Below are 72,089 nucleotides of genomic sequence, written 5' to 3'. Positions count from 1 at the left end.
CTCTTTATCCCTCAACAATCCCCTCAACAATCCAAGGACAACTCTTAGATGTTTTTCATGATCCTCCCTGCTCTTCGAATAAATCAATATGTCATTAATAAATACAATAACAAAAGAATCTATGAATGGCTTAAAAATTTGGTTCATCAAATCCATAAAAGCAGCAGGGGCATTAGTGAGCCCGAAAGACATGACAAGGAACTCATAATGTCTGTATCTAGCCCGGAAGCCTGTCTTAGGGATATCCTCCGCCCGAATCTTTAACTGATGGTAGCCCGATCTCAAATAAATTTTAGAGAACACACATGCTCCCTGAAGCTGGTCAAACATATCATCTATGCCAGGAATAGGATATTTATTTCGAATGGTGGCTTTATTTAACTGGCAATAATCAATGCACATCTGCATAGTCCCATCCTTCTTTTTCATAAAAAGCACAGGAGCGCCCCACGGAGAGACACTCAGACGAATAAAACCCTTACTGAGAAGGTCCTGAAGCTATTCTTTCAATTCACTCAACTCTGCTGGAGCCATACGATATGGAGGGATAGAAACAGGGGGAGTCCCCAACTCTAAGTCAATGCAGATATCAATATCACGGTCTAGTGGAATACTGGGTAAGTCCGCAAGAAATACCTCTGCGAACTAAAAAACTACAGGAACTGACTTAAATGGTGGAATCTCAACATCAGTATCACGATATGTGCCAAATAAGCCAAACACCCCCTCTCAACGAGTTTCTTAGCACGAACGTAAGAGATAATTTTCCTTCGGGAATGATTAAGGCTTACTTTCCACACAAGTCTACGTATCCCGGGCATCGCTAAGGTGACGATTTTAGCGTGACAGTCTAGAATCACATGGTAGAGAGATAGCCAACTCATAACTAAAATAACATCGAAATCTACCATGTCTAAAATCATTAAGTCTACCCAGGTACCATAACCCATAATCGTAACAGTGCAAGATCGAAACACTTTATTTACAACCACAGAATCTTCAACAGAGTAGACACAAGAATAGGAGTATTAAGCAAGTCACAAGTTGTATCAAAACCCCTAGAAAATAAGTAGACACATACAAAAATATGGAGCTCGGATCAAATAGTGCAGAAGCCTGTCGGTGACTGATTGAGATAGTACCTATGATAACTGCATCTGAGCCCTCGGCCTCTGCCTGCCTGCCATAGCATAGAGATAGGCACGCCCACCACTGGACTGAGAATCTCTACGGTCCCCCAGAACTGTCTGAGCACCACTCCTACCTTACTGATAACTGCCCCTGTTGGACTGAACGCCACCTCTACCTGTCGTGTGACCACCCCGCCCAGTCTGAGTATGGTTCCCACCAAAAACTCCTCCTCCTAATCCATTAACTGAAGCAACTGGGAGCCTGAAACTGACCACTCTGGTTACCCTATGTGAGTCTAGGACAAAACCTCTTGATGTGCCCCTGCACCACACTCAAATCAGGCATGATCAAGAGTAGGCCTCTGAACTAACACTGAAGAAGCTGAAAAACCTCCTTAATCTAGAACTCAGGACTGAGAGCCCTCTGCCTGGCTGATAGAGTACTGAACGACTCCAGATGAGCCTCCTACTGAAGCCGGCATAGTCTGCTGAACCTGATGACCCGAGTAACTCTGAGATTCCTGTCCCTTAGATAATGTACCACTGAAATTACTACCCTTTTGGGCCTTCTTTTCTGCATATTTGTTGTAGCTATCCTGACGGACACCCTCAACATTCTTTACGTGATCCACAACCTCCTGAAAAGAACAACCCCTGGTCACCAACTGAAGAGCCGATTACTGAAGGGCAGTATTCAACCCTTTCACAAAACGTCTAACCCTCTCCTCCTCAGTAGGTAAAAGATGGAGAGCATAACGAGTCAAGGAGTGAAATCGGGACTCGTAAGCAGCCATAGTAGAATTTCCCTGCTCAATATTACTGAAATCATCACGCCTCCTGCCCCTCAAAGTACGTGGAGCATACTTCTCAAGAAAGATTGGGTAGAATTGAGTCCAAGTTAATGGAGGGAATTTCGCTGCCTTTCACTCTACAAACGCCCTCCACCATAACATGGCATCTCCCATGAGCTGAAAAGTCACAAAATCCACTCCATATGTCACGACCCAACCGGAGGGCCATGACGGGCACCCGGAGCTAACCCACCGGGCACCTCTCATCGTACATTCACATTCGCATCTAGGTGAGCCACATGTATTATCAACAACTCTATGCCTCATTAATACTATTTTCGATGGATAAGACACTATATAATATATATCAACGTCAACGACCACATCCATACACATGTACGCAAGCCGACGAGGCTAACAAAATAATATACCAACATGAGCCGACAAGGCAAAATACATTTACTATACATGACTGTCTACGAGCCTCTAAGAAAAGTATGAAACATCATCATAAGGGCGGGACAGGACCCCGCCATGCCCATATACACAAAAGAATTGTACCCAAAAGCTGCAGCTCCGAATCAAATGGAGCTCCTTTATGCAGTCTCTGAACAGGCAGTCTATGGGTCAAGTCTGTCTCCCTATCCACCTGCAGGCATGACACAGCGTCCACAAATAAAAGGACGTCAGTACGAATAATGTATTGAGTATGTAAATCATAATCAACATCATAATATTAATGTAAGAAATAACATAAGATAGAGGGGTAATGAGATAATAGAGCCGTTTGTACCTCTAGTGGCAACCATCATGTTTTCTTACCCTTTTTCTAATAGTAACCTTCCATTTCTAATGTTTACTTATATATTAGTACTATAACCGACCATAGAGGTTCGGTTTGTCGCATACCCGACCATGACAAGACTCGGTGTTATACATACCTAGCCCTACCAAGGCTCAGTGTTATCCGTACCCAATTGCAGTGGTGTGCGCGCGATAGATACCATACCCAGTCATATAAGCTCGGTGTCACATAAGCCATACATAGATATACATGTGTATATAGGAGCCCATAAGTATCATCATTGTTGTTTTGCTATATCCTTCCTTAGAGGATCACCTATCATAATACGAAAATAATGGCATCATGGGAATACCAAGATATCAGGAACTTTAGTAATTTAAAGGATGAAGTTATTTGGAGGACATTATGGAACTCATGTTAAGGTATATAGCAATGGAATCATGCCTTAATGAAAGAAGGGTTAGCATTACATACCTTATCGTCTTCTTAACTACTTCATGTTCACCGTCGAAGCTTGAGAAATCTACATTTAGAAGAATTCATACCATAGTTAAGCCTCAATGATACCCTTAAATCCAAACTAGAATAATTCATGAGTTAATGAAAATTGGGCAACATTTCCCCTATTTCATCGAATTCCACCATATCGCCAACCAACTCCCAAACAACTATAATAACATTCACAATATCATAATCAAGTAGTCACATTCCATTAAGTCTTCCAAATTCATTCTCATATTCAACTTATACTAACAACTTCACATCAACCCTTAGCACATTTTCATACAACGCTTCCTTATCATCATTATTACCTTCCATAACAAGATTATATCCATATTATGCTAAGAACCATAACTCGAGTTAGCTTACTACCCGAAGCATTATGAAATCTATATTTAAGCTTCATTTTCTACTTCCTTTCCTCATCCAAGTTATTCAACAACTAAACATGCTTAACAACATGTAATAAGTTTGAAAACTAACCTTTTATCCCATAGGAATGAGCTTTGGAGCAAGATATCAACTTGTGCAAAACCCTAGCTATAATTTGTACGGTCCATATAATTGGACCCTATAATCCCACCAGGAAATCACCCCTCTCTAGAAGTCTTCTACGGACCATTATACGGGCCGTATAATTTATACGGTTCGTACAATGGGCCATACAAACTGGAAATTTCCGAACGTCACTCTCGACGATTCGTTCATCCTCTAATCCTTGTGGAACCTTCTTGGCACTTATATAACACTTCATTAACCATACAATAGGCCCTGTAGAAGCCCCTCAAGACATTTCTAAATACGCATCAAGTCAACCACCACGAAAACCCTTATAAATATGACTTACATCTCACTTCTTTTGACGGACTTAGCTTGACGTATTCATATAACTTCAATATCTTATGGCATGCTCTTAAAACTATTAGATACTCTACTTAATCTCATAAGGACCTCGTGCTCTTCTTAAGCTTGCATTAGTCTACTCACAAGACAACAAGTCCGGAATTTCTGAGATGTAACATTCTGCCCCCCCCCAGGAACATTCGTCCTCAAATGTTAGGTTCTTGGGGATTCTCAAATTTTTTTGCCAGAGTTTTCCTTGTAATGTGGCACTACCATCCGGTCACAGTAACCCAAAATGTCCAGCCTCACAGGGCTACAACAACAACATCAATAACCATGGCCACACACGACCAAGAAAGCATCAAGAAAGCATTACATACCTGAGGACATTGGCATCTCTGCTGGAGTCACTTCTGGAGGTGGAAATAAATACGGGTACCTGAACGTCATAGCTTCTTCTGCTTCCCAGGTCATTTCCTCTCTATTATTATTTCTCCATAGAACTTTAACTGAAGCTACATCTTTGGTCTTGAGCCTCCATACTTGCCTATCTAGAATGACAATGGGAACTTATTCATAAGACAATTGTTTGGTGACTTGGACATCATCTACTGGTACAATTTTGGGAGGATCTCCAATGCACTTACGAAGCATCGATACATGGAAAACTGGGTGAACTGACTCCAAATCAGGAGGTAGATCTAATTCGTAAGCCACCTAGCCTATCTTGCGTACAATCTCATAAGGCCCAATATACCGGGGACTAAGCTTGCCCCTTTTGCCAACTCTCATAACGCCCTTCATTGGAGACACCTTCAGAAATACCCAGTCTTTCACTTGTAACTCTAAATCTTGTTGACGATTATCTACATAAGATTTCTGGCGACCCTGAGCTATTAATAGTCGATCCTGTATGAGCTTGACCTTTTTTGTAGCTTGTTGGACCAAGTCTGGTCCTATCAATTTAGCCTCTCCTACTTCGAACCACCCAATTGGCGATTTACACTTTCGCCCATATAAAGCTTCATATGGGGCCATTTGGATACTAGAATGATAACTGTTGTTATAAGCAAATTCAATAAGCGGTAAGTGATCATCTCAACTACCTCTGAAATCCAATACACATGACCGTAGCATATCCTCAAGAGTCTGGATGGTACGCTCAGCTTGTCCATCAGTCTGTGGATGAAAGGCTGTGCTAAGACTCACCTGAGTCCCCAAACCTTCTTGAAAAGATTTCCAAAAATTGGCTGTAAATCGAGTCCCTCTATCGGAGATAATAGATACTGGAACACCATGGAGTAGTACTATTTCTCTGACATAAAGCTTTGCATAATCTTCCGCCACATATGTAGTTCTGACCGACAAGAAATGAGCTGACTTCGTGATTCTATCCACAACTACCCATATAGAATCATATTTGTGCTTAGAACGAGGTAAGCCTGAAATGAAATCCATATTAATTACTTCCCATTTCCAGGTCGGAATTTCTATAGCTTGTAATAATTCGCCAGGTTTTGGTGCTCAATTTTGACTTGCTGACAATTAGGACATTGAGCTACGAATTTCGCTCTGTCTTTATTCATTCCATTCCACCAATAAATAGATTTAATATCATGATATATTTTCATTGCTCCGAGGTGGACAAAATAATAGGAACAATGGGCTTCCTTCAATATTCGGTGGCGTAATCCTGCAACATCAGGAACACACAACCTGCCTCGATATCGGAGAACTCCATCTCCAGAAATCTCAAATGATGACAACTTTTTCTGGGGAAGTGTACTCCTATAATGAACTAGTACAGGATCTTCGTATTGACGCTCTTTCACTTCAACTACAAGCGACGAGATAGTTGAATTCTGAATGGTAGCTCCCATATCGCCCGAGTCCATTACCCGGACTCCTAGGCTAACTAACTATTGGAGCTCACGAGCTAACTCTCTTTTCTTTGGCTGAACATCACATAAACTTCCCATAGATCTACGGCTAAGAGCATCAACCACCACATTTGCTTTCCCGAGATGATATAGGATGTTAACATCATAATCTTTCAACAATTCTAGCCATCGCCTTTGCGGTAAATTCAACTCTTTTTGTTTGAAGATATACTGGAGGCTCTTGTGGTCCGTATAAATATCAACATGGACGTTATACAAATAATGTCTCCACATCTTCAATGCATGAATCAACGCAACCAATTCAAGATCATGGGTTGGGTAATTATTCTGATGTTTCCGCAACTACCTTGAGGCATAAGCAATCACCTTACCATGCTGCATCAACACACATCCTAATCTAACGCCTAAAGCATCGCAATAAACAACATAACCTTCTGATCCTTCTGGAAGTGTTAGGACTGGGGCAGAAGTTAATCTATTCTTTAACTCTTGAAAGCTACATTCACAAGCATCTGTCCATTGAAATTTAGCTAATTTCTAGGTTAACTTCGTGAGTGGTGCAGAGATGGAGGAAAAACCCTCTACAAATCTTCTGTAATAACCTGCTAAACCCAGAAAACTGCGAACCTCCGTAGGCGTTGTAGGCCTTGGCCAAGTCTACACGACCTCAATATTTTGGGTATCTACCCGAGTGAAAATAGAACATATCATAGCGCCGAACCACGTCGGCTCCCCCACATATGTCCCGCGTCCGGGCATCCCGTTTCCGGGATGATAAGTTACGCCAACTGACCAGGTGGCAATGCGTCTATAGCGCCACATATGTCCCTTTTCCCCATATTCCCCATATACATATACATATATCATGTCCATGTGTCATATACATATATCATATAAGCAGCATGCATGAGAGCCCAAAGAAAGTCATGTATCAATCGGAGTGACGTAAGGTCGGTAACCTCCGATTACATTATGGAATAACCATGGTCGCTTTGTCTCACCTTGAAGGAACAATTATTATAAGATGAGACTAGCAACGAATAACAGCGTACATAAATCGACACCTGAAGACTCAGAAACAAATTTCGGGTCGATCCGATTTAGTATAAGAAAGTTATGAGCGTTTGAAGTACAGAACCTTCCACGAACGTTTCATAAGCCATTTTTGGAAAATCAAAGCAATCATCATACCAAGTACCTTTAAACATGAAATCATTCTGATCATAGTCATCATAGAAATATTCTCATCCTTGACATCATCAATGTCATTGTGAAACATATCCATCGTTATTGTCATAAGAGCTTACAAAATCATAAACCTCTGTTTTGGTAGAATACGGACACTTTGGAAAAACATTTACGAGTTATTGGGAAGAGAATCATGCCTTGGAATCATAAACATCTAACTCTTGAAAAACAAGTAAGATATGGAAACAATTATGAAATCATAACATCGGGATCATGCCTTTGAAAGAAAGGGACAAGCCTTAACATACCTGCTCCACGTCCTATTAGCTACGCTTAATTGTCCAAGCTCGTTATCGCTAGTCTACATTCAAGAAGATTTACATAATCATTAGATTCATCGTCACACACACTTGTCTTAGTCTTTCAAATGAATTCATTTATATTCTACCGAAATTTCGGCAGCATTTCCCCTGTAAATACACCATCCCCGAGAATCTAACTCGGCCAATTTATCAACAACAATTCGAGAATTCAACTCGGCCACATTATCAACAACAATACCAACAATCATACTAACAACTTTACTAATCAATCCAAAATACATTCTAACATTAACAACTCTTGTCGCACAATTCAACGACATTTCATTTATATTCAATTCTGTCACATATAGTCAAGCCAACATCAATGCTTACTCATTCAAATACTTGCCCAAGACTTTACAAACACAATTCAAGAATACTTCAAGCAAGTCATACAATATTCAAAACAATCTAGCCAATATGCCATTTCACCCGAAACCTTCCAAATGCAACAAGAACCATAACAACACACTTCCTTCTTTCAAATTCAATTACAACAACCCAACTTACAATCTTCCAAACACATGTCTCATTTCCAAATTCATGAAGTATATTTACAACCTACACATTAGCAACTCTATTCTTATAATTTTAAGGAACCATGCTAATGTCACATTAACTTCTTCCATAATCCACAAACGATTACAACTTCATTTCCAACCATTAAATCCTCATTTTACATCATAGAATCCACAACTACAACAATCAAATTACTAAATAAAATCAATTCATCATATCTCACCCACATAGCTCCTATTCGGCCAACTCCCACACATATATATTTCATGAATTTCATCCACTTCTACACACAACAACATGCATAAATCATCCATAACATATATAAAAGAAGATTGAACCTTACCTTCCTTCACTTGTCTTCTTACTTGGCTAGATTTTATAAATCACCCAAATGAATGCTTGGCTTGCTCCAACAACTCCTTCATGTTAATTAGGGCCTTCAAATTAGTTGAAATGCTAGAAGAAATTAATTTTTCTTGATCAATTTCCATTGCTCAATTTTTGCCAACCTTGGCCGAACCCCCATCTCTTCTTTTTCTCCTTTTTTTTTCTCCAAGCTTCTTGATTTAAAATGATGACTATGTCTTATTTAGTCATCAATTATATATATATATATATCTTCTACCAACACAAGGTGGACACATGTCCCCTTTCTCCATTTTTCTTGAAAATAAACAAAGAAGACTAATTGTCTTCTTATGCAAGCTTTGGTCCATATCTATTTATAATTAGCCCCCATTTAATAAAATATGGCATGTTCCACACGGCCAACATGGCCCCTCCAAGAACCTTCTCGAATATTTTGTGAAATTCCCATTTTGCCCCTAGCCTTCCGCAATATTACCATGAGCCATTTTGTGAATTTCCCTTTTTACTCTTAACCTTTCTCAATATTTCCATACTAATAAACAACTTGTATATTAAAATAATGTTGGAACATAGTCTTGCCCTTAACCTACCACGACCACCTTGAAATATCCGAATGTATAAAATACGGGATATAACATATAACACTTCGGGAGGGTCTCTCTTATAGTTGTTCTTTTCTTCATGCCCATTCCTTATCTTTTACCCTATTTTCCTTATAATCGAACTCTTGGGTCTTTACATGATTTCTTATTCCGTGCTATGGGTTTTCTAATCCGCTGCGCCAACTCCTTATCCTTGTCCTTCCCAGGTCATCTCTCATCTGTTATTGTTTCGTTACCACACCTTAACAGAGGTCATGTCTTTGGCACACAATCTTCACTTGACGATCCAATATGGTCACTGGCTGTTCCCTGCTCTCATTTTTGTTTCTACAGTATTGCAGTCTCGCTTACCATGCTATAAATATTCATCCAAAAACGTATGTACGTAATGTTTCTTCGCCATTTATTATCCTTCGCAGTCCAGTTACACTTATGGTAACTTATGATCCGAGTTCACTTAACTTCTTAGTTCACAACATCTTTGAGTTCTTACTACAACTTTTTCTTTATTTCCTTCTCTCACATTTCTCGACACAAGTATACTTGTCTTTGATTTCTTTGTATTGGCGCTCGTTTCGTCCATCGTTATTCCTTGTTGGCTCACTGGTATGAATTCCTTACAAATGTCATTGAGCATCACTTCACGTCGACGGTTCATATAATTCTATAGCGTATACTCTCATGCTCTGTATAATTAATGGTCCATGAACTATTTTCTAGTATCCGATGAACTCTTTTATTTCATTCATAGGCATTATGTTCTTTCTTTCTTTCAAAAATTCCCAGGCTACCAATTGTTGATACTTTCGTTATAACAGTCGTTGTCGTTCGAAACATCCTTTAAATCTTATCATTTTCTCCATCATCCATTGTGAACTTAGCTTGTATCCCTTTCCTGCTCTTTTTATTACTCTTTAAAACATGTCGCTGCGTATTTAGGTACGACGTAAATTTGCCCGATATGAGGGATTCAAATCATGTTCTAAACATATCATAATTCATGTCGGCATGAGGCATTCTCTTAAGGTATCTTCCATCCTTTCCCTTCATGTGGGCCTCATGGTACCCTCATCGCCAATTCGTTTCTACTTCTTTCACGTATTCTCCTGATATGCCGATATATTTTGAACTTTGGCCCCGAGCTAAAAAGTTTTTCCCCTCTGGGGATTGACAGTGTTGCGATTCCTTTTAAGTCTGATATAATATATTCTCCCCCCCCCCCCCCTCTTTTTAAGGGGCTCCTTATACGCCAACAGCCCTTTTGTGAAGTCTTCGTTTATACCTTACTCCTCGTCTTTCTTTCCTTTGCACTTATATCATCATTCTTATCAATATCCCCATATCTTCCCAATCAACAGTGTTGACCCATTATCCTTATTCTTTCCTTGGTGTGTAATCGAGTTCCTATCGCTAACTCGTTGAGGTATCCTTCTTACTCCTATGATTAAAGATTTTCAGTTATTTTGCTCCTTATTTAAATCGGTTCTCTAACCTCACACACTCCTCTTCTGTTCCATATTACCATACTTTATCCTTTTCACGTGCCTACCTTTGAATGTTTATCCAAATAGTCTCGTGTTTTGCCGGTAGTTTCTCTCGGGGCTTCCCTCACTGAGTTTCCTTACTTTTCACTTTTCCCGACCTTTTGATCTCCTTGCCTTCCATTAACTGACTCTCTTTCTTTTCCAAGTGTCATTGTATTAAAACTTTCCAATCTTAACCTGTGGTAAAAATAATAGCAGCTTACCTTGTAACACTTGTACCATTTATTTTTGCTGTCACTCGAACTTCGGTACCCTTACTTGATTAATGCCTTCTTTACTGTAGAATCACATATGAGATATCATACGCATTCATATATATATATATATATATATATATCAACTAGCCCACAAAATACTTCCAAACACTATTCAAGCCTATCCAAATTCCAGAGCTGTGACGCACTTTCTGTCTCTTCTCCAGTCTAGCCTGTCTCGTCCTATGTGGCCTTTTATGGTCTCTAACCATCCCGTATACTCTAGTTTCCCTTAGGCTACTCAAACTTCTCATTTGTCTCTTATGTCTAAATCTATAGGATTTCTTGCATACTTCCCAGGGGGTCACCCATCCTAAGATTTCTCTCACCCCAGCACGCTTAATCCCGAAACTTTAATGAAATCCGGTGCCTTAATGCCGATATAATCGCGTCCACTTCCTCGCATGACCTTTATTACAGGATCTGGAGCAAGTCGAAGTCTTACAGATTCCGAGACATTCTCGTAACACGTCTTTCCCTTTACAATTACTATTTTACCCTTTTCAATCCTCAATATTCACTTTTCACTTTCGTATATAACTACCTTTCGTCCTAGATTTCCAGATTCCCGATGGTAGCAAATATACCTTCTTTGTCGTTACTTATGAATACTTCGGGTACCAACCTGTTCGGATTTCCACTCACCATCCTTACATAATAATCTTCAGTAAAACTGATTGTCGACTTTCTCTGAATCCTTCAACAGACCTTGCTCCTTACTAAACCTCGAATGTTATCCATTTTAACCCTCGGGACTGCTAATCGTCTTTCTCGCAATTATCCTTCATGCCATGCCAAGTCCGTAAATCCTTTAAGACAACGCATCCTACTCATTGTCTATTTATGATATTTCCTTTCCACACTTCTTCCTGTTAGGCATTCCTTACTAAATGACCTGATCTTGAAAGTTTTCTGGCAGAGTTTTCTTTTACAATTCTCACTATTCAAAATCTGTACGCAGCAAATATCGACAATACCTCACATAACATACGGCTATATGACACATTCCAGCCATCCAGGGCGTCCAGTTTCAGGTAGCAGAACAAAATATCAATACTTACCCCTGTGACTTTTCATATCGCCACTCACCTTTTTCCGTCGTATGTAAGGCTTATATAAGGAATCCCGTTTCCTATGACTGGGCTCTATCGCACGATCTAAGACAGAAAGAAGGTCAACAATCCCTAGATGCCCTGCAGCCTCCTGTTTATAAATGTGGCCGGCTTCACACCCATAAACAGGACTCTACTGGACACGACTTTGCAGACAACCCCTAGGACAACCTGCTCTGATACCACTTTGTCACACCCTGATCTTACTAGGGTGTGATGGGCACCCGACCCCATATTCGGAGCCGAGCGAACCCGCTGACTCTTATTACATACATAATCTCTTTGGACCTTTAAATCAAGTAAAATGAAATACATAGTAAGACTTTCAGAATCGTTCTTTTCATCGCGCTCAAATTGAGTAAAATCTGTCATCACATAAAACTTGTAACATAAAACATAATGACACATCGGCCGGTGGAGCCGCTTACAATACTGACATTCTATTCCCACGACTCTGTCTACAAAGTCTCTAACATTAATCAGAAACCATAACATATGTACTCTAACTCGGCAGTACTCCGAAAGGGAATGGAGCTCGCCAATCCAGCTGGATCATCTTCTAGCAATACCCTTTACTCATCTGTTTCCACCTGCGCGGCATGAAACGCAGCGTCCACAGGAAGGGAGGTCAGTACGAGCAATGTACTGAGTATGTAAGGCATGAATAGTAACATAGTAAGGGATGTAATTATGAATAATAACATAATGGAAATATAGAGTATATCATGGGGTAAAAGAGTAACTTGTACATCTGAGTGCCTTTTAGGCGGGTACCATGCATGCTTAGTGCTGCAGAACGTGCAGCCCGATCCATGTATATACATACTATATTGCTGCGGAACGTGCAGCCCGATCCATTTATATATTATATTGCTGCGGAACGTGCAGCCCGATCCATTTATATATATTATATTGCTGCGGAACGTGCAGCCCGATCCATTTATCCATATATCCCGCGTCCGGGACGATATCATATTATACCAACTGATCAGGTGGCTATGCGTCTATAGCGCCTCACCTTTCCCCTTACCCCATATACATATACATATATCATGTTCATGTATCATATACATATATCATATATCATACAAGCAGCATGCAGGAGAGCCCAAAGAATGTTATGTCTCTATCGGAGTGACGTAAGGTCGGTAACCTCCGAATATATTATGGAATAATCATCATGGCTTTGTCTCACCTTGAAGGAACAATTATTATAAGGTGAGACTAGCAACGAATAACAGCGTTAAGAGAACATGGAATAAGATCATAACCACGTTTCGAGTCAATCCGAGTTAGTATAAGAAAGTTATGGACATTTTAGTACAGAACCTTGTACGAACGTTTCAGAAGCTATTTTTGGAAAACCAAAGCAATAATCATATCAAGTACCTATCGAATATCGTTATGGATCAAATAAAATAGAGCTTTTGGAACCATATGTACGTATCAAAATATATCAAAGACTCAATGGAATACTCAAACGTGCTATCATTTGAAAATCAAGACATTAGTCATATCACTTATCTCTCGAATGCCATTCGGAAACATATCAAGTAGACCTTCGGACATCATGGATACGCATCAAAACCATATGAAATAGCTTATGGAAGTCAAGAATATTAGTCATCCTAGTGGCTCTAAGAATAGAAATTTCTTTGAAACCATACATCTACGTCATCTGCTCGTTTCATAAGGATCATGCCAAAAGAAAGAAAGGGTAAGCCTTACATACCTGTTCTACGTCCTATTGGCTACGCTTATTTATCCAAGCTTGCTAGTCTACATTCAAAAGAATTCACACAATCATTAGATTCGTCGTCATACACACTTGTCTTAGTCTTTCAAATAAATTCACTTATGACCTGCCGAAATTTCGGCAGCACTTCCCCTGTAAATACACCATCCCCGAGAATCTAACTCGGCCAATTTATCAACAACAATCCGAGAATTCGACTCGGCCAAATTATCAACAACAATACCCACAATCATACTAACAAATTCAACAATCAATCCAAAATATATCCTAACATTAACAACCCTTGTCACATAATTCAACGGCCTTTCATTTATATCCGATTCAATCACATATAGTCAAGTTAACACCAATGATCCCACATTCAAGTATTAATCCGAAATCATCTTAACATGGTTCAAGAATATTTCAAACAATTCACATAATATTCCAAACAACCCAATCAACATATTACTTCACCTGAAACCTTCCAAATTCAACAAGAACAATGACAACACATTTCCTTCCTTCAATTCATGAACTATACCAATAATTCACACACTAACAACATTACTCTTATAATTACAAGAAACCATATTAGAATCACATTAATTCCTCCAATAATTTCTCAACGATTACAACTTCATTTCAATTCATCCAACCTTCATTTTCATCATGGAATTCACAACCACAACAATCAGAGCACTAAATAAAATCAACTCATCATATCTACACAACACAACACATATACGGCCAAGCACCAACTTACACGGCTACAACATAGCATCCATACTTTCATGAATTTCATCCATTTCTTCACTCTACAACATATACAAACCATCCATAACATATAAAAGAGGATCAAACCTTACCTTTTCCACTTAGCTCTTCAACTTGGCTAGAGTTGTGCCTTGCAAGGATGAATGGTTTTATTGCTCCAACAACCACTCCATGTTAATTAGGGCCTTCAAATTAGTTGGACTACTAGAAGAAAATATTTTTTCTTGATCAACTCCATGGAACCAATTTTTTTGATAGCCATGGCCGAACATGGCTCCTTCTCTTTCTTTTTCTTCTTCTCCAAACTTCTTGAATTTTCTAAGTAATGATAAATATGACTAATAAGTCATATATATATATATACACACATAATTCATCCATGTGGGCCAAGGCCCACTTCAACTTGGACGGCCATATGGCCCCTTTCAAGAACATTCTTGAGCTTTTTTTTTGTGAAATTCCCATTTTGCCCCTAGCCTTCCTCAATATTATCATGAACCCCTTTGCGAATTTTCCTTTTTACCCTTAGCCTTTCTCAATATTTCCACATCAATAATTTTCATAACCAACTTGTGTATTAAACAAGATCAAAATATGGCCTTGCCCTTAACTTCTGGCAATTATCTTGAATTATCCGAACGTACAAAATACGGGCTATAACAAGTCATGACCCATATGTACCTAGGATCACGAGCACTCTCTTCCGCTCTGGTATGTTACCTCGTATCACGAGCACTCTCTTTCGCTCCGGTATGTTACATCGGATCACAGGCACACTCTCTCTCTCTTTTATGCTCACCGATAAAGACCTCGGAGGCTCCAATCTCTAACTTATCATTATTTCAAATGCAATCATGATAGGTCAATAACACAAGAAATACAAAATGTATTCCATGCATAATTCAATCTCATCAATAACCAAAAATATAGAAGCCATAATAATTGCTACAAATGCAAATCATAATCCGGGTTATCAGTATCAACCCCTCCACATTTCATAAGACGAATGAGATAAGTGAGATATCAATAACTAGAGAGAGTCACATCAATACATGGAAATCACAAATATGGTGACAAGCCCACTTCAATTTAAGAAAAACACAAGTATGGCGACAAGCCCACATAAACAACTAACAATACCAACCTTGTCGGAATACAACTCCATACCATGCCCAAGGGCCTATCATGATTTCTCCATCAATCACTACTATACATATACGATTCGCTAATCGAAGTCTAGACATAAGTAAATCGTAACCTACCTCGAAGTCGAGCAGGTGCCACGAACAAGTCAGCTAGAGCCTTCCCTTTTCGAAGAGCTTCTGAAAGATCAAAGTCTAGCAAATTATTATTCTGCATTAGATGACGAGGCTAATGATACCCATAATGCCATAAAACCAATAGAAATCAAAGACAACCCTTAAAAGGGGACCCCGAGCCCACAAGGGTTAAATAGAAAATTCGTAGGAAAATTGTGCTACCCAAGGTCTAAGGAGTCCAAATACCAATTCCCATCATAAACTAGTCTAAAATTAGCAACAATTTCGCCAACAATGGAAAACCCCCAATTTTAGAGAATACCTCTCAAATTCTGATAATCATAATCCTAAGTAAAAGATAATTTCAATCTTAGTGACTAGTTACCCAATGATTTAATGACTAGAATCAAGTAAATTTCCCAACAACACATGATTTAAAGTAAAAGATGGTCCAAAATCAACCTAGGGTTATCACCCTAAAACCCCTAAATTAACATGGTCCTATAACATGATTTCCCTATTTAAATGATAACATACACAAAATAAGAAGGTGTTAAGTTTACCTAACGGAAGAATCCTCAAAAGGATCAACAAAATCGCCTCTTAAAACTCCTTTAAGACTCCAATTTTGAGAATGGAAAGAAATGGTCGAATTTGAGAAATTTATGGTTCTGAAACAGCGATAAATGTCCGCAGATGCGGACTCATTAAATAGGGCATCATTTTGCATCTGCAGACCAAGTCCCGTATAGGCGGGCCCGCAGATGCGAACCCCGGGCCGCATTGGCAGCACACCAGAAAACCAAAAAATTCTGTTTTTATCAAGTTCAACTCGAAACCCGACACTCATCCGAAATCTCCCGGATATAGACAAAACATGTAACCCACTATAAAAACACGCTACGACCCGGTCAACCCCCAACCCCCAAAACTAAGTTTCCAACCGAGGACCAAAATGCCCCCCAAGTGCCTTGAGAACCAAACCGAACACCCTACCTAGTTATAATTGACACTCCGGAACTAATGGAACAGCCGAAAAAACCCAAAAAGACTCGTTAACCCAAAAGTCAACTATTGGTCAACTCTTTTTCACTTATTAAACTTAAAGCTTCTAAATTCCTCAAATTTCATCAAGACTCTCCCGACTACCTCTGGAACTATGCTACCCATCCCAGTGGGTCAAAATCACTCTAACAGAGCTAGGAGAAGGGTCAACGGGGGTAAATGGTCAAAAAAGCCTAAACGACCAAACGGGTCGTTACAGGGATGGTCTTCCGAATACTACTTCTACACCTAACTGCGGCTAGTACTCCAATATAATCACGATAATCCGATAATTGTACTAATCTTAAGTTTCTAGCCTAGGTTATAGCATGTAAACCCATAAGTACAGTCTAACAAGTCTAATTCCAGAAGTCCAATAACTCAATATCAGTTAAACACACCAAACAACACAAATAGAGGAAATGATGAGAAATGCAAGCGATATGCAATGTAAGGCCTTTCTATCTCTGGTACACACATGCTCCTTCAATAGGGAGCGCGACCCATGAGGGACTCGCGAGGTCCATATATCACCTAGAACCATTTCTCTTCAAGTTTCCTTGCCATATTTGGCTCTCAATCACATCATCTAGCCATTCTTAGGCTCACATTACCTGTCACTAGCCAACCGGCTCATATCAACTGCATCACTCGGCCAATCGGCCCATATATTCGTACCAACCATCCGAAATCATTTCCCTCGGACCCAACATATGTATCCTCAAGTGTAATATGTATGAGATACCATATGAAAGAACGAATATGACATGTAAACAACAACAATCAACGTCAAGTAATAAATACTCAATCTTTAGCCTCTTTTCCACCTTTGTAATGATTATTTCAGAGTGATGATTTAAGCATATATAAGACAGGTAGAAAGAATAAATGGAATAAATAAAGGGGCCTCATGCCCACCACAAGTCATTCAACAATCTATGCTATCCACTAATGCCCAAAGCGTGACATTCAGACCGGACTATACAATTTAAAGTACGCAAATACCCTTATTATGGGACGGTACCCAATACAAGTGCTCGTCACCTCATAAGAATCGGGACCCCCAAATTACCCCGTTACTCCCTCTTATTTAGACCAACACGACGCTTTGAAAACAATAAGGTTCACAGTCTCAACATGCCTAAATATGGAGTCCGAGAGTCACAGCGGAGTCTTGCCTTTCTGTAGAGCCTCTGATAGATCCCAATCTGTTCAAATACAGCATCTAAGTAAGAATACGAGAATGACGGTAGCCTAATGCTATACTTCAATTCCAAACCCAAAAGCCACCAAAAATAGGATTCCGAGCCTCGAAGGGCCAAATAGGAAATTCAGTCCAAAATTAGTTTACCTATGACTTATAGAGTCTATATACCAAAAATCGAGGGACATATATCTATCATTAAATCGAGGGTTTGTGAGTGTTTTCAAGTGGCGGAGTATTAAATCGAGGCTCGGGTAACATGTTGTTGTGATCATAGTATCATTTTATGGTGGATTTTGGCTTGGTTTCAAAGTAAATATTGAAGATCTTGCTATACTGGTAAGAACAAGGTATTAATATCTCCTAATTGATATTGATTTAGGTTTACTTATGAGGATAGATTTATTAAATCATCGTATAATGGATTAGTTGGTTGAGAAATCAGATAAATATAGTGTGGGATGTTTTATGAGTTGGTTGAGTAATCGGATAAACATCGTGTGGGATGTTTTATGAAGTATATTCGTATTGATGATGATGATGTCGTTGATGTTAGTGTTGTTGTTGTTATTGTTGGTTGTTGGTATTGTGATTTCGGGTAAGGGATATAAACAGGGATATGCTATCCGAATTTTGGTAGATTCTAAAAGGATTTAAATTGAAGGCTAAAGACAAGCATATGATGATGAGTCTAACAATAGTATGAATGATTTTATATGTAGATTACGAGACTACGACTGATCCTGCGTAGATTACGAGACAGGAAATAGGTTGGAAAGTTGGGAGGTAAGCTTTAGGTATGTTAAGGTTGTTCCTTCTTTTCTTGGCATGATTTCATATATGGTAAGAGCGTAATGAACCCTGTGACTAGAGATTTTTCTAAGTAGAGCTTGTCATATTGTTGCCTGACTTCTGAATGTTCTGTTATTCTTTCTGAGGGGCCATATCCCCTTTCTATGTCCTGGAGTTCATAGAGAGACAGAAGAGACATGTTACAGAGTCGGTAATTTTCAGCACATGCATGATATACATATATTTACATTTTATTTAGTCTGGCCACTTGGTCAGTGAGACAGAATGCCTGGCCTACGAGTCATGGAGTTGCTGCCTGACCTACGGGTCATGGAGTTGTTGCCTGACCGACGGGTCACGGAGTTGCGCATACCTGACCTACAAGTCATGAAGTTGATTATACCTGGCCTATGAGCCATGGAGTTATCAATGCCTGACCCTCGAGTCCTGGAGTTATATCTATAGAGTTATGTTATCTTGCCTCAAATGAAAGGCAACCCAGGTAGAGTACCTCCAGATGCTTTCTTGAAATATCCAGAGTATAGCTTGTTATTTCATTTCAGTTGTTATCTTGCCTTACATATTCAGTACATTATTTGTACTGATGTCCCTTTGTCTAGGGGCGTTGCATTCATGCCCGCAGGTTCAGGTAGTTGGACAGACAATCCAGCTCAGTAGGCCTTCTACTCAGCCGCAGTCAGTGTGCTCCACTTGGTCCGGACCTGCAGTCCCCTGTGGTATGCTATTTTAACATGTATGGGTATGACGGGGCCATGTCCTGTCCTTTCTACAGCTCGTGTTTCCTAGAGGTCTGTGGACAGTTGTACGTTGTTGGGGATGTTATGTATCCTTGTCGGCTCTCATTTTGTTGTACAGCATACATGGCAGTCTCGTCGGCCTGCTCAGTTGTGTATTTATATTTTGGGTGTGTGTGCCCAGTTCAGACAAGATAGTCAGTATATATATATATATATATATATATATATATCCAGATTATAGCCTCGCCGGCTTGTTGGTATTATTTGTGTGCAGGTAGGCCATATTGGTTTAAGTTGGGGGTTACTCCCAGAGCTTCAGATTTAGGGCGGTTCACTCGGACCTAGGTTGGCATCGAGTGCCGGTCACGCCACTCCAGATTTGGGGCATGACAAACTTGGTATCAAAGCAATTCTGTCCTAGGGTTATTACAGACCGTGCCCAGTAGAGTCTTTTTTATGGGTGTGAAGCGCGCCACACTTATAAACAAGAGGCTGCAGGGCATTTAGGAATGATTGACTTTTCTTTCTCATCTTAGATCGTGTTGTAGAGCTAAATTATAGGATGTGATGTCCCTGATTCTAACCCTAAATGTTTTTATTATGGATAAGCAGTTGATTATGCCGCTATGAGGTAATTGATGAGAATTAAAGTCGATACTCCGAAAGGTATGTTTCCTGCCTTACTGATATTGATAGACTTTGATATAAGAACTTAAGCTAGATATTGCGGGTAATTAGGATTGCTCCGTGAGGCATGGATGTGTTTTCTGGACTGTGTGTAGGAATGAGACAGTAAGAAGCATAGAGGAAACTCTGCCAAATTTTTTACAAATTGAATGGTTTGAATGTCTATGCTATAGAGAAAGAATGAAGGGGAAATGTGACAATTGGATGTTTGGTAAGTCATGATTGAATGAACAATTATGAGATGCTTTCAAGGAGAAGTTTTAGAATGATTTGAATTTAATTTAAGGGAAGAACCTTGGAGGGGAAAATGATTAATAATTGAAGGAACTGGAATGAGTTGCATTCGAGACTTCGGAGAATTGAGATTTATTGAAGATATAGGGAAAGTTGACAAAGAACTCAAATGCAGTATTACAATTTATAGTTTGGTGAGTAAGAGATAATGAGGAGATATTGATATGGGAAAGGAAGTTAACGAGTAGGGGAAAGTTTTACTCTAGAAGTTTATACATATACATAAGATCAGGACGGGTTGATAACAGGCACCCAGACTCGTTTTATCAGACTTTCCTATATGATGTGGGTTTACATTGGGATTTAGAAGTCACCGGTCATTCGACTTCAAGGAGATTCTGAGTATTTGATAGTTGGTACTATTCTGAGAATCATTATGGCCAAGTTACTTCGGGTATTAATGACGACCTTGAACTTAAGAATGAGAAATGGTTAGGTAAGTTGGATTGCAATTATGATTGTCTTCTGGATTGCTTATATAACTTCTAAACGCGATGTTGCTTGGCCAACGAAGGAAGTAGAGAGTGTATCAACCTTAGGAATATGTGGTGTGTTTCTAGCTAATCCTTATAAGAGGGCTTCACCTCATATTTTTTTCAGACGGGTGTTGTGAAGGTTAGTTGATGATAGAGAAATTAGGTGCGATGTCGGTTTATGGGTAAGGAGAGAAGACAGTAGGTGTACAAGTGAAGATAAAATATTGCAAGGATCGATTCGGTTGCTACAGGAAAGTAAAGGATGTGAAGTTGATTGTCACAACCCAACCGGAGGGCCATGACGGGCACCCGGAGCTAACACACCGAGCACCTCTAAACATAAATCTCATAATCATTTCTGGGTGGACTATAAAGATAGCTCATGGATATCATAATCTGAAAGGACATATATCACAATATAACGACACATCTCTATATAATCTTCAACAATTATGTCCATCATCACCAGCCGACAAGGCTACTAAAATGTTATACAACGATATGAACCGATAGGGTTATGAAATATCTAACTGTACACACATGTCTATGAGCCTCTACATAAAATACATGACCATGAAGACTAATACCAATAGACTGCAGCTCCGAAGTGAGTGGAGTGCTCCAGAGAATCCGCTGATAAAGCACCTACGGATCAGATCCGTCTACCTGCGGGCATGAACGCAGCGTCCACAAGAAATGACGTCAGTACAAACGATGTACTGAGTATGTAAAGCATGAATAATAGCATAATAAGAGATATGGAACATAACATAATATAAAGGGATAACCTGTACATATGTTGCCTCGTAAGGCGGATATCATGCATGCTTAACCTTTTCACAAATATATTATATTGTTGCGGAACGTACAGCCCGATCCATATATATATATATATATATATATATATATATATATTATATTGTTGCGGAACGTGCAGCCCGATCCATTTACCCATATATCCCGCGTCCGGGACGATATCATAGTATACCAACTGATCAGGTGGTTATGCGTATATAATGCCTCACCTTTCCCCATATATATATATATATATATATATATATATATATATATAATATAAGTAGCATGCATGAGAGCCCAAATAAGAGCTACTACTTTATCGGAGTGGCGTAATGTCGGTAACCTCCAATTTATATTATAGAGCAATCACTATCACTATATCTCACCTTCAAGGAACAATTATTATAAGGTGAGATCAATAACAATGAATAAAATCGAGAAAATCATGAAATAAGCTCAATAATCTCATAATAGCTTTAAAATCATAAGCTTTGGAATTTCTAGGAGTAGAATCATCATCATCATGTTCATCATAGAAAGCATCTCATCTTTAGTATCATAAGAAATTTTTAAGAATCATGAACGTCTAACTTTTGGAAGTAAGAAGGTTATGGAAACATATATGGAATAATAACATAGGAATCATGCATTTTGAAAGAAAGGGACTAGCCTTAACATACCTTTTCAGTCGCCTTAACTTTAACTACTTACGCTTGTCCTCCCAAGCTCGTAATCTACATTCAAGATAATTCATGCTATTGTTAGGCTTATCGTCATATGCTTATCTTAAGCCTCCAAATTAAACCCCTTTAGAACCTGCCGAAATTCAGGCAGCATCTCCCCTATATCTTCTACTCCCTCCAATCTTCAAAACAACTCCCAATGCACAATAAAACATCAACAATTCCATAATCAAAAGATTACATTCAAACTATACTCAATTCAATCCCAAAACTTCTTTTCATAATCAATCCATAACAACTTCATACAACCCCTTATATACTCGTATACGACAATTCCTTAACATCATTATTATCCCTCATAACAAGATTATGCTCAAAACATACTAATAATTATAACTCAAGTTAATTCATAACTCAAAATATCATCAATTGCATATTTGAACTTTTCCTCCAATTTCCTTCTCCTCAAATGTTAACATAATTACCAAACAAACTCATAAACATGAAACTAATATGAAATCTTACCTCAAAATTCAAGAACACTTCAATTCCATGATTTCTCCACCTTAAAAATACTCACCCCAACATCTTCAAGAAGGGGAGACAAGTGTAGACCTCCCTTGGAAACCCTTAACCACTTTAATCTTCACTTTGATCCTTGGTTTGGGCTTGGAAATATGTTGGAATATATTTGGAGAAGTTTCTAGGACTTCCTAGGACTTGAGGCTATGTTAAAAATGAAATAAAAATGACTCAAAATTGTCATATAGACTTGTAGGAATATATGTGCATGTTGTAGAAGTTGGAAGAAGGTTCTAGAGGATTTGGGATAAGTTTAGAGAGGTTTGGAGATTGGATGAATGTTGTGGGGGGATTCTAGAGAGGTGTGGAGGTGAGAGATGGTGAGAAATTGATGAAAAATGATGAGTTAGATGACTTAAGGGGTATATATATAATAGTCCAATTCGGTTTTGGACTAATGGGCCGAAATTGTTGGGCCTTTTTAAGCAGTTTCTAGAATTTCCGCGTAGGTTCGCTAGCTTCTGACAGTCCGTTTTAAAATGCCCATAACTCCCTACTCCAATATCATATCGACAAACGGTTTATTGCGTCTGAAATTAGACTCGACGAACTTCATTTTAGGCTATTGAAACACCTCAAAACTCCTGATATACCTGGAGATATACCCCTCCAAAGTTGACCCAAAATTCTGCCAACTTTTTTCCAAATTTTTGACAAACTTATTTTCTTCGATTTTCTTGATCTCGGAATCTTCCAAAACTCTCCATACATGATATTTATCATTAATAATACTTGATAATGGTCATATCCTTTGGTTCCAAGGTTGCCCTTCCCAGTTACGACTTACGAGATCGTAATTTATCCTTTACTTCATTGTTACGTACTTCCCATGGCTTGTACCTTTCGAAACTTCATGGGATGTCTCTGATACTCTATTAATACGGTGAAATACGTGGCATGCTCATGCTCTGAAAGTGCAAGGTGTAACATTGATTATCTTAGACAAAGAGACAGGGTATAAGTACGAGTAACGATTTTTAAGTAAAGTTATATCGCCAGGATTTACAATTACGACGTAGAAAGATATGCTAGGAAGACCTACAGATTTAGACATACGAAAAAAGAATATGAGAAACCAGAATAGCCGGGGGGAATTAGGAGCATATGAGCTTTACAATTATGATTTCGAAAGGATCGCGAGGTATGATTCTGGCTAGCTGGGCGAAAAGAGAGGGGAGATGTATTAAAGCCACAGATTCAGGACAAAATCAAATGGCAATGGGATATCTCGCAAGAAAAGGTGTTGAAAAACAATAAAAAGATAAGTCACGAGTGGCTACATCGAGTATTATGTATACCCTTATGATTGATGTTACGATATGTTAAAAGTATTGATTGTGCTGTATGTCAAAATTGAGGCAGCAAGCGCTACAGAGAGAATCAGGATTGGGTTTTCTCCAGAATTAAAGTCAAATAGCGGTAACGCGACCAAATACGTAAGCATGAGCATTAGGAAAAATAAGGTTATGATGTCATAAAGGGGAGAGAAACTTGGACAAGGAAAACGTATACCATTGAGGGTCAGGTAATATATATTTGAGGAAAAGTTTAGGATGAAAGCAGCAAAGCAGACGATAGGATAAAATTTAAATAAATCAACGGGAGATAGAGTAATGTTGTACGTGACAAAAGATGAATGTGAGGATCTTGGAACCAACCTATACGTCTTGATAACCAGAACCAAGAAGGTTGGAAATAATGGACAAAGGTGCATCCTTGAGAAGAAATAAACAGGTCTTATGAGAGCGACGAGGAAATTTTAAACTCCTGAGATTTAACCAAGAGAATGGATGTGAACCCATGATTGGTACGCCTGTTTTTTAAGGGAAGAAAGTACCTCAAGAAGATATTTGCAGCGTCAAAAGGGATTCGCACTCGTAACGAAACATTCCAAAGTTTTCTAAGCTAAGAGTAAAGAATGACTAATGGAAACAAGCATTTTACAAGTAAAAGAAACTATGAGGACTAAAGGAAGGAGAAGGTTAATGAGTTATTAGGCTTGCCCAAGGGAAAACAAATTGAAATTATAAGACAATGGTTGTGTGAAAGATGCAAAGACGCAATCATGAAAGAAACCGAGAAAATTCGAGATATATATGTGTGTGTGTGTGTGTGTATGTGTGTGCGTGTGTGTGTGTGTGTGTGTGTGTTGTGTTGTGTGTGTGTGTGTGTGTGCAGGTTGTAGTATCATAAAGGAAGATGAAGACTCAGAGAAAGAAGAAAGGAAAGGATGTACTTTGTGAGGATTTCATGATAAGAACAAGAATCGACAGAACACTAGAAGGACTATGATGCAAACAAGTAGTTAAGAAGAACTACCGAAAAAAATGAGCTAAGGTAATGAAAGGACGAGTCGTGGGAATGGATGGTGTGGAATATCAACTTTTAATAGTATAGTATAGACATAAATCGGAATTGGGAACCTAGAGCAAGGAGAATTTCAAGGATATTAAGAAGATAGTTGTGGAGAAAGGCTATGGATAAAGGAGCGTAGTATAGTCGAACACTCCATAAGAGGCCTAATGAATTCCGATGTCCCCATTAATTCATTAGCCTAGAGGACTACTGGTCATGAAAGGTAGAAGTGAAAAGACAATAAAGAAGGCATCTGAATTGTATATGATATGTATAAGTATTTTGATTTGATACAAGAACTCAACTAGCAAAAAGGAAAATAAGTTAAACCATGCGATAAAAAGAACTTCAACATTATATGGAATAGAAGAGTTGAAGGATTGTTAAGGTCGGCCAGATGAATATCAAGACGGTTAATACTCGAAGGTTACTAGTATATGAGAACATCCTTTAAAAGGGGGGAAGAACAAATTCAGTTCTAAGATGAACTACAATATTCCCAAGTTCAAAAGATGGAAATGTACTAGCTTGAAGGAGCCAAAATTTGAAGATGAACCAATATATCAAGAATGCGCTAAAGAAAAGTGAGAATGTACTAAATGCAAGTATATTATTAGACAAATGTGAACAAGGAGGCATGACAAAATGATGAAGGTTTAGCGAATCAAAGAGAATAAGATTCATCAACGCGATACGTCGTATTCCGGACTACGACTCGAATCACTCATGCTGAAGAAAATTAGGTACATTTAGATATGCAGTAAAGTACTTCAAAGGGTAACAGAAGGAGTAAGAAAGGTCTCATATGAAATCGAGGCTCGAGTAACATGTAGTTGTGATCATAGTATCATTTTACGGTGGATTTTGGCTTGGATTCAAAGTAAATATTGAAGATCTTGCTGTTCTAGTAAGAACGAGGCATGAATATCTCCTTATTGATATTGATTTAGGTTTACTTGCGAGGATAGAGTTATTAAATCATTATATAATGGATTAGTTGGTTGAGAAATCGGATAAACATCGTGTCGGATGTTTTATAAAGTATATTGGTATTGATGATGATGTCGTTGATGTTAGTGTTGTTTTTGTTGTTGGTTATTGGTATTGTGATTTCGGGTTAGGGATATAAACAGGGGAGATGCTGCCCGAATTTTGGTAGATTCTAAAAGGATTTAAATTGAAGGCTTAAGACAAGAGTATGATGACGAGTATAACAATAGTATGAATGATTTTATATGTAGATTACGAGACTACGACTGATCTTGCGTAGATTGCGAGACAGGAAATAGGTTGGAAAGTCGGGAAGTAAGCTTCAGGTATGTTAAGGTTGTTCCTTCTTTTCTTAGCATGATTCCATATATGGTAAGAGCGTAATGAACCCTGTGACTAGAGATTTGTCTAAGTAGAGATTGTCATATTGTTGCCTGACTTCTGAGTGTTCTGTTATTCTTTTTGAGGGGTCATATCCCCTTCCTATGTCCTGGAGTTCATAGAGAGACAGAAGAGACATGTTACAGAGTCGGTATTTTTCAGCACATGCATGATATACATATATTTACATTTTATTTATCCTAGCCACTTGGTCAGTGAGACAGAATGCCTGGCCTACGGGTCATGGAGTTGCTGCCTGGCCTACGGGTCATGGAGTTGTTGCCTGACCGACGGGTCACGGAATTGCGCATACCTGACCTACAGGTCATGAAGTTGATTATACCTGGCCTATGAGCCATGTATTTATCTATGCCTGACCCTCGAGTCAAGGAGTTATATCTATAGAGTTATGTTATCTTGCCTCAGATGAAAGGCAACCCAGGTAGAGTACCTCCAGATGCTTTCTTGAAATATCTAAAGTATAGTTTGTTATTCGTTTCAGTTGTTATCTTGCCTTACATATTCAGTACATTATTCGTACTGACGTCCCTTTTTTGGGGGGCGCTGCGTTCATGCCCGCAGGTTCAGGTTGTCGGACAGACGATCCAGCTCAGTAGGCCTTCCACTCAGCCACAGTTAGTGCGCTCTGCTTGGTCCGGAGCTGCAGTCCCTTGCGGTATGCTATTTTGACTTGTATGGGTATGACGGGGCCATGTCCTGTCCTTTCTACAGCTCGTGTTTCCTAGAGGTCTGTGGACAGTTGTACATTGTTGGGGATGTTATGTAGCCTTGTCGGCTCTCATTTTGTTGTACAGCATACATGGCAGCTTCGTCGGCTTGCTCAGTTGTGTATTTATATTTTGGGTGTATGTGCCCAAGTATATGCATACAAAAGAGTAATACCAATAGATTGTGGCTCCAAAGCAAATGGAGCGCTCCTGAGACTCCGCTGATGAAGCTCCTAAGGATCTGGTCCTTCTCCCTGCTTTCCTGCAGGCATGAACGCAGCGTCCACAAGAAAGGACGTCAGTACGAACAATGTACTGAGTATGTAAGGCATGAATAATGACATAACATGAGATATTGAGCGTAACATGAGATAAAGAGATAACCCGTACATCTGATTGCCTCGTAAGGCGGATACCATGCATGCTTAGCCTTTCAAAGAAAATATTTTTTTATACATATATATAACATAATAGTAGTGTTGCGGAACGTGTAGCCCGATCCATATATCATCATTAGCCCGCGTCCAGGCTAATCAACTCACGCCGCCCAGTAGTATTGTTTCCCGGCCATGTAGGCATGGTAATATCATACATCATTATCCATAAGCCGCCCATCATAGTGGTGCTGCGCGGCCATGTAGGCGCAGTGTTATAAAAATTACATATATAAATACATTTAGCATGCATGAGAGCCAAATGAAACATTTCTACTCTATCGGAGTGACGTAAGGTCGGTAACCTCCGATTTCTAGTATGGAACAATCATCATCGCTATATCCCACCTTGAAGGAACAACTATCATAAGGTGAGATCAACAATAATGAGTAAAATTAAGAAAATCATGAAATAAGCTCGATAATCTCATAATAGCATCAAACCATAAGCTTTGGAATCTTCTAGACATGGAATCATCATCATCATCGTTATCATCATAGAAAACATCTATCTTTGGCGTCATAAGAACTTTGAGAATCATGAACTTCTAGCTTTATAGGAATAAGGATATTATGGAAAACATGTATGAGTTCATAAGAAAAGAGCCATGCCTTTAGAAAGAAAGGGACAGCCTTAACATACCTTTTTGGTCTCCTACTACTTAACGCTTATCCTCCCAAGCTCGTAAATCTATATTCAAGAGAATTCATACTATTGTTAGGCTTGTCGTCATATGCTTGTCTTAAGCCTTTAAATTAAATCCTTTTAGAATCTGCCGAAATTCGGGCAGCATTTCCCCTGTTTATATCCCTAGCCCGAAATCACAATACCAACAACCAACAACAATAACAGTAACATCAACAACATCATCATCCATACCAAAATACTCCATAAAACATCCCACACGATGTTTATCCGATTTCTCAACCAACTAATTCGTTATACGATTATTTAATAGCTCTATCTCCATAAATAAACCTAAATCAATATCAATAAGGAGAGTTTCATACCTTTTTCCCACTAGAACCGTAATATCTTCAATATTCACCTTGAATCCAAGCCAAAATTCACCGCTATACAATACTATAATCACAACTATACGTTATCCGAACCTAAATCCTGAGATTTCACTTGATTTGGGCTAAAAAATTTTGGGCGGGAGTTTGGAGAAGGTTCTAGAGGGTTTGGGATATTGTTGAGGGGTGGTTTGGATGAAAATAAGGGGTAAGCTCCCTTTTATATCGTTTTAGAGTCGGTTTGCACTGACCTAAAATTTGCTCAGCTCGTTCGCGCCACCTTGGGGCGCGTTCGGGCCGAGTTTCCCCCTGCTCCTCTGTGTGTTCGCGCCACCTCCAGGCGCGTTCACGCAGGGTTAATCCCTGCTCTGGCAGTCCGTATAAAAATGCTCATAACGTTTGATTCTGATGTCAGATCGACGCGCGGTTTGTTGCGTTGAAAACTAGACTTCCTGAACTTCAATTTAGGCTTCTGTTTCACTTCAAAACTCCTGATATACTAGGAGGTATTCCTTTCCAAAGTTAGACCAAAATTATCGTACGAAATCTTGCCCATCCTTTCTCCAAAATTCCAACAAACTTAATTTCCTTGATTCTCTTGTTCTCCAATCCTTCCATGACCTATTACATGAACTTAAACCCTCATAACCATAAGATAGGCACATATACCCTCATATATCCTGGAAAATAACTCCAGTGTCTACAATTGAACAACTAACACCTAACGAATCTCAACATACAAAACTACGAGGTGTAACAATAAGACTACCTCTATCTACAAAGAGGTCCTTGGTACCTGCTCAATGCCTCCTAACATGAACCCCATCCTCTTATGTTTGATCCCTAAATTTCCTAATATCACCATGGTCAAGAATTTTAAATCTATTAGTCCTTGCAACACTGCCTATAATCTAGTCACAAAAATTATTGTCGATAGGATAAAGCATTACCTTCCTGACATCATTAGGCTTAACAAGACTAGTTTCCTTAATAATAGAAAATCCTCTAACAATGCTATAATTGCCAAAGAATATGTGACACATTTTTGCAAAATGAAAGGCAAAATTCCCAACATGATCATGAAGATTGACTTAGAGAAGGCCTTTAATAGAAAAGAACCCTTCTTTTCTTCAGATTCCCTCCAAGATTTCCATACTCATCATGTCTTGTGTAAGATCCTACTCCATCTCTATTTTTGTCGACAATGGGAAAACTAAATGTTTTAAACCCTTCTATAGGTATTAGACAAGGGGATCCCATAAACCCCTATATCTTTATACTCTGTATGGAAAGACTATCTAAAACCATTGAAAATGAAGTCAACAATAGGACTTGGAATCCTATCAGCATCAATAGAAATGGACCCAAAATTTTCCACTTTTACTCTGATTTCCAAAGCTACTGAAGGTAACTGGCAGGCCATTCTTAAAACTCTTTCTAATTTCAACTCCAATTCTGGCCAAAAGATCAATTTGGAGAAATCCAAAGCTATCTTCTCAACCAACTGTAGTAATAGTGGAGCTGAGAACCTCTCTAACATTCTGATCATCAAGAAGAGCTCTAACTTTGATAAATATCTTGATTTCTCTATTTTTCACGATTTTCAGTTAATCACTGATGATATGAAAACTAGACTGACCGGCTGGCATATCAAGTTTTTGAACATGATTGGTCGCACTACTCTAGCTAAGGCCGCTCTGAGTTCCATAGCTAACAATGTTATGCATTATATTATATCAAGCTCCCCAGCAAAATTTGAACTCTATTACAAATTTTAGAGAAATTTGTTCGGGACATTACCAGTGAGAGGAAAAAAATACTTCTAATGGGCTAGGACGCGATCACAAGAAGCAAGACGGATGGAGGATTGGGAATCCGAAAGAGTGAACTCAAGAACAGTGTCCAATATGCCATCCTTACATGAAAGTTGTTCAATGACTGTCCTACACTCTGGGCTAGAATTATCATCTACAAAATTTGCAGCATGACCACAACTATAAGAAAAGCTAATTTTAGCACTTGGCAATGTGTGCTAAGTAGTTGAGCTACTTGTCTGAAAGACTACAGATGAAATGTCCATATAAAATGTCACACCCCGATCTCATCAGGGCATGATGTGCACCCAGCTCTTACTTAGAGCTGAGCGAACCCTCTGGCATTCACATAATGAAACTTGACATATAGAAAAATTTCGAAAATAAAATAAAGTACTTTCCGTCAAATCATAGAAATTTGCGAATGATACTCAATTAATCAAACACCGAGTAAGTCAAACTGACATATCGGCCTACATGGTCGCTTTACTCAACACATGACATCTCAACATACTAACCACAGGACACTGTCTGCAAAGTCTCTAAGAGTAAACACTTGAATCATATGAATCGGGACAGGGCCTCGACATACCCATACACACACATGATAACCACAATGACTCGGCACTACTCCAGGAAGAAAATGGAGTTTGCCAATCCCAGCTGATAGCCAACCATCCTGGCTGAATACTTCTACCTGCAAAACAATCTGGGACTGTGTGGCATGAACACAGTGCCCCCAGGCAAAGGGACGTCAGTACGAACAATGTACCGAGTATGTAAGGCAGCAGTAATCATAAAGAATGAGATATAGGCCATAATGAAACTATGAGAAACCAACTGTAATATGAATAGCCCCGAAGGCAGAGAATAACAATGTAAATATCCCAAAAGGCAATGACTAGAAATGTAAATATATGCCATACCCGGCCCTTTAGTAAGGGACTCGGTGAAATATAAATATATACCGTACCCGCCCTCTAGTGAGGGACTCGGTGAAGTAATCATATATATACCGTACCCGGCCCTCTAGTGAGGGACTCGGTGAAATAATCATATATATATCGTACCCGTCCCTCTAGTGAGGGACTCGGTGAACAATGCAATGCAACTGTGCACGAATACATACCCGGCCCGAGACTCGGTGAATGATATATTAACAGCATGCACGAGCAGAATATCATGAGCAACCATATGCAAACTAAATCATCATCTGAGACTCAATAGAATAATTAGAATGAACTAACACTTGAGAATCAAGACAACAGTCACATCAAGTACCACTGAGAACTAGAATTCATTGGAGTCATAATGCAAGTGAGACTTATAAAATTATTTCTAAACTCCTTGAATAACCTGGGAGCACCCTCGAATGTCACTGTGGATTATATCAAAATAGTACTTCAGGAATCATAGACACGTATCAGGACATAATGAAATAGCTTCTGGAAATCAAGAACATTAGCCATTCTAGTATCTCTAAGAATAGGAGCTTCTTTGGAATTTATACGTTCGTCGTCTGTTTGTCTCATATAGACCATGCCAAAAAAAAGGGATAGCCGTAACATACCTTACGTCGTCCGAGGAACTCAACTTAATCACGAACTTTCCACAATTAGTATGCCAAACCTATAATCATAGGAATACGTACACAACTTTAGAGGGCTTTCGTATATCGCGTATATGAATTGATAACTATGACTCTAAAACGAAACGGGTCGCATCTCCCTTATATCACTAGTACATCCCAATTCTACCTATCATCACCACAGCCCAACAACAATGTAAATCTCAGCAATACAATAGGTATATATATTCATAACAACTTCATAATACTTTCTAAGGAGCGACAAGCTCGAATACGATTATCAAACGCACTTCTCCAATTTTTTCCTTCCTTCAAAATACATATCAATGACAATCACAACAATATACTTAATTTACTCCAACAATCAATCAAATATATAACCTTAAAATCAATCCCTTAAACTTATCTCTATTTCTAACGGAATTTCGACAGCATTTCCTTTATAAACTGGACAAACCCGAAAATCCAATTCAGCTAAATTATCAGCAACAACGTCAAACAACAATATCGACAATCAATATACATCATAACTCAGATATTTCCATCCATTTAACTCCACTGAAACAGCCCCACCTTCATAAACCTCCCAAAAATGCCAAACGAGCTTTTAACATTATTTCCTCCGTTCTAATCCGTTAAAACTCTAAATAAACACTTTAATAACATAAGAGGAATCTTATGCATACCTTAGCAGAAGATAAATCACGAAATATCATCCCCCAAGCTCAATAATTAGCTTAAAACGACGACGACAACTCGTACTACACTTTATCCTTCACGAGCCTGGCGATTCGGGGCCTCGAACTTGATCGAACCCTTGCTTTATCTCTCTAAAATCCCCTCACTCTCTCTCTACCATGTTCTGGACTTTTTGGTATGAAATGAGGATGATAAGGGTTAAAACCTCCCTTAAATAGCAAGGGAAGTGGGCCTGACCCGACTTGGAGTCGGGTTGGGCCGAGCCCACTGCCCAGCTTGACCTTTCTGTCGTAAAACGTCCATAACTCTTTATCCCTATGTCGTGTGAAGGCCCACGACCTATGGTTGGAAAGCTAATTCAATTATATACAACTTTCATATTTGTGGTTTTCCCAAATTCCCAAATAATGATGGGGTTATGGCCTCCCGAAGTCAGATCACCCGAAAACGTAACTTAAAAACATCTTTTTGGAGGGCTTACACTTGGATTTGGCTCAAGGGTCTTTCTTGAGTTGTGTTTAACTTCACATATATTTTCCATATAACTTATCATATTTCCTTTATAAAAATCCCATCATGTGGGCCCCATCTCAGCTTACGGTTACGAGGGCTATATATCTTTTAACGTATCATTCCAATCATATTGTACGAATTCCAAATATCATACTCATGCTATCCTTATGCTACTACAGTAGAATTTCATTCTTTATACTTGTAATATTTGCTCCTCCTTGAGCTCACATTAAGCCGTCCGTAGCCTTAGTAACACGAAATTTTCTGGGGTGTAACATAAAAGAAAGGTTTATTTTTTTATGGATAGATGACCCCACAATCATCTTACTATTAGAAGCCAAGTAGTTGGCCCCATCCTTAATGGGAAAGAGCACTTGAAAATCAACAATATGTTTACTAATGGTGCTTGCCTCTAGAATAAGATCCCTTTCATTGATACAGCCTCCTTGACCCATATCATTGAAAACAACTTCATCCCCTCCAATAGTCAAGAGGATGACAATCTCATTTTCGGGTCTTACTAGTAATGATATGTTTACTGTTAAGGATACCTTCAACTTGCTTGATAAGGAGTTTAGAACTAACACCCAAGATGACCAAAAAAGCTACAACTAATCAAGAAGCTTAGTTTCCCTAGCAAAATTAAAACATTCCTTTGGCTTTTCCACGATGGCAGGCTTTCCCCAAATTTCCATCTCCACATAATTGGGCTTAACATTGACCCTGTTTGCAAATTCTGCAACACCACTAATGAAAACATCCCCTATATCTTCTTTAACTGCACTAATGTCAAGAAATCCTGGAACGACATTATCCAAAATAGAACCATGGCCCCTGACATGAATGGAAATGATTTCACCCTCTGGAACTCAACATGAGAGCATATTAGAAACAGGAATTACAACAATATTCCTTGGGATAGCCTGATACCTTTCTGTATCTGGCGCATCTAGCTGAGCAGAAATAACAACCCGTTTAATAATAAGAAAGATAACATTATGTGGCCAATACCATTGCCAAAGCAACTGAATACTACCTAGATATGGAAAGATAGAACCCTACCTAGCACTATTATCAACTCGAAATGGGAACCTCTTGAAAATAGAAGTTTCAAACTTAACACAGATAGTTCACCTCTAGGAAATCTAGGAACATGTGGCCTAGGAGGAGTAATAAAAAAACAACAATGGGGTTTGGGTGGCCAGTTTCATGAGAGAAATCCCCAAAGCTACTAAGAGTCTGCTCAACTCATGGTAGTCCTTCAAGGTCTCAAAATTGCTAAGGAACAGAACTTATGCCCTCTTCACACAGACATACTTGACTAAGGTAGTTCATATGCATAAGCATGTAATTTGTTATATAATCCAATTATCCTTGAATGCAGGTCATTGATGCAGAAGTTGGGAGCTCCAGCAAATCACACACATACAAGGAACATAATAATGTGGCAGGCATATTGGCCAAGAAAAGAACTAGATTACAACTTTTTTTATAAGACCAGGATTATGATAGTTCTTCCAATGTTTGCAACTGAAGCAGTTTGGGAAGACATTTTAAGAGCTATGTTTAATAGAACAATTTCGATCTATAATAGTATTATTACTATCTCTGGCAGAAGTGAACTGCATGGGGCAAATAACCCCCACTAGCTCTGTCTAGTTTTGTTAAATATTTTCTAATGGAATATCCAGTTAACCAAAAAAAGAAGATTATTAAATAATAAGAAAAGGAAAAATGAGGGGAAAAAAATAAGGTAACGATGCGATCACACCAAATTAATCGTTACATAATATGGGACGTTTTGTCGTTACGATAGATTTAACAATATGACACAATAAAATTTAAGTAACAATCAAAATAAAAACTATATTTTAAATTATAATATCATACAATATATTAGATAACAATCATCCAAACAAGCTGTTAAGCTCTCAAAAACATCCATTTTGCTTCCAACATTTACATGATAACAATTTACGTTATGGTAACATTAAACTTTAGGTGAGGATATCCTTGACAAAAGTCCTTTTTTTACCTGATGTCCTATTTAGTGAGCTAGAGACCCGAATTACCGCCGAGAAACATTGTCGAGCCAAGCGTTTGACCAAACTTTTAGCAACTTCATTTGGAATTGTTCTCTCGAAAAAATTTCTGCAAAACAATGGAAGCATGTTTTTATGATTGTTTATTAGTAGAAAATTTTGGTTCTGATTACTAACGAAGTATATAATGTCAAAAAATATAACTTTTTTTTCTAGAAAAGGCTCTTTAGGGGTGGCGATCGAAGGCCTTCCTTTGGCGAGCGTGTTAAAGAGTTGTGTGGGACCACACAATGCTAGTCTTTCCTATGGACAAAAACCAAAAAGCACCATCTGAGGTAGGAGTGGCGCTCCCTGACCACTATTTATATTATTCGAAATGATAAATCTCATTTCCACCTGTGAAATAATAATACTACGCACACCCCATGGGTGCCATGACCTCATATATATATATAGAAATAATATTTACATATTACATAAATACCTCTAGGTATCCTCTATTACACCCCCCTCAAACTGTGCGGGGGAAACCACGCGCAGGTTGGACCGTAAATATTCAAAGCGTTGACCGGATAAGTTCTTCGTGAAGATATCAGCCAACTGGTGCTGAGTTGGTACATAGCGAACTACCAGATCACCATGAGCAACACGCTCTCGTACAAAATGATAATCAATTCGAATATGCTTACTACGATCATGTTGAACTGGATTCACTGCTAAATACGTCGCTGAAACATTATCACAATAAAGTGTAACAGGAGAACGTATCATCAAACCCAACTCTGCTAACAGAGAACGGATCCAAAGAGTGTCTTGGACCGTGTAGGCAACTGCCCGGTACTCTGCCTCGGTGGACGACTTGGACACCGTGGGTTGTTTCTTTGCACGCCAAGAAATGAGGCTGTCCCCATAAAAGATCGCATAACCTGTGGTAGACCTGCAACTATCGGGACAGCCAGCCCAATCGGCATCTGAGTAAGCTACCATAATTGAAGATTGCCTGCAAGGACGTAACCACAAACCAAAATCTGCTGTACCAACCAAGTACCTGTAGACACGCTTAACAGCCAACAAGTGAGATGTACGAGGAGCATGCATAAACTGAGAAACCAAGTGCACAACATATGTAATATCAGGTCTAGTCATGGTCAAGTATTGCAAGGCCCCTACCATACTACGGTACTCACTAGGATCAGACAATAACTCACCATCGGTGAGAGACAAAGTAGTACGACTGGGAAGAGAAGTGCGTACTGGCTTAGCCGTATGAAGGTTGAATTTACGAAGAAGATCCTTAACATACTTGTGTTGACATAAAAATTAGCCATGAGACTTACGCACGGCTTGCACCCCAAGAAAGAAATGCAAATTCCCCAAATCTTTCATAGCAAACTCCTTGGCCAAAACGGAAATGAACTTGGTAATTAAAGGAGTAGAATTGCCCGTAAGAATGATATCATCAACATATAAAAGAAGATAAACAATGAATTTGCCCTTACGAAAAATGAAGAGAGAATTATCGGATTGTGCACAAAAGAAGCCCTGCTGCAACAAGAAACTACTAAACCGATGATACCAAGCTCTTGGAGCTTGTTTAAGACCATAGATAGACTTTCGGAGACGACAAACATGATCAGGAAAATCAGGGTGAACAAACCCCTTAGGTTGTTCCATATACACTTCCTCTAACAGTGTCCCATGTAAGAAGGCATTCTTAACATCCAATTGCCGAATAACCCAACCAAAAGAAATAGCAAGAGTTAAAACCAACCGAACAGTAGTTGATTTCACAACAGGGCTAAAAGTCTCAGTGTAATCTACACCAGGTTGTTGATGCATTCCACGAGCAACCAGACGAGCCTTAGGCCGAACCACATTACCATGCTCATCGCATTTTAGCGTATAAACCCATTTTGTACTAACCAAGTTTTTATTAGAATTAAATGGTACTAAGTCCCAAGTATGATTAGTGAGCATTGCATTAAACTCCTCGGCCATGGCTTGGCGCCACTTTGGCACCTTATTAGCTTGGGAGAAACAAGTCGGTTCTTTTTCATACTCAATAGTGTTAAGATTCAATAGAGTATTTGGTTTGAAAATTCCATCTTTAGCTCGGGTCCGCATTGCATGAACATTGGTAGAAGATGGTGGAACAAAGATGCCACCTAAAGGAGAGGCGACAGGCTGTTGGTCGACGGTATCAGAAGGAACAGAAATGGGCTGCTGAACTTGGGGCTCGGAAGAAGACACAAGCGGGGAAGACGACCCAGCAAGGTATTGGCTAGGTGGGACTTGTGGACTGGGCTGCACAGGTGGACTAGGATGTGACAACGCCTGAGGAGACTGAGGAGGTGGCTGCTGCAGTGGAGTAGAAATTGGTGGTGGACTAAGATGAACACAAGATGAGCTGGACGACGACGGTGAACTAGGGGATGGGTTAGACGGACGGGTGTGATCTGAAACAGAGTGGTCACCGAAGGAAATGGTGGGAGCCACATTGGTCGAGGATTGGGAGAAAGATAAAAGGGAAGGGTCTGAATCACTAGTCCCAATGACTCTGGATGGTTGACTCGACACTAAGGTGCGATATGGATAGACGGACTCATGAAATCCAACATCCCGACTCACATATACCCGACCCGTAATTGGATCCAAACACCTATAACCCTTATAACCGGGAGCATAGCCAATGAAAACACATGACACTGACCGAGGAGCTAACTTGTTTGATGGTTTAGCAGGAAAATTAGGTAAACACTGACTGCCAAAGACGCGTAGGAAATTATAATCTGGAACTCGTTTAAATAATGTCTCATAAGGTGATACACCATGCAAAACTGGAGTGGGCAATCGATTTATTATATAAGTGGTCGTATAAGCAGCATCGACCCATAATTGAGCAGGTAGTGAGGCTGCAATGAGCATTGTTCGGGCCAACTCAATGATATGTCGATGCTTTCGTTCGGCTACTCCATTTTGTGCCTGGGTGTCCGGGCATGATTTTCGAAAAGAAATACCACTATGTAAAAAATGATTAATTAAAAGACCATTATCAAACTCACGCCCTCCATCACTTTGAAAATGTTTTATTTTTGTATCAAATAAATTCTCAACTAACTTTTGAAAGAAAACAAAATTTTGATAAACATCGGACTTTCGTTTTAAAGGATAAATCCAAGAGTAGCGAGAATAATCATCCACAAAACAAACATAATATTTGTATCCAAGATGTGATGCAATAGTAGATTGCCATAAATCAGAATGAAAATTTTGCAAAGGTTTATCACACGAATGAATGACATCTTTAAACGGAAGACGATGAGATTTTCCTAAACGACATGGAACACAGTCATGAATAAAACTAGTTGCACAAACAATAGCCTTATTTTTCCTAAGTGTGTCTAGAACTATCTCCACAGTGACCAAGTCGACGATGCCAGGTTGGACCAGGAATGGAGGTTGTCAAAAGAGCTATTTGCGAAGTAGAACGATTGGTGATGGTGATCGGGTATACACTCCCCTGACTAGTAGCCTTGAGTAGCACCTCCCCCGAGTGGTTGTCCTTAACAAAAACATGATGCTCGTCAAAACTCACAGTACAATTATTATCTTTGCACAATTTTTGAACCGACATTAAATTAAATTTAAGTTGGGGAACATGATAAACAGAGTTTAACTTCAAAGATTTATTGTTGGAGTTTAAAGAGGCATCACCAATATATTTAATAGGGACTTTAGTACCATTTGCAACCTGAATTTGAACTTGGCCAGAGTAAAGAGATTTATTCGTTAAAATACCTTGATCATGGGTCATGTGGGAAGATGCTCCGGAATCAGGAAACCAAGTAGTGGTCTCATTCTCGCCCGTAGGAAGTGCAGCAAAAGCTGACGTAGACGACGTCTGAGCATAATGGGATGGACAAGAAATTGCTGAGTGACCTGGATGATAACATATTTGACAAACTACAGGAGGAGTATTAGTCCCAAACACCCCCTCAACATTAGAATTACCTCCTTGAGTATTCTGAGTTGGTGCATTTTGCTGTGACCCCGAGACACCCCCTTGCTGTTGCCCGTGTTGCTGGCCACTGTGACCGCGACCACGCCCGCGACCTCCACGGCTGCCACGCCAACCCCCTCGTCCTTTACCATTAGTTTTATTGTATTGTGTTTGCTGATGATGGTTGTTAGAAGTAGAGAAGGTGGTGTTGGAAGGAGCAAACAAAGTACTTGCAGCAAACCCTTGATGAGTCACCAGCCCATGTTCCCTGTTCTTCTTGAAATTCACCCGTTGTTCTTGAACTAGTAGCATTGAGCGTAGCTCATCAAAAGACGTCGCCTCGGAAAAATGAGTAACTCCAGTAATGAAGGATTCATAATCCTCACCAAGACCCAATACGGTGTATTCAATCAAATCTTTATTCGACACAGGAGAATTGATAGCAGCAAGAGAATCAGCTATCAGTTTAATCTGACGAAGATACGCCTCCATAGACTGAGTCTCTCCTTTCTCGACATGAGACAACATACGTTTCAACTCCATAGACCGAGCCATACTTGCATTAATAAACCGAGACTGTAATCGCTCCCAAATCATTAGCGAATGTTTAAGATCATGTACATCCACTAACGTCTCTTTAGACAACGTAGCAAAAAGACACACACGAACAATTTGATCAATGCGTATCCAATGATGATAATCAGTATTGCCAATCTCACGATGATGAGCGTCCAATATATAAATAGAAGGCTTCAGAATGGAACCATCAATCATGCCAAGCAGACCATGAGCAATAAGAAACGATTCAAATTGTGTACGCCATGGTAAATAATCCTCAACAACAGTGAGAATAGTAGTAACAAAATTCTTGACATTAAATTTAGATGGCTCGAGACTAGCAGCGAGAGAGGCAAGGCCAGAAGACGGGGGTGGCTGGGTGACGAAACCTGGATGAGCAACAAACGTCGAACCCCCATAAGAATTACCACGCTCAAACTGGCTGGTCTGGAAGAGAGGAGAAGGAGCCACAGACCGTGTTGGAGTCCACGGAAAATTTGTCGAGGATTGCTCTCTGTTACCTGGTCGCAGAGGAAACGAGGAGACACGAGGGCTGCCAATCGTAAAGGGCAGCGACATGGTGGCGCCATGAGCAGGTAGCGTCACCGACGACAAAGGTGAAGAAAGAGGCGTGGACAAGACAGACTCAGCAGTGGTGGAGACCGTGGAAGAAGAAGGTCCAGAAGACGCCATGAAACTAGGCGGAAGCAGGTGGCTAGGGCTGCGGAAATAAGAAGAAAGAAAAGAACATTTAACCCTAGAATAACGTGGCTCTTGATACCATGTGAAATAATAATACTACGCACACCCCATGGGTGCCATGACCTCATATATATATATATATAGGAATAATATTTACATATTACATAAATACCCCTAGGTATCCTCTATTACCACCAACAAAGTCACTTTATTTGAGATAACTCAACCTTTACATTAACAGTCGTTTTTACATCAAATGATACACCTGGACTATTCTACAGAGACCAAGTTTAGCATCTAATTTCCCCCTGGAGAGGATTCAAATAAAATATGCTAGAAAAGGTGGACCAAAGATGATGAGCTCCATATCCTTTAGGTCACAACTTTTTCATCCCATCGAGATATAAGTTGCATAGTATAGTATGTCTTGTCAAAAGAAATTTACATCAAGAAGAATGTCACTCTAAAGCTGATTTTATCTTGGCAACAAAGAATCCACCTGGAGACTGGAGATGTAAAAATGGTGTTAAGATAAATTAAAAGGAAGCAGTTGCCTCAGTCCAAAAAGAAAGTTGTTGCAGCAATTTGGAGTGCTGTTTATTACACCTGGAGAGCCAGGAACTGGAAACTGTTTAAAGGAGCAACTGTACATAGTGAGATGGCTGTCACCCAGATACGAAAGGATTAGTTCTCTGAGAATGTCTAGGAAGATGCATAGATGTAGAGATTTATTACAAGTTCTTACTGTGTAAATAGTTCTATTTTGAGGCTTAGATTTCATTAGCACTCTTCTTAGAAGGTGGTTAATGGAACTAGCCAGCTAGGTGCTCTTTAGATTGTTATTATGTTTGTTATTAATGGTAATATTCACAGTTGTTACACAAAAAAAAAAAAAAAAAAAAAAAAACCACCTTCAAAGGAAAAATGTCTGTACATAGTTCTATCTCACTGGACTATAAGATTGCAAAACAGGGATTTACCGCGACTGGATGAAAAAAAGTAGAATAGCAAGGCAAAGTAACAGAAACGAATAATTGCAAATTTCTTCTATTGTTCCTAGAATCTGGAAAAGATTACCAGGTGACCGTTACAGATTACTAATAACGCTATGCATGTTTCAGATTGTCTTCAACGAGTTCAATACAACGATATAAAACTAACTCAATGGGGTTCAAGGCACACATTGTGTCCGATGCTAGATGGTCATGATCCTGCTGATTTTCTGCCACGACTCCTGTCACTAACGTACGTAAAGGTAGAAGCCATTCGTTGTAAGCCATCTGTAACTTGTCCTTAGAGAGCACTCCAGTATAGTTGGTTTTCCCTGTTGCATGTGTTTTGGAAGTCAGAAAATCAGTAACATTAGTGTCACATTCTGTTGTCTCCAAAATTCAAATTGAGGATAAATCTGTTTAGCTACAGATATTAGACAACAGAAAAGACAAGACCATCCATTGATGATAATTCATTAGTCTTTTACCAGAAAAGACAAGAGTTTAGATAACGGATGATCTCCTGAAACTACCCACAAGTTGTTTTGTCAAAAGCTTTACACACAAGGCACTTGAACAATTCAACTAGACCCATCATAAAGTATTTATATTCTTTATTAAATTAATGTTTTTTCTATCCCCTGCATAATGCGAAAGAATGGACTATGAAAATGTTTCCAAAAAAATGAAAAGGAAGAAAGAGGAAGGGCGGAAGCTTTTCTCTAATCAGTAAGCGAGAGAGAAACTTAAATGAAGAGCTTCTAGATCATGCCCAAATAATTCGAAACAAAACAAGGGACTAAAAAGGACACATGTGTAAAGAACCTTAGCTATTGATATACCACCTGACATTACAATTTTCCTGTTACCCATTTTACATGACTTTTGTATTAAATTAGTAGTGGTGAAAAAACATAATGAAATTGCTATTGGAAAGTTCGTTTAATAGAAAAAATATCATGTCAAAAATTTAGATATACTGAATGAAAGTTGTATAAAATGTCACTTAAGGTGTTTTGACAGGACGTTTTATAGGCTTATTACATACTTTCCTTCATCAACTTGCACCTATTTCCTTTACACATCCTAAATACATGGTTAACCTTTTACATATCAAAAGTTGTTCGAAACACAGCTATTACACAACTATTCGGTGTTTGGCCACTTATTCCTAGAGGTTGCATCACATGTGCCAATCAGTGTGCGACACATGTCATAACTTAAGGGAAAAAAATATTAAAATTCCAGCTGTATCCCCAATTGACAGAATTTTCCAGTTTTTCCATTCTTCATCTTCCCTTCTTGATGGTTGCCACCTATACCGCCTCCATGGTTTCCGCCAAAACCAACATAGCTGGTAATCTCCATTTCTCTAATTTCACTCACCTCACGTTTTCCCTCTGCCACCAGTCTCACCTCATCTTCATCAATAGAGACCACATCTGTGTTGCCACAAAACACTATCCCTTCACCAGACGCCTGCTCCAACTCCAACTAATGCATCGGATCCCTTTAACCTCCTTTCATGCTCACTATGACCATCAAATAATTCCGCCAAGCCAGAATCACCCGAAAAGTACCCCAATCAGAGACCACTATAAAGGCATAAACGACGGCCAACACCTCTCTTCGACCCCAGCAACTCCACTAAAAATCACACACACTTGACAACACTCCACCACCTAAAAACCTCCGGTCTCTCCCTCTTTTATTTTGGTTCCACCAAGTTTAATTATAAGGCTTTTATATCTCTTCATAACTCCAACAATTTCAATCTCTCCATCCGTTAGTCCACTCTTGCTAAACATAACCAAAAAGATTAAGAAGCAGAGTTAAGTCTGTGGAATCTTGCTTTGTGGAGTGGTAATGGGACTATTAGTTGAAGGAAGAATTGGGACAATGGGTTTGTGTATGAAAAATGGTAGGGGTGATCTAATGGGTTTTCTGATGAAGGTCGTTAGGTGGTGATATTGGAGGAGGGTGGATGTATGTCTGATTCTTTTTGAAGGTTAGAAGGGGGAGTAGCCTGAAGGTGGTGGAACTGGTGGTGGCTGTTGGATGGAGAGGTTCAACTGCTGGAGAAGATGGGCATGGAAGATGGAGGAGGTAGGGGACACGTGGCACTTAAATAAGGCCTCATGCAAAATGTTTGCAATACGCCTAAAATGCTGGTAAAAAATGCTATGGCTATGTTGACTAAAAGTTTGGGCTAGATAAGGTGTGTAAAAGGATGTTTGTGTATTTAAGGTGTGTAAAAGAGAAATTTTTGGACGGGGAAAGTATGTATTAAGCCTGTTTTACCTGACTCTTTTCATTTCTGGAGTATTCCCGAATGCTCAAGATGTTCGACACCATTAATCAATGATATTATATATAATCATCGCAACTTTTTCGCAATTTGGATTCATTCACTTCTTTTAATCTTCAGTTTTGATATGATGTTTCCTTTGTTAAATTAATTTTTTAACCATTAATAGGCCCTTGTGGTCCGGCCCTTCCCCGGACCCCGCGCATAGCGGGAGCTTAGTGCACCGGGCTGCCCTAGTAGTAACCATTACTTTGATATTTTCTTTTACCTGTCACTAATATAACACGAGTCAAATTAATATGTTAAATTTCGTATCCAATCAAATATTAACACATACAGAAACAACATACCCAGTGTTATCCCAAAAAGTGGGGTTTGGGGAGGGTAGAGAGTACGCAGACCTTACCCCTACTATGCGGGGGTAGAGAAGCAGTTTCCAATAGACCCTCCGCTCAAAAGCAAATCAAAGCAGTCCACAAATATCAACATATGGATTGGGTATTTCTAGTAAAATAGCATCAAACATGATAGAGAAGCCACAAATAGGAGTAACATGTCACTGGACCAGGAGAGTGTTATTCTAATCGAGGATCGAAATGGAAATGTAAGAACGAAATCTCACGTAGAAGCAACCATAAAAGACACTCACATATTGACATATAATCTAAAAGAGAATTTTTGTCATAATTAGGCTACACTTACCTGTTGACTCTCTGATCACTACAAACCGATATAGATTGAGAGCTGATAGAACCTGTAGAGTATGGCAAGAAATACAGTAAGAAATTTAAATTTAATCAATGTATGTGGTTAAAAAAAGCAGAAAGGAGTTCCGAATTCGGTATGCTGTGAGGGTATCAGGTCAGTGTTATCAACTTTTTGAAGGGCAAATCACTAAGTTATAAACTAACACTCGTGATCAACCAAGACTTGCATTAATCTGACTCAAAGAGGCAATCCTCATTGTTTTCACCAGACAAGAAATATTATAGAGACGAGCAAAGAGAAACAGAACAAAAATTTCTTAACAGAACGTCTAACAATAACTTCAGAGGTGGCACCCTCGGGCCTTGAAATCACATTAATGTCAAAGACGCCACAACAAATCTTTAGCCCATAATTTCAGGCAATACTAGACTTTCCTATACTTGCTCCTTGTGAAAAAATTAAGTACGTAACATCTTTTAGCTTCTTTAACGCGTATTTTTTTATAACCGAAAAATCCCCGAGGGCCTGCTGGCGCACAGTTCAAAACTTGGTGAATAATGAGCCCAACCCTTTACCTTTCTCCACTTAATACCAGGCTTCTATCTAGTGTAGGGTTCGAACTCGTGATGTGCGCCTAACCTACACATCATGTGGTGTGCTCTTACCACCAGATCAAAGCCCTATGGGACTCAACATGTATTTTCTCACCATACTACTATCAATATGCCCAGGTAATTCATTTTGAACAAAAATTACACCACTTTTGGCTGGGCCTCAAATCCTAGCAGCATCATTGCCGTACTCCTAAGCAAATGCTCCAGGAGCTGACACAAGTTGACAATCGCATGCGAACTATTTTGTGTTTCACTTTGTATTTAATGCATGTTGTGGAGTTGATAATGAAGGACAGCAAGAGGAGTAGATTCAAACTTGAATGCTTTTCACTTCTCTGAAGATCTGATGAAGTATATTACAAAAACATTACCTCAAGAAGGGAGAGAGAGAGAGAGACTTGATCAAAGATGGCTCACTGTAAGAGACCAAGTAACTTCAACAATACATCAGATGCAAATCCCCAAAGTTATTAAGTAGGCGTTTGGACATGCGATTTGAAACCATGAGATGAAATCAGCGTTTGGACATGCATTTCATCTCATGGTTTCAAACAATGGTTTGAAATCCCAAATCATCCAAAAAGGCATGATTTGGGGTTTCAAACCATGGTTTCAAAAATTTTAAATATAAAACTTGACCCATAAGTTTATATTTTGTAAAAAAAGACCCATAAGTTGATAGATATTTTTAATAATTACTCCCACCAACCATTTACAACCTTGATTTATGTCTACCATGTGGGAGGATTATATTAAAGAGTAGTTACATTACTATTCATGTTAAATTTTCTTTTTTATTGAACTAAAGTTTGATCAATGGATGTTGTATTTTATAGAAAGGCCTTCTAGTAGCGTATTAGTTTTGTTATGAACTATGACTTGCTCATTTGGTAAGATTGTATAAGAATTGAGAATATTTTGATAGTTTTCACAACTTGTGGGATTTTTATGTCTATAAGAAAAAATACAACTTAAGAAATCCAGATTGCATGTCCAAACATGGTTTCAAATCATGGTTTCATCTCATGGTTTCAAACCATATCCAAACGGCTAAGCACAACATCACCGCACTAATCCTTTATAATGATTAAAACGTAAGATTTGAATATCCTAGCATTTTCTCATTATCAAGATTCACATATAAGTCCAACTGGCAGCTCGCATGTAACTTCACTCATGGCGCTCCGTGCAAAGTGGAAGCGGGACGATCATACGGTTAATATCTTCAACAAGGTGCTTATTTGTGCCCCAAATCCTATTGTCAATTAGCTGATCCATCATATTACAGATAAGTGAAAAAAGAACAGAGGAAACCCTCACATTATATAGCAACCAATTCTCCGCACACTATGTAGCAACCAGTTCTCTTGATGGAGTCACACAATAAGTTAACTTATAGATCAACTATCGTTAATGCCACTGGAAGAAGTAGCATTGCATTCTCTCTATACCCAAAAAAGTTCCAAAAAAAAAGCTCAACAGAAGAAGATTAAGGAAACATAATCCAGCCAGGCAAGTCTAATGCAGAACGATAGATGCTAATATAAGTCATGCTTGTCGAGTGAAAAAAGGAGGATAATTACTGCATCACTGTATTCAGGAAGGGATGGAGGGCCACCATTTGGAGGCTTTAGAACCAGCTCCACTAGTTCCAGAACACCAGCACGCCAAAATGATAGACATCGAGAATATTTCACTTCTGCCCCTGAGACTCCACTTGTTACTGAGATGCTTCTACTATGTTCCTCATGCATTTCCCTTCTGAAACAATCTAAAAGGATTGCAATCTATACATGAAAAAATATATGAATAAGTTCAACCAAGTATAGTCCAAGAAAATTACTGTAGCGGCAAACTTCTCTAGCAACTGAAGGAGCACATACCATAGAAGAAGACTCGCTATTCTGTATCAAAGCCTTTAAGATGTCAAACCTTAAATAACTTGGAATATCTGCAAGCACCTGATAATGTAAAACCAATCATCAAATGTTCACATGCAAGTCTACCCGCAAATTCTCTATAAACAAGTAAACAAAAAACAAAATGATTCAATGCCCACATATATATTTTCTGTATCATGAAATCGAGCTAATAATGCATATTTAAAACAAAGAACACCGTGAAGCATTTAAGAAATAAACACAAAGTCATACTAACTTAGAGGTTCACGTGTTCAACGTATCCTCAAGAATCAAGGGTTCTATCAGCATTCACCCCTTTATGTTAGTTTTTTCTCCTTTCCACTCAAATTCTTTTAATTTTAGCACTCTTTTCTAAAGGTTGATAATAGGCCATGTTTCTCCAAACACTTCATGGCATAATAATAATGTTGAGTTCTCCCACATCGGTGGGATAAGTGGTCTTTGGACTCCTTATATGGCTTGGGCAATCCTCCTCCCTTTGAGCTAACTTTTGGGGTTGAGTTAGGCCCAAGATCAATTCTTTACATGGTATCAGAGCCAGGCCCATCCAATTCATTGTTTCCGATGTTGGGCCTCTGTCTTATATTGTCCATGCTCCAGATGTCCAGATGTCCAGTCCTGGGCGTGCGGGGGTGTCGAGTTCTCCCACATCAGTGGGATAAGTGGTCCTTGGACTCCTTATATGGCTTGGGAAATCCTCCTCCCCAAGATCCATGCTTTATAAATAAGTCTTTTTCCCATTCCTCCAAAAGTTGAGAAGAGACTGGACATGTTTAGAAGCATTTTTTGGGGCAAGGCAACAAAGATAAAAGGGGTATAGTCAAGTGGAATATTCTGACACTAAGCAAACAACAAGGAGGGCTTGGTATAAAAATTCGTAGGAAATCAAAGTTTACTTATGAAATGGCTCTGCGGTGCTCAAATGAAGATCAATCATTATGGAAGAAGGTGATTAAAGAAAAATATGGGGAGGATGATGCGTGGAAAACCAAAGCTGTCAGCACTATATATGGCGTTAGTGTTTGGAGGACTATCAAAAATCTTTGGAGTATCTTCAGCATTAATACCACATTCAAAGTTGGGAATGGGCAACATATTTCTTTATGGGAAGACAACCGATTAGGCAATGGCTCTCTCCGGCACCTTTATCCAGATGTTTACATCCTAAATCAGCAGCAAAAGGCCAATATCAATGAGGTATGGAACAACCAAGGATGGGACCTTAGCTTCAGAAGACCTTTGATGACTGGGAAATAGACAAATTCAGTGCCTTCCTCAGCAGACCTAATCTCTTCAATTGAGTCTTACCTGAGCAATAGATTATGGCGGCTGAGAGACAAATCAGGAGTCTTTTCAGTCAAGACAGCTTACCTTTGGATGAATCACAACAATAATCTTCAGGTACAATGGCCTTGGAGACAAATTTGGAAGACAAACATACCATACAAGGTGGCATGCTTTGTTTAGTTGGGAGTAAAAATGCTTGTTTAACAAAAGACAGACTACAAAGAAGGGGAATACACGTTGGCACTTATGTGGACTGTATGCAGAAACAATCACCTTTTTTTGCATTGTAGGGTGACTACTCAATTGTGGGACATATTTCTTGCTAATATTGGTTTGAGTTGGGCAATGCCAGTTCATACATTAGGTATGATATCTAGTTGGAACAGAAGCGGAGGGACTAAAGCTCAAAGAAAATATTGTAGTATGATCCCAGGATGCATATGGTGGACTATCCGGAAGGAAAGGAATTCAAGATGTTTTAATAACAAAAGCAACCCTATCCAGAAGATAAAGCTTAATTGTATTCGACTTTTGTATTTTTGGTGTAAAGAAAAGTATAGTTTATTATTTTTGTGCAGCTTTAGCTAGACTCCCTGTAACTATGCCCTTTTTTTTATTTCAATACAGTTTGTTACCATCTCCAAAAAAAAAAAAAAAAAGTAAAAGTCAGCACAATGTTTAACGTGCCACTCAAGTTATTATTAAGATTTCCATTAAGCTAGTCCAAAGCTCCAGTACCACTATTGGTGAATTTAGACAAAATTGGTGTTCCTTTTTAATTCTCTTCGACAATTGTGAAAAAATACATCTAAGCTGTAACGTTCAGTAAAACTACGGGAGAATTGATTTTTTTTTTTTTTTTTTTTTTTGAAAATGGTAACAGTTAATCTATATATCCACAGGTATACTACATCCCAATGTGTAGGCCCCCTTCAAAAAGTTACATCTTACAGCTTGTTCCTTACATGATCTTGCTCTTACAGTAATTCGAAAACATCAAAAATATCTTTTGTTTGTACTAAAAGTACCTGTTTACACCAAAAGTAAAAAAGACTTGGACAATTCATCTTGAACTTCTGCAGACCACATTGTTTGCTCTCAAAGCACCTCTGATTCTTTTCATTCCATACAGTCCACCATATGCATGATGGGACAATCCTCCATCTCTCCTCCTCTTTTGTTGCATTTCCATCCCTATTCCAACTGTTTAGAACTCCTTTAATGTTCCCAGGTTTCACCCACTTGATCTTCCTCAGGCTGATGAACATCTTCCATAGTTGTTCTGTCCATTTGCAGTGTAAAAAGAGATGGTTGATTGTCTCATTTTGTTCCCCACATAAGAAACACCTTCAGCATAGATGGAAACCTCTTTTTTTCAAGTTGTCATGAATCAGTAATGCTTCTTTTGCCAAGAGCCAGTTGAAGCAGTTCACTTTGTATGGAACTTTTGTCCTCCAGATCATCTTCCAGGGCCAGTCATCCTCCTGCATAGTTGAGGTGTTCAGGTCCTTATAAGCTGAATTAACTGAGAAAATTCCTTTGCTGTCCTTCTGCCATTCTATTGAGTCTCTTTCTCCTGTCAAATTGTTGAAAGTGGCCATTGTATTATGAAATGCTGTTAACCTCTCTATCTCCCAATCATTCAAGTTTCTTCTCAGATTCAAGTTCCATCCTGTCCAGTCCATATCTCAGCAACAGTGGCTTGTTGCAATTGACAAAGAACAAATAGATCAGGGTACAACTGTTTCAGGGTTGTACTGTCAATCCACTTATCATTCCAAAATGAAACCTTTAACCCATTCCCAACCTTACATCCGATCCTTGCTAGCATAATAGGCCACAAGTTCCTGATTGCTCTCCAAACAGTGCAACTGTATGGTATAGTTACCATGTTTGTTGTCCAGTTATCTTCCATTCCATATTTAACAGTGATGACATCTTTCCAGAGCATGTTCTCTTCTGTAGCAAATTTCCATAACCATTTCATCATTAGGCTTTGGTTCTGGATCTTCATGTCTCTAATACCCACTCCTCCTAAAGTCCTACCTTCTTGCTAATTGTCAATTCTTCCCACTTGACTAGATGTATCTTTTTCTTGTCTTCAGTGCCTTGCCAGAAAAAGTTCCTTCTAAGCATGTCAATCCTTTTAATCACATTGACAGGTGTTGGAAAGATGGACATCATGTAAGATGGTAAAGCATCTAACATGTTGATCATAGTCAGTCTACCCCCAAGAGAAAGGTACTGACTTTTCCAGTTGGACAGTCTTTTCTCACATCTCTCTAAAACCCCATTCCATATCCCTTTGGATTTGCTTTTAGCTCCCAAAGGCATGCCCAAGTAAATGGTTGGGAGCTCCCCCACTCTGCCTCCAAGCTTCTCAGCTAACCTCTCCAATTCTGGCACCTCATTTATAGGATAGATGAAACTTTTCCCTCAATTGATGTGTAATCCAGAAACTGCTTCAAAGATGATGAAGATAACCCTTAGCATTAGCATACCATTTTCCTCTGCATCACAAAATACTAAGGTTTCATCTGCATACTGTAGATGTGTGATCTCTAAATTGTTTCCTTCTCCCACCTGGAATCCCCTTATCCCTCCTCTCTCTTGTGTTGTGTTTAACATGTTGCTCATCCCTTCCATTGCAAGAATGAATAGGAAAGGGGATAAAGGGTCCCCCTGTCTCAATCCCCTTTGAGAAGGAAAGAAACCACAAGGAGTTCTATTGACCAAAACTGAGAATTTTACTGTGTTGATGCACTGTTTAATCCATCTAGTACCACAGCCCATCTGCTCCAGCATCTTGATCAGGAAGCTCCAGTTCAAATGATCATAAGCTTTTTGGATGTCAAGTTTGCATATAATGCCTGGTTTTTTACTTCTCTGTCTGGAGGATATAAGAATTGCATCCATAATCTGTCTCCCTTTTATGAAAGCCATTTGCTGTCTATCCACCAGTTTGTGGATAAACTTTTTCAGTCTCTCTGCCAGTAGCTTGGCAATGATTTTGTATACTCCACCTATTAAGCTAATAGGTCTGAAGTCATTGAGTTTTATTGCCCCAACCTTCTTTGGAATTAGTGCCACAAAGGTAGCATTCAGACTCCTTTCAAAGTAGCCATCTGCATGAAAGTTCTGAATAGCTGCTACTAGGTCAGTCCTGATGATTTCCCAACATTGAGTAAAGAAAGCCATTGTATACCCATCCGGACCTGGTGCCTTATCTCCTGCACATGCTTTAATGGATTCAATACCTCTTGAGCTCCAAATGGTGCCATAAGGTAAGTGTTGTCATCTTCCTCTATCCTGAGACAGTTTCTCATATCTAATTGAGGCCTCCAGTTCTCTGTCTCACTGTAAAGCTTCTCATAGTAGGCTACTATCTCATTCTTCACTTCTATAGGATCTTCCACAACTTCACCATCTACTCTCAGCTTATCTATTGTGTTTACTCTGCGGTGGGCATTAGCAGTTTTATGAAAAAAGCTAGTGTTTCTGTCCCCCTCTTTTAGCCAGATTGCCCTGGATCTCTGTCTCCATGCAATCTCTTCATGTCTAGCTATTTCTTCAAATTCCAACTTCAGTGCCATTCTAGATGCTATTTCTCCCTCCTCCAGAATTCTGTCCTCCTGTATTTCTTCCAGTTCAGCCAATTGGGCAAGCACTATTTGTTTCTGGATCTTCAAGTTTCCTTGAGCTGTTTGGCACCATTCCTTCAGTTTATCCTTAAGAGCTTTCAACTTTGCCACCAAAATATAGTCAGGTTTGCCAATGAAAGTGAAGGATTCCCACTAGTCCTTTACTCTTTCATTGAAACCTTCTGTTTGCAGCCACCAATTCTCAAACTTGAAATATGAACTGTTTTTCTCCCATTCCCCATATTGTAACATCAGTGGGGACTGATCAGAAGTTACCCTGTGAAGTATAGTCCGCTTGATGTTTCTGAAACTGGCATCCCATTCTTCTGATATGAGAAACCTATCTATTCTTGCTGCAATAGTATGTCTGTCTCCCTTTTTCCATGTGAACTTTCCTCCTGTTAAGTCCAAATCCACCAGCTCCATGTCTATAGATTCTCCTGCAATTCTTCTTCTCTGATGAGAATCTAACTGTATTAAAATCCCCACACAGGACCCAGGGACCTGGAATCAGTCCCCTTGCTGCTCCCACTTCACCCCAAGTTTCCTCTCTTTCTTGTCTGTCATTAGGAGCATATACTCCAGTCATTTGCCAACTGAAATCTTGGTTTTTCCCAATGAAACTAGATGAAACTGAGTACATTCCCACACTACTGATCACACCTTCCCATTCCCTTTTATCCCACATTATGACTATACCACCTCTGGTCCCACCTGCTTCTAGCTGCACATAACTAACCCATCTACTTCCCCAAACCTCCTTAACTATATCTATGATTTCCCCCTCCACCTTTGTTTCCTGTAAACAAACTACATCTGCTCTCCAGCTTTGTAAACAATCCCTGATCATACCCCTCTTCTTGCTACAGTTTAACCCTATGTTACTCGGACTCTTCGAAAATGGACACGGGTGCGGCATCATTTTTGGAGAGTCTGAGCAACATAGGTTTAACCCCTTTACATTCCAAGATACTACATTTAGCTTCATTGATTTTTGATTGCCAGATATGCCCCCCCCCCCCCCCCCCCCCCCCCTTTTCCTAGTGTCATTGCTCATAAATTTAGTATCTAATTCTAATCCCTTCAATTCATTCATCCCCTTCCTTTTTGTGATTGACTGCTCCCCCTTGTTCTCCTTATTGTTGTCAATTTTCAAAAATAACTCTCTGGCCTTCTCTTCACACCCTCTGAAGCTTGCTCCAAACTCTGTACTGAGTTTGGTGATGTGCTGTTTAATCCATTCTGGAGTGCTGACTTGACCATGCAATGATTAGGATAAGTTTAAGCTTGAGGACTGGACAAAGTTTCAACTATGAAGAAACACTCTAGAGTAAGGGTTTGAGGATAACTAGAAGTAAGACCGAGTATATGCACTGCAGTTCAGCCACCATAAAGAGAATGAAGCTTAGGCGAGACTAAACGGCATTGCGAGGCCTGAATGTAAATAATTATATCTACGCTCGATGTTTAAGAGAATGGTAAGATAGATGAAGGCGTTACATATAGAATCGAGATAGGGTAGTTGAAATAAGGAAATGCTACTGGAATGTTACGTTTGAGAAGGATATGTTTCAAAGAGTAACTTTATCAAAAAATGCTTCAAAGTGGAAGGCAAAGTTCTATAAAATGGTTTTAAGACCAACAATGGTACTATATAAGAGTGAATGTTGGGCCTCCAAATTCCACCATATTCACAAGATGAGTGTTGGAGATATGCATATGTTAAGATAGATATGTTATCATATAAGAGTAGATAAAATTGACAAATTATCTCATTCAGCAGAAGGTGCAAATAGCACACATAGAGGATAATATGAGAGAAGGTTAATCGAGATAGTTTGACCAACCCTACGTCGGCCTTTAGATGTACCAGGTCCATGGGTGTGAAAGATTGAAGATGTTAAAAGACGAGCTAAACCTAAAATCACATGGAAGGAATTGTCTCTAAAGACCTACGATCTCTCGGAACCTGTATGAATGAAAAAGATCTATATAGGTGATATTAATTAGTTGGAATTAAATTTTAGTCATGTTAGTAAGTTTACTTCAAGTTTAATATTAGCAAAAAGTCTTTAGTCTAGTCTTGTTAAAGATTTATATTTCAATAACACGTAGAGAACTTCTACTGCTAGAAAACTAAATTTAATATGTACTGAAGTAGAATAGGCTTACATGGAGTGACATGACCTCGACTTGGTTAGAATTGAAGCATAGTTGTTGCGGTTGCAACGATTAGTATTAAACTACTAGTCAAAGACCATAAAGATGTGAATTGTCATTGTTTTTCACGTCAGTTTGAGGTACTCCGTTAGAGTGTAAAGTTCATTTGTATCTCTGGACAAATTGGCCAGTTTCAATATCTAGCAAGTGAGAAGAAAAGGGGAAAAGAAAAAAGGTGACAGTACTCTTATGTCTCTCACCATTTTGGGTAAAAAAAAAGAAGACACTCATCTTCTTACTTCGACACATATTTAGCCACATGGAAAAATCTAAGCCTAAGTAGTTTAAAATTCAAACCAGATAACAAGTCATGTTCTAGTCTCTAGTATTTGGGACAGTGCACCTGAACTGCAACTATGCAATACTTTCATTTTGACTGTTAAATAAACTCTCCATGCACGAGTAAGAGATCATTGAGAGATTCATGTAAGAGTAAGAGCTCATTGAGAGATTCATGGAGGGATAACTTACAAACACAACATATGCTGATATTACAATTTGCAAGAAATATCATCTTTCATGGGGTTAAATGAAAAGCATCAATAGACTTCCCATTTTGCTCCAGACATGAGTCATGTAATTCTGGTATGATAATAATATTGAAAAAGAGCTTCTGTACCAAAATAGGAAACTTCAAAGCACAAGGAAAAATGATTTTACCTTCTTCAGGGCATCAAAAGATTTCTTCCGCAAAACAGCATTTGGTGCATATATAATGACCAATTCAATCGCCTACAAAGTGCACTTCAACTTTAGGGCACAAGTACAAAGCAGTTCAAAAGAACCCAAGATGTCGCATCACTTCACCTGCAATGCCGTATATAGAGTAGGCATATATGTGGAGTGGTCCATATTATCATTTTGAATTTCTTGGTGTACACATCCATCCATAATGCAAAGCAGGAAATCAAGAGCATGCGCTTTCAATTCCCATGATAGGTCAACACTTGAGAAGACATGCTTTAACATGCCTATTGCAAGCCATCTTTTAGTCTGGTTCATTTGAAGTTCATTTTTCACTGCTTCAAAATCTGCATCAGCAGCAGCTGATGTCTCATTGGATTTGTAAACCCAGATTACTGCATAATATATCAGGAGAAATTTAGACAGGTGAGTGGGAAGGTAGACAACATCTGGTGAGAGGGAGAACAATTAATTAAATCTAGAAAATATTGACCTGCAAGTGATCCACCATGTTTGACATGAGAAAAGTAAGCCATTCTATCGTCCCCTTCATCTGGAAATTTCTTTAGGGCATTAAAAGACGCATATCCATGAACGATTTCCCACTTTCTAGTAAAGCGACAACATTATCTCAAATTATCATGCAGGGAAATTAGCAAAACATTACGTAACTGATGATAGCGAACAATATAGGAATAATTACCATTCAAAGCCATTATTTAAAAAGTCTTCTTATAAAAGAGGAGAGAAATCAAAACACCCACCACTACCTACAAAAGATCGGTACCATAAATATAAAGCGGAAAATAAGGATCCCCATATATACCTCCACATATGGTTGTGAACTTATCAACATCAGGTCCAGTAATTAATCCCACATATGATAAACCACAGAATGGAAGAAAGTATGACAGGTGTAGCATAATGGGCAGAAGACTTGTAATGTTATGTCCCATTGCCATTGAAGCAAGAGCCTGCATGCGGGAGTGAAATTTTGTCACACACAAAGACATTGGAGTGGAATTTCCGGAAAACATCACAATGGCCTCAAATTGAACCAGAAGAGCTCAAGCTGGATTTTGCATTGAGTCTCAGGAACACTGACCATGACTTGTAAGACAAACATGCCCAATAAAGCACAGAGTTTTTCCTGATCTTTCTGTTCCTGTGAAGCAAGGATCAATCAGAGTAATCCTAAAAACACAAGATGCAGCATACGGGAATATCACGGACCAACTTTTTGCAAACAGCTTGTATTGAATCTGCAACTGCAATTGCTTTTTGGAATAATTCCTCAGTGTCTTTGTCTTCCTCATCTGCCTCTAAGGACACAGACTTTAAAGCACCAAGAATAACAGGAATTGCAGCTTTCACTTGCTCAAATTGCCGTCTTTGGATGAGTATTATAACTGAAAAAAGTGAATAAGGTAAAAATCCAATCATGTCATTGATGACAAAAGTATGCTAACAGAAGAACTAAGTTTCATTTAGAGCATTAATAAACCTTCACGAACTACTTGTACTAAAGTAAATTTTAGACCAACGAATTTAACTTCGATTTACTCATGGTGGTGACGACGGGATAAAACCCAATCAGGCGTATTAAACTTGATTTTTTTAGTTTTTACTCACAAACTCAAGTTATTTCACCAACTAGAGTTTGAGAGTGTGTTGAAAGCCAAATAATCAAGAAGTCATATTTTAAAATATGTCTAGATTCCCGAACTCTGAGTAGAGAATATTATAGAGGATGTCTAGAATATTTTGTACTTAATTGTAGCATAGTTACCATCATAGGATATCTAGAATATTTTGTATTCAATTGTAGCATATTTACTTACCTTGTTAGATGAAGAGATATTGTGGAGCAGCCTATGACAATTGACCACTGTATAAGGAGCTCTTCAAGTATATTGTTACTCACTTGAAGCAAGACAATTTTTTTCTTTTATTTTTTCAGTTTCTGCATAGTGTCAAAGCCTCTACAATCTTGGTAGCAACTTAAGTGGCTTCTGCTGAGGAGCGCTCTCGCTGCTTGAGAGAGGATGGGTCGGTCGCCAGCCAGAGGCAACAGTCAGCCAATATTTTTCTTCTTTTCTTTCCTCTTTTTGGCACCATCCTTTTTCTGACGACCAGCTCCGCTCGCTCTACAGCTAGTGACACCATTCATCTCAAGCAACTGGTGCTACTCCTCTTGTACATTGTTAATCAACCAAGTTTTCCATTTTGGCAATTTAAAGTTGGCCTTTTTAACATTGTCTCTAGTAGGGATGTGCATAATTTGGTATATACCGAATTGAAATAAAAATTTTGGTATCCTATACGGTATTTGGTTTAAGTTTTTAAAAAATAGGGTATTCTGTATCTAGAAAATAATTACAGAAATACTCATAGCATACCAAAATATATACTAACTTATATCATACACGTATTTTAGATTATAAACATGTCATATTTGGCATTGGCACCTGAAAACTGGCCTGTTTGCATTAATGTTGACACAGATAACACTAACTTATTAAATCAAATAGAGATGCCAAAAAAAAGATAGTGACATTCACGTGCAATTGCTTGATGAATCCCACATGAAATATAGTGATGATGAAAAGTTAAATTAATACTTTGCATTATCTTTAGTTTTGCTTTTCCTCAATGTTTGCTGGTTCTTGTGCCAAGGGTCAACCAGAAACAGCCTCTCCACCTCCCAAGGTAGAGGTAAGGTCTGCGTACACTCTACTCTACCCTCCCCAGACCCCATTTTGTGGGATTTCACTGGGTATGTTGTTGTTGTTGTTGTTGTTCCTCAATGTAAAAGATCGGTCCAATTCAGATCATTAAATCCAGTTCATCTACAAATTTGTTTTGCGTAGTTTTCTGAATTTTTATATTTATTTCAGAGCTGATGGTAATTCAGTTCAAAAGTTCATACATGATCATGCATGTCTTTTCTCTAACCACACTCCCTAGAAAATTAAATGTTCCAGAAGGTACTTTCTTTGATTAAGTGTCTTGTCCAACACTTTTTTTACCTCTTAAAGACAAAAGAGACAAAAGAAAGTTAATATTCTCTATCCAAACCCAACAACCCGAAGTTACCGAACTGATAAACCAAAACCGAAAGGAGAAAAACGAACCATACCAAATTTAATTAGGTATGGTACTGGTATAGCATTTTAAGAAACTGAATACCGAACCGAAATATCTAAAACCTTACCGTACCGACAGACGAACACCCCTAGTCTCTAGATGACGCTCGAAGGTTTGAAATCTCTATATTTTCTCATCCATGAGAGAAGGTCTGACTTCTCTCTAAAAAACTCTTACTCAAACCGGCAAGCCATACAATGACTTTCTTCTTCTTTTAGGAAATAGGTCCTTGTATCACTGCTTTGATTCATTAAGTTCAGTCCTAGTTCATTTTTCATAGGCTTTCGAGTTGTAACCACTTGCTTAATTCAGAAGTGTTTGTAGGTTGCTTTTGTTTGAGAAAACAATTTGTTGTGGCTATTGGAGTTAAGGCTTAGAGTTAAGTCCTAGATAGCTAAAATTGTAATCAGAATTTTGGCTCATTTGTTTAGTGGAGTTTTTGGAGTCGAATCTTACAGGGGTAGGTCATGGTTTTTACACCTTATGAGTCGGGTGGTTCTCCAGGTAAAATCCTATGTTCTTTATTATTCTGCATTTTACAATTTTAGTTGTCTTTAGTCTTTACTAAAACATATAAGAACCGGGTTCACTGACAGAAGTTAGGCAAATTTTAGGGGGTCAAGAAAATTCGGTATGACCCAATTCAACCCCCTCTTGAGTTGTGTACATGTGCTAAACTAATAATTAGTATCAGATCGCTTTCTCCTAAACTAGGCTAAAACCTTGAGAGATACTGAAAGATGAGTGCACCACCTGAGATTAATGAGGGACAGTTCACCACTCGACCACCGTTGTTTAATGGCCAGTACTATAGTTGGTGGAAGTCAAGAATGGAAGACTTCTTGATTGTTGAGATTGTCATGAGGGACCACTAGTCCCCATGAAGAAGGATGCTAAACAGGTAGATGTTCCTAAGGAGCCCCCTCAATTCCTACTTGCTGATAACTTTTGCAGAAGAAACATACAGCTCGTGAATAGATGTTATATGTCTTCAGCATATAGAAACCAGCAAGCATCTATTCCTCCATCGCCCAGTAGCTGCAGATAGTCACTTTCTAGTACTTGATATGTTTCCGTAATTTTGCATTTTCTGGATGCCAATAATGAAACTCATTTTCATAGCCTCAACACATTTGAGATGTGTTTCAATGCTATTCATTTAAATTAACATCTCTAATACACATAATGGCACAAGAAAACCTTGTTAAAAGAGAAAAGGTACCTTCATAAGACGCATATGAGCCAAGTAAATAAAAGAGATGAGACCTAGCAATTGTTGGGGTTGGGGGAGGGAAGGAATAAATATCAACCATCTTAAAATTTGAACAATGTCCTAATACTTTTTTTTTTTTTTTTGAGATGGAAACAATGTCCTAATACTAGGGACAGGAAAATACATAAAAGGGACCCATCAGTGGACCTGGAGAAATTCAAGCCACTTAGGCTGAGAACTTCATCTTCAAGTGTATACAACCACCAAAAAAAAAAAAGCAACAACAACAAAAAAAACAAAAATAAAAAAGTAAAAAAAGAGAAGAATATCTCCATGATTTCTCTTCAATCTCGTTAATCTTCCCCCATGACCATCTAAAGAATTCGGAGCATTTCACTTTATATTTTATCTTCAGATTTGCTCTACAATTGTGAAGTTCTGCTTCAGCGTGACCAGTAACTTTTCTATTTTTATCAAAAAGGAAATAACCGTGCACAAAAGAGATATACATGGAAAAAGGAGCTACTTAAAATGCCTTCTCCACGAAAAGTCATCCAACAATATATATGAACTAGGAAAGTTTGGGAGCTCCAAATGCAGATATGAGAGCTCAAGCCACTCACTATCTCTCACATTTCTCTCTCTACAATATACACATTACAGCATGAGGATTCACTGCCCAAACTTGTCCCTCACACTACTTCTCCCTTTAAAACACCACAGGAGTTGCTGATGGAAGGTGGCATAGTTCAAGCAATTCCCCTTCCTTCACGTTAAGCATTTGATAGCATATTTCTGTAGTGAACTTTCAAGCAATTCCCCTTCCTTCACGTTAAGCATTTGATACCATATTTCTGTAGTGAACTACTGTAACAACAATGGTCCAGATTTCTCTTGTTCCATAAGGTTCTCCAACAGTCCATCACCACTCCGTCTTTTCTCTGGTTCCATTACGGCCCTCCCATATTTCTCTCATGATTATCCTCCAAAGAGGATCCTCTTCTGTCTCTCTACATATATTTTCCTAACAAGACACTAATTAAACCAGTTAACATCCGTGATATACAATTTCCCGAATTTTAAATAGGAGCCTACAATGCAATATAAAAATCCACAACCTCACATTTTATATCCATTAATTTTTCTTGTTCAGATGTACGTTTCGTCATAACATCCTCTTCTTCAGCTTCAGGTTATCAATCTAGGATATTGAAGTTGTAATTGTGTTCTTCCATCAGTACCAAGGGATCCACGACTAATACTCTCAGATCATTCCATCCAGTAGAGGAATAGCTCCAGAATGAAGTTGAGATGTTTAGGTGCTATAGAAACTCACTTGGGTCTAAACCACCAGGATAGAAGGCAGGCCAAGTGCACTCAAGTTGAATTCTAGTACGCGACTCCCACTTTGAGAGTTCCACGATATGAAATGAAGGGGAGATGAACAGAAGTTACCATTCAAATGGTAACTGGGACTAGTAAAATTTTAATAATCCAAATCTTTAAGAAAAAACAGAAAATACAAATAAACCATTGCAGGAGCTCACAGATTCCACGAGTATCAAGACTGAGTTTCAGAGTATAATTATGCTGTTTTAGGAACACCTAAATCATTTGAGAGTTCATAAAAGGTGTATACCAGCCACAACCTCATCCAAACATAAGTTCTAATTTCTGGCGCGAGAATAAGTTCCAATATCCATGTGTGGACTCAGCAATAACATCATGAGATTTCAGCTTTTTACCACCTTAACAATTATCACTACAGTTCAAACCTATTTTCTCTAGTCTAATACTAAATTGACAATCAATGAATTTATGGATTACCTTTGGCAAGGCCACCAATAAGAGGAGAAAAATAGCAAGGAACCCTGAACATTTCACTTGGGGAACTTAACGCCTGAAAATTCCAACATAGACCATCATAAAAAACGAAGAACAAATACTAACAAGCACAAACCTAGAGAGAGTCAGCATATATACTATCTTTAAACCATAGTATGTGAACCAAAAAAATTGCACCAAGCGAGTCTGTCCCACTAATACAGCCACTATATTAAAGTTAGAATCTAAATGGAAGTCGCTAAAAACTCTAATCCTTATAATTCACCAATTATCTCTCTTAGGAATTTCTTCGATCTAAGAAATAGCAATCCGATGAGGGAAAATGGAGATTGGTACAGAACCAACTTGAACAGTTAGCATCCAACACTCAATAAAATGGCTACAAATCATTTAACACATAAGTTAGGTAGAATAATACAAGCTACACAGTAAAATTGTCAAAGCTCTTCATAAAAGAAATGTTAAACATGCATAATTCCTCATTTATTTACTTAATAAGATGACAATGACATGCTCTGCAGGAAATCACTTAGAACTCCAATTCTGAACAATCTACTACAGACTTTTATAAAACACTCCAATTCAATGTAGAGCAAGAACAAGTTGATACCTCGCAAAGAATTGGTAGCATTTCACGAGGAGAACACATAGTAACTAGATGAGCAATAACACGTTCAGCAATCTCGGAGCATCTTTTGGAAGCAAGTGCAAATTTACACACCAGTTTGGGCAACTCAAACGATAAAGCATCAATAACTTCCTGCAACAAAACTACAAACATCACAAACAACAATCCTTTTTCCAAACAATACAGTAAATCACTTATTAATTTTGAGGGAATTACCTGATTTGTCGATGGTGAAGTTGTGAAACAATGAATTTCAGTAAGAATGTGGAATGATGTTGTCTCCAAATCCAGACTTGATGGTTCTTCTAATACTGAGACTGAGATGGGATTAAGGAAATCGACGAGGGCGGTGATTGATTGATCAGAATTGGTAAAGTCACCGGCTTCAACCAACTGCACTTATAAGCAAATTCAACAATGTTTTCATATATATATATATATATATATATATATATATATATATATATAGAGAGAGAGAGAGAGAGAGAGAGAAAGAGAGAGAGAGTGTGTGTTTTGGGGCTTACTTGAGAGCATGTAGATAGGGTATGTTGGAGGCGAGGAATGAGGGAATCGGACAGTTTCTCTTCCGACATTCTAATCTCTCTCTCTCCACGCCGGCGATGTTAGCAGACAGAGGGAAGAATAAACTGATGTGACAAAAAAAGTCTCCTGATTAGAAATGGTACCCGCCAATATCAAATTTATCTTAAAAATGTGATTAGCTTAAGTTGGAATTGAATTGTAATTTTTAAAACTTATAATCTTCTAGAAAATACGCAAAAGCACACACATATTATACAAAAACTTCAATCCACTTCCCCCACGATCCAACTACTTTTTCATTTTATTTCAAAAAAAAGGCAGTTCCTCAAGCGGCAAAAAACCGACGACCACCTGCTGTTGGTCGTTCCTCTCTCTCCATTGCTGCTGCTTCCTCATTGTTGCTGCTGCTCATTTCTCTCTCTCCATTGATGCTGCTTCTCTATCCATTCTCAGGTAAAGTTTTTCTCACTTGGTTTAAAAGTTAGGATTTTGAAATCAGAGTGTGAAAATGATGATTTTGGTTAGAGAAGATAAAAAAGAACATGGGTTTGTCTTGAATGTTGTTTGTTTTGTTGTAATTTTGGGTATTTGTTGCACTTGTTGGGGTTTGTGAGTTTGTAAATAGTGGTTGTGGTTGTGAACTTATGATTTTTGGTGAGGTTTTTGTTCTTCTTCTCCTTGTTGTTTCGAAAAAAAGGCTTGCAATTTTGTTGATGTTTTCCAACAACTGAGGTTACCTGTTGCAGCAAATTCAGCACTTGTTTGACAGTTGCAAACATCTGCTGAGGTTGCATGGTTAAAAAACCCCTATTTGATGTATTTTGTTTAAGTTGTGAGTGAGATTTGTGATAGTTGTGTGTTTGTAGTGAAATATAGATGTTTTGTAGTTAAATTTAGATGTTTTTGTTGTTGTTGTTGCTGTTGTTGTTGTTGTTGTTGCTGTTGCAGCAAATTCAACACTTGTTTGACAGTTGCAAACATTTGCTGAGGTTGCATGGTTAAAAAAACCCTATTTAGTGTATTTTGTTTAAGTTGTGAGTGAGATTTGTGATGGTTGTGTATTTGTAGTGAAATATAGATGTTTTGTAGTTAAATTTAGATGTTTTTGTTGTTGTTGTTGCTGTCATGGTATGGTTTAGGAAAAGTTTTGATTTTATCTAACAGCTGTTGCATAAAATTAAAACAATTGTTGAGGTTTTTGCAGCAACTGAAGCAGTTGTTACAGCATATTAACTAGCTGTTGTAAAAAACCAAAACAGTTGCTAAGCTGTTGCTACTGTTTTTCTATTTCCAACAGCTTAAGATTCTGCTGCAACAAGTAATAAGTTATTGCAACAACTTCATATTTTGTTGCAACATATTCCTTTTCCCTTTTTACTTTGAATGTTGCACTAATCAATTAAAACTGTTTTTCTATCTCCTGTGTGTATATAAAATGGCTCCAGTTAAAAGAAAAGGAGAGAAACCAAGTGAGGGAGAAAGTAGTAAAAGAGCTAAGGTGCAAACACCATTAGATAAACTTGTGACTGCTATTTGTCAATCAACAAATCTAGAGGAAAGAGTTGGTGAAACTAGGGCTTCAGAAAGAGAGGAAACCCACGAAACCTCTATTGGGCATGAAGAAGAAAGTGATAAAAATGAACAAAATGAAGAAACTAGAGAAGAAAGTGAAAAAGATGATGAAAAATCTGCTGGAGGAGATAAAGTGTTATATCCCGTATTTTGTACATTCGGATATGTCAATGTTACACCCCCGAAAAATTTCGCGCTACAAAATCATAGACGGCGTGGTACGAGCTCGAAAAGGATTTAAGTCAAACAAGGATTAAGGATGAATATTGGGTGATCTAAGTCTAAGAATATATACACATACGACATTTGGAGACAATATGGTGTGAATTGGTTCATAAGTTATTTAACGAAAAACCCTCGTTACAGTAAGTTAAGGTGGGGCCCACACGTCGGGACCTTATAAAAGACATATGAATAGATATATCGGTAGTACATTTGAAGTTGAGCATGTCATAAGAAGGATCCATAAGCCAAAAATGAGTGTAAGCCCTCCAAAAGGACAATTTAAGAAAACGTTTTCGGATGACCTGACTTGGAGGGGCAAAAACGGTATTATAAGTTTGGAATTTGGGAAAACTCCCATAAATAAAAGTTGTAGATAATTGAAATAGCTTTCCAACGGTAGGCCATGGGCCTATAGGTGACATCGGGATAAGGAGATATGAACATTTTAAGGCAGGAGGGTCGAGTTGAACAATAAATCCGGCCCAACCCGAATCCAATTCGGGTCAGGCCCATTACCCACGCTTTTTAATAGAAAAATTCGGTTTCTATCCCTCATTTTCAGACCAAGAGGACCTGGAAAACTCTAGAGAAAAAGAGAGAGGAGAGCCTAGAGAGAAAACCAGTTTTTGACCAAAATCGGAGCCCCGAATCCCGAAGCCCATGAAGAGAAAAGTGTTCTACGTCGCGTTGCCTTCGATTTGAGCTAAAAATCAACTAAAAATAAGAGGGTGGACGTGGTGGCTGTGCACTTAAGGTATGAATAAGGCTCTTTTTCATTGTTAACAAGTTTATTTAGAGTTTTAACGGATTAGAACGAAGAAAATAGCGTGATAAATTCGTTTGTTGGTATGGTTGAATTGTAGAATGGGGTTTGAAGAAAATTTTGGATGAAAACAAATGTATTTAACTTGTAGAATGTGGAGGATGTTGTTATTGATGTTGTTAGTGTTAATTTTGACCTCTTTGCGGAAAATTATTAAATAGTTATATCGCGAATTGGTTGGTTGGGAAAATTTGGAAAATAATGTGCGGGCTGTTTTACGGCATATGTTGGTGTTGGAAATGATGTTAATATATTTGGTATTGTTGTTGATGTGTTGGTTGCTGAATTGTAATTCTGGGCTAGGCATATAAACAGGGGAGGTGCTGCCGAAATTTCTGTAGGCAAATGTTAATTCAAGATTGAACTCCTAAGGGCTTATGGTTAATGTTTGGTATTTGTGACCAATTGTAGATTTTGGAGAATTTGGAACTTGAATTTGGAGTAGCATAAAAAGCGGAAAAGGTATGTAAAGCTACCCCTTTTCTTCTCTTGGCATGTCCTAGGTGTACTAGATTCGGATTTGAGCCTCGTGGGTTATTCTGCTCATAGAAATGCGAGTCTGAATTTTGGTACTATTCATTCAGCACAATTGAATTATAGCCCTTAAGTTTTGTTGGAAAACTGTTCAAACATCCATAACCCGTACAGACGTGATAGGCTCGCTCTGAAACCTTCATAGATGACTCCATAGAGTCCAATGTTTGTAATTTATATCCGCCACCTCGACTTGACCCGAGGTGGGCCCACAAGTTCCGAAACTTCCTTCGTTTGTCTCACTTGAGCTATTTTTGTATGATATAAAAGTAAGACTTTCGTCTATGAATCTAAGACTCCGTTTGATTCGTTCCATAAGTCACTGGAAAGCTCCTTAATGTGAATATCCTTATGTGAGCATGTAATTCGATATAAGGAGTCTGCTATGAGTAATCTGATATAAGTATGTTGATAGAAATATCCTGACACAAGTAATCTGATATAAGTATCCGAAATAGGTATTCAGTTATAAATAATCCGTTACGAATATCCTGAAAATACATTCGATTCTTTCATCGGGTTTTAATTTATGTGCACCTAGTTTCTTACTAATCCGCTCGTATATATGCTATGATCCCTTTCACCGAGTTCCGGGCCGGTATGTATCGTGCGTATGGTTCGCCGAGTCCCTTGTCTAGGGGTCGGGTTCCATGTATGTAATTTCGAAGTATGATGTGTCCGGCTCTGGGGTACTGTGGTATATGTCCGTCCCCAGTTGCCGTGTATATGGAGTATGATGTGTTCGGTTCCGGAGTATTGTGGTATATGTCCGTCTCCGGTTACCGTGTACGGTTCTGGGGTACTGTGGTATATGTCCGTCCCCAGTTACTGTGTATATGGATTATGATGTGACTGGTCCCCGGGTTCTCGTGGTATATGTCCGGTTCCCGAGATACCGTGTACATGTTATGAAATCTTCTGGAGTATGGTGTGTTATGGCGCCAGAGACGGGAGTGGCGACCATGTTCCTGTGCCCTTTGCATGACTTTGATATGCACCATTTGTGATTGAAAAGTAAGTATTCTGATATTCTGGATAAGCTACTTACCTTCTGTATTTTTCTGATATAATATTTTGGCATACATGAATCTTGTGTGATGCATGATCCTGGCATGTGTCAGGATCATGCATGATTTATGTTTGGAAAGTAATAAATTTGGCATTCTGTTATTACTTCTTTTGCCAAGTCTCGGGCCGGTTATATTATTGTGCACACTATGTGATATTGACCGCTGGACCCCTGACCGCGGTGTGTACGACATTGACCGCTGGACCCCTGACCGCGGTATGCCGCACTATGTGATATTGACCGTTGGACCCCTGACCGCGGTATGTGCGACATTGACCGCTGGACTCCTGACCGCGGTATGCCGCATTTGTGATGTTGACCGCTGGACCCCTGACCGCGGTATCTGCGACATTGACCGCTGGACCCCTGACCGCGGTATGTGGGGTTTGGGATGCTAACCGCTGGACACTTGGTCGCGGTATGTGTGATAGTGACCGCTGGACTTTTGGCCGCGGTAATTGTGTGTTTGATTGTCTGTGTGTATGAGACGGAAATGTTTTTCAAAAGAAAGCAAAGCATTTCGGCATTTTGATTGCCGTATTTGCCTTCCGGAACCTCTTATGTATGATTTGTACGTCAGATGCAACACTTTGGTATTCTGGTTATTGTGCTCACCTTCTGTACATCTTACTTCGGTTGTGACTTCGTTTTCTGTGTTTCATGCCATACATGCTCAGTACATATTCCGTACTGACCCCTTTTCTTCGGGGGCTGCGTTTCATGCCGCGCAGGTACTCCCAGATGAGTTGAAGATATTATGGAAGATGTTCCAGCGAGGAGGGCAAGCTCCATTTGCTCCCGGAGAACTGCCGAGTCAGAATATATGTGTTAAAGGTTCTGTTAATGTTAGAGACTTTGCAGACAGAGTCGTGGGTATGGTGTGTCGGTTTAGTAAGCGGCTCCATCAGCCGATATGTCGTTTCGTATCACGTTATAAAGTCCGTATGATTACAGATTTGTTTGACTTGAAAGCTACAAAATATATATATGTTTCAGCAAGTTTTACTATGTATCACATTCTATTTGATTAAAAGTCCGGAAAGATTATGTACGAAATGAAAGTCTGTGGGTTCGCTCGGCTCCGGATATGGGGTCGAGTGCCCATCACACCCTAGTGAGATTAGGGTGTGACATAAAGAAACTGAAGAAAATGCTGAAAGAGATGAAGAAGAAGGAGATGAAGGGGATGAAGGAGGTGAAGAAGATGGAGAAACTGAAAAGGGTAATGAAGAAGAAGAAGAAGAATCAACAGATCAGACCTTGGCCGAGTTAAGAAGAAAAAGAAAACATAATATGGATGCCAATCTTGTTGAGTCTTGTAGTATTGCCACAGATCCCAATAGACCTTCCATTGACGAGGTCGTCAAGAGTTTCAGCATTGAAAAGTACGGCGTGATGATGCCGCTGAATGGAAATAATGATTTGTACGGTGATTTTGTGGCCAGATCAAGCATGGGCAAGGGCTTTGACACCTTTAGGGGCATTCTTCGGCAGCAGGGGTTAAAGAATTTCTTTAGGGCTAGCTGCTTTGGGCTCTATTTAGATTTTCCTGAAGATACCGGAACCCGATTTCAAATGACAATGGTGTCTGAGCTTTTGAAGCGTAGGATTATTTGTGATATAAAGGATGAGGTTTGGATCAATTACTGTGGCATGCCGGTTTGTTTTGGCATGAAGGAGTTTGCCATGGTTACCGGATTGAGATGTTATCCTTGTGAGTCTTTTCCTACTGTTGTATTAACCAAGCCAGCCTGGACTCCCAACGCAGCCAAGAAAGCAAAGAGTTCCAAAGCTAAGAATGATGTCTCTTTGGTAAACTTAGTGGGAAAGAGCTGCATTCAAAAGAAATTGTTGCAAGATTTGGAGTCCAAAACTTTCTCAAAAAAGCACAAGGAGGCACTATGCTTAGTTTGGTTTGTGCACAGTGTTCTTTGGGCAAGAGACGTAAACAACAACGTACCGCTTTGATTGATTAAACTTGCTGAGGACTATGATGCCTTCAACAACTATGCTTAGGGTTTTAAAAGCTTTAGCTTGACTGTTGAATATTTGATGAAGGATTTGAAGCCAATGGGGAAGACACAAAACCTATATGGATTCCCTTGGGCTTTCATGGTAAATTTTCTTCAATGTTTTTTTTTTCTTTTTTCCTTTTTTTATTTCAATCACTATTTTGATTTTTGATGGCATGGCATTTGAAGCCATTCCTCACCTCAGGCATCAAGTCAAGGAATACTCCGACGAAGTTACCTATCCAAGAATTCTTAGATGGCTCACTGCCAGGAACAACACAAAATTGAGTGTTGACCTTTTCAACCCCCCTAAGGAAGCTGTAAGCATTAGAACACAACAGATGACTAGTTGTTGCAACAACTTTTGTAATCTGCTGCAACAACACATGCATCTGTTGCAACAAGCTATGCATTTGTTGAACAATGTCCAACAGATGATTAACCTGTTGCAACAAGTTACCCAACAAATGAATTTGTTATAACATGCAACTAGTTTTTTACAACAAATGAGTAACCTGCTGCAACAAGTTACCCATCTGTTGGAAAATGTCCAACATATGATAAACCTGCTGCAACAAGTTACCAATCTGTTGAACAATTTCAAACAAGTACCACAGCTATTGCAACAAGTACCACAGCTATTGCAACATCTATTATACGTCTTGTATTAATTTTAAATGACTCATTAGTGTTTCAATAAAGTAATTGATTATGTAATTTTTTTGAAGAATTGGTCATTTGGATTAATATCCAGTGCATGTTTGCATGTAGAAAGATCAAGTGGCTATTTATATTATGTACACATATGCACTTAGTGTGTCATGTAAGGGCTATGTGTCATTACCTATGGATCCCTGTGGATGGACCCCACAAAAGATGATAAACTTTTGGATCCTACTATACTTAGACTTTCCTCTTAAGAAAAACGTAGGCAGCAAAAGTCTATCTTTTATTTCTTTGAAATCTAGCAAGTTGTAGCAAGCAAATTTTCTCATTCTTTTCAATTTCAATGAAGCACTATAAACACTTTTTCCATCCTTCCATTTCAAAGAAGTGCAACATCAATTATTCAAGGTTCCTTTTATGAAAACTTCCCCAAATTATTTTTGGATGCTTATTAGTTCTTGTGTTCTTGGAGGATTGCAGATCTTGTAGCTAAAAATTATGATTGGAAGTTGGAGTTGTTCATCTCCAGGTTAGATTCTACATCTTGGTGATTGTTTAGAGTAAGTTTAGAAGATTATTGCATGACTAAAGTAAAGGAAATTATGGTATTTGGAGGATGATTGTTCTTATGATATGGTTGTGGTATGAATTGGATTATTATGGGATTATGAGGGAATTATGGTGCTGTTTCACCTGGATTAAATGTTAATAATGTTGTTGGTATTGTTGTCGATGATTTGAGAATGGTTTGGAGTTCGGATAGGGCGAGTTGTATAGAGGAAATGTTGCCCGATTTCTGATAGTTGTCTTGTTAGCTTAAGATGAGATTGTAAAGGTGTGATTGGGACTGATCTATGTATATATGTGTTGATCATGGACTGGAAGGTTCGGGAAGACAGCATTGAGTGTTAAAGACGATAAGGTATGTAAGGCAAACCTTTCTTCCTTTGGCATGATTCTTGTCGTTATTCGTTCTATACGTACTCCATATGATTCCATTCTTAGACGAGTAAGGTCTAAATGTTTCTTGTGATGGCTTATTGATATTGTACTTCTATTCTGTTCCGAAGGGAACGCCCATAAGGTGTCAAGTTGAGTTATGTATATGGTTTTACTAATGATTTCGAGGAAATGAGTTTTATACTAAATGAAACATAAAGTTTGATTTTCAAAACCACTCTGAAGGGGGTGCAAGATTTTACTACTTCATTTTATTTACGATTTATGTTTACATTCCATAGTATCATCCCTTTGTATTGATATGATCATTTATTCTTTGGGTAGGGCAATAAGATGAAATTGAGTAGAATATAAGTAGTAAGAATTTCATAACAATTCTACCCTCAAACCTGGAAGTATGTCCTCCTAAGTCTAGTGAGATACAAATTTGATAACTTCTTATGAAAGGCTAAGGCTAATAACTAGATTGTGATGAATTGATTAGTAACTTATGATATGAATTGAAATTGATATTTGTGGATTGAGTTTGTGTTGACATGATGGTGATATTAAGCAGGAAGCGGCTGCCCGAAGGGGCCATTATTATTAAGCCGGAAGCGGTTGCCCGAAGGGGCCATCATTATTATGCCGGAAGCGGCCGTCCCAGGGACTATTGTGATACTAGCCGGAAGCGGCTGTCCGAAGGGGCCATTCTGTTAACATGTCGGAAGCGGCATGTGTGTTGGATTGCATTATTTACTTAAAGATTGTTTTGAGACTTCGTGTGCACATTTATGTTTCTTCTAGCGAAGGCTGCAGGTATTGAGTTAGACAATTTCTTCTCTCCTAAGTCAAATTACGATTATGATTTGTTACCACCTTACATACTCAGTACATTGTCCGTACTGACGTCCTTTTGCTTGGGGACGTTGCGTTCATGCCCGCAGCCCTAGATTGTTTGGCAGGTTAAGTGTATAGCTAACATGCTTGACGTCAGCTGGGATTGGCAAGTTCCACCTCATTCTGGAGTTATGCTGGGTCATGTATAAATATGTAAGATTATGGGTATGTCAGGGCCCTGTCCTGACTCATAATGTTCAGTTTACTTCTTAGAGACTTCTGCAGACAGTGTCCTGTGGTATGTTTGTCGAGATACCGACAAAGTGATGTCAGTTGAGTCAGTTGTGGATTTTAAAAGAGTATGTATTTTGGATGATTTCGATTTGTTTAAAGTACTTATTGATTGAAAGTTTTCATAATCGTTATAAAGATAATGATTTCTATTTGGAAAAGTTTTATTTTCTTAAAAGTTTTTGAAATGACAGGTTTTGATAGAGCCAATGTCTAAGGGTTCTCTCGACTCTGATGAGAGTCGGGTGCCTGTCATGCCCTACCAGTGATAGGGTGTAACAAAGTGGTATCAGAGCAGTTCGTTCTAGGGGTTGTCTGCAAAGTCGTGTCCGGTAGAGTCTTGTTCATGGGAGTGTTGTCGGCCACACTTATGAATAGGAGGCTACAGGGCATCTAGGATGGTTTCCCTTCAATCAGATCATAGATTGTGCTATAGAGCTGTGTAATAGGCCTTGAATCCTTGCCGCTAACTTTAAGATTTGAATTTTGATTAAGTGATTGTAAAGTGTAGCTATGATTGCGAAATTGGAATTGC

At 38.8% G+C, this 72,089-nt stretch overlaps 1 protein-coding gene across 1 annotated transcript; it reads right to left on the bottom strand.

Annotated features, from left to right (window-relative positions):
* Positions 1-41,849: 41,849 nt before the first annotated feature.
* Positions 41,850-62,735, bottom strand: LOC132636120 (aberrant root formation protein 4). The gene is made up of 14 exons (XM_060352824.1): positions 62,565-62,735; positions 62,257-62,433; positions 62,023-62,172; positions 61,395-61,467; positions 56,441-56,616; positions 56,313-56,372; positions 56,034-56,181; positions 55,701-55,760; positions 55,331-55,602; positions 55,184-55,255; positions 47,337-47,414; positions 47,037-47,240; positions 44,834-44,885; positions 41,850-42,155 (listed from the first exon to the last, which is right to left on the bottom strand). The coding sequence occupies exons 1-14, from the start codon at positions 62,631-62,633 to the stop codon at positions 41,938-41,940; spliced, it is 1,809 nt and encodes a 602-aa protein (XP_060208807.1). The 5' UTR covers positions 62,634-62,735; the 3' UTR covers positions 41,850-41,937.
* Positions 62,736-72,089: the final 9,354 nt, after the last annotated feature.

Source organism: Lycium barbarum, chromosome 4, assembly GCF_019175385.1.
Source record: "Lycium barbarum isolate Lr01 chromosome 4, ASM1917538v2, whole genome shotgun sequence".
NCBI classification, from domain to species: Eukaryota; Viridiplantae; Streptophyta; class Magnoliopsida; order Solanales; family Solanaceae; genus Lycium; species Lycium barbarum.
Note: the sequence above shows the minus strand (reverse complement) of the source record. Positions and strands in the feature narration are given on the sequence as shown.

Coding starts and splice junctions, on each gene's coding strand:
- LOC132636120 (XM_060352824.1), bottom strand. CDS start 62,633: ATGTCGGAAGAGAAACTGTCCGATTCCCTCATTCCTCGCCTCCAACAT. Junction 61,468..62,022: donor TGCTACCAATTCTTTGCGAG/GTATCAACTTGT, acceptor TGGAATTTTCAG/GCGTTAAGTTCCCCAAGTGA. Junction 56,373..56,440: donor AAGCTGTTTGCAAAAAGTTG/GTCCGTGATATT, acceptor CTTGCTTCACAG/GAACAGAAAGATCAGGAAAA.